Genomic DNA, 67,589 nt, shown 5'->3' on the forward strand with positions numbered 1-67,589 from the left:
CCAGAGCTGCCCTGCCCAATGCCCAGCATGGGCGTGCTCTGGGGAACGCCTTGCCTCCCTCAGTGCCAGGGGATCCCTAGCTTGGGGGGCAGCAGGACCAGCCCCATGGGACGGCTACCACACTAGGCAAGACTTGACCAAGCACTGGGCCCTGGAGAGGGCCTGGGGGGCAGAACAGGAACTGCTCCCCCTGCTGAGGCAGGCCCTGCCCTCTGCAGCGAGGGAGACACAGGCCCGGGCAGTTTCCCTCATTGCTGTGCAGGTGTGGGGCTGACGGGAGCTGCTGGGACACAGCAACCCTCCCCCAGTGGCATCTCTATGCTCATCCCTTTGCCAGCAGGAAAGGCAGCCCAGCTTCAGTGTGGGGCTGGTGGGGGAAGCCCACTGGATTTCCAGGGAGCCCACAATCACCACCTGTGGCCCAGGGGCAGGGGGCTACTTCACAGGGGGAGCAAATGCTGCCATGGGACACCAGCTCACTGCAGGCCACACATCCACAGCAGCAAACAGCTTCCTTGCCTGGCAGGACACAGCTCTGCCCTGTGCCCCATGGGGATCCCAGCCGGGGCACACTCACCTGCCCCTGCCCCTGCCCCTGCCCCTGGGTGGCTCCTGGTTCCTGCTGCCTGCTCAGCCGCTCCCTGGGGCAGTACGTGCTGGGTGAGGGGCTGGCCCGACAGCCCTGGCCCCACGCTGCAGGCGCAGGTCAGGTCTGCAGCTGGACGTTGTGCCAGGCTGAGCAGTCACATGGGGATGCTGAGGCATTGCCCACAGCTCCCCACCCCCAAGCGCTGGGCCTACGAGCCCTCGGAGCCAGGCACACGCAGTGCCCCAGCCCGCAGGGAGACGCGCTGCCAGCCTCCTTCCCCCACCGCGCCCCCCACATGGCAGCCAGCACCGGGTGTGGGTGTTTCTGCTTGGGGGCTCCCAAGGGCTGAGAGCCACAGCTGAGTGGTCGGCCCCTGAGGGGTCAGGTCCAGGGGCCCACACCCCAGAGCCCCCGGCAGCCCATTCCCAGGCACTACACAAAGCAGACAGAGGCCCGGCCTCTCGGGCAGTTCCTAGGCAGATTTATTCACGCTTGCAGGCGCTGGGCCAAGGGGCTGTCCGAACCCAGCAGTGTCCCGTCCCGTCCCGTTAACATGCACTGGGCTCAGGGAGTGAGGGGCCTGGGGGTCAGCAAGAGGCGACGCTGCACCAACCACCCCTGCACCTCGGGGCCCCAGCTCCTCCCCTGCACCCTGGGGGGAAACACAGGCCGGGCCGGGCCAGGCCAGGCCAATTCAATTACACTAGTGCAGCTTGCTGCACACTATGGCCCCAGAGAAGGTGCCCAAATGCACCCAGCCCATTGCTCCTGGTGTTCAGCTCATGGCCTGAGGAGTCATGGGTGCTGCCCCAGGAGCTGGGCTCTGGGGAGAGCTGGGGCAGCCAGGAGCCCTCTGTTCCCCAGCCGGGGCCTTAGCTCCTGGTTCTGCATCCAGCCTGCACCACAGCAGGGACCAAGGCAGCCCCTGGAAAACCTCTTCCCCGCAGGGCCGGGGCGGTTGCCACTCAGGGATGGCAGCAGCCCTGGGGTCGCCCCTGCTGCTGACGGCACCACAAGGAGCTGCCCTGGGCTCAGTGCAGCACTTGGGCTCTTGGGGGAGCCCCCAGTGACCACTGCCTCCCTTGGCCCCATAGTCCACACACCAGGATTAGGGGAGGGGAGGCCAGGCCAGGCTGTTGGGATGCAGCAGCCCTGCGGGGGGCCTCACACACACAGGGCAGCATGCAGCCAGCTCCTGGGCTCAAAGCCAGCTGGACAAGCAGATTCCTACGCCCCGGCACCATCAGCTGGGCACTGCTCTATCAGCCACAGGGAAGCAGCTCTGTGGCCACACCTCACAGCACAGCCCCTCTGGGCTGCTGCTGCATATGGCCAGCTCTGCCCCCTCCTCCCCGTGGCGCTCCCCAATCTGCAGCCAGGAGCTTGGCCCTTGCTTGCCCTAGACACCCCATGGGAGGAGGGGGCGGGGGCCAGGCGCAGCCACTGCCCCACGAACATCCCCAGCATTGCCAGCTCCCTTTACAGGATCCTCGGCCCCACACTGGCACCTTCCCTGGCACCTCCTTCTCCAGCACCCTCTTCCCTCCCAGTCTGTCCCGCCTACCTGCCACCTCTGAGCTGCTGTCATGATGCCGCCTTCGGCCTCTGCTCTGCCCAGGCTGCCGGCCTCCCGCACCCAAGGGATCCACTTTCCAACAAGCTCCCTGGGGCTTTCCCCTGGCTGCCCCTCCTGCCGGAGAGCCCTCTTTGGGGCGATGCCTGCAGGGTGTCTGCTGCTGAGCTGGTCCTGCTGCCCCGCCTCCACCCTGGTCACCACACCCTCTAGCAATTATCGGAGCATGCCTTAGGAAGGAGGGGGCTATCAGCTCCATTTTACAGATGGGGAAACTGAGGTACCAGAGGGGCCATGATCTACTCATGGTCCCCCCATCTCAGCCTCCTTTCCCTTCCGTGTTTGTGCAGCCCTGGTACTGGGGGTCCTGCCCAAGACTAGCTACCGTAATACACCTAATAAATAGTACCATTGACTGCTGGGCTGGATCAGACCAGCTGGTGAGGGGCACCAGCATTATTCCCACCCCCCAGCCCTGCAATATGAAGTAGGCCACTCCCTGGTGATGGGGGGGCTGGGTCAGCAGAGGCTGCTGCCAGGGCCAAGAACAGGTGCCCCGATTTGCCTGGGCACAAGCGAGCGCCACTGCTGCAGACAGGCGGGACCCAGCGGGCACGCAGGGCCGAGAGCGGAGGTAATGCCATACCCGGCTGCATACACATGATGCCCTCCCTCCCCGGCCAGGAGCAGAGAACACGTGGCTCCGTCCCCGGGCCGGGGACACAGAGGAGGGGCCGGGAAGCAGATGCAGTTACAGTGAGGGGGTGTGAGACTGTCAGTAACACTGATCCAGAAGGGTGCCCCTGACGGTCTGGTGCAGAGGGCTGGAGAGCACCCGCCCCCCGGCCACTCACGATCTCAGCTTCCCAAGAGTGCTGCATCCCAGGAGAGAAGTTGCAGCATCGGGCTCGGCAGAGCCGCACCCTGGCCCGACGCTGCCAGCGGGAGCAGCTGGGCAGGTCTAACCCGCCCTGGGGTGGTAAATTCTGTAAAGACACCTGCAGCACGAGCCTCTCCCCACGGGGCAGAGCGGCGAGGGGGGCCCAGCCGCGGAGATCACACGTCGTAGTTGGGCAGGTAGCTGTAGGCAGGGGCCCCACCTGATGGGGGGCTGCAGTTACAGGGGAAAAACCAGCAGATCACGAAGCCTGGAGGAGAGGGAGATGGGGGGGTCAGCACGGCAGGGATCCCAGGGCGTCCCAGAGTGGCCCGGCTCAGACGTGCCTGGCCCTGGGTCCCACCCTTGCCCACACAGGCTACTCAGGCGGAGTTGCTCTGGGGTGCTCGCGCAGGTACCCATGGGGGTCAGCCTGGGATCTAGGCGACACCTCTCTCCAGGGAGGATGAGTCCCCAGCAGGCTCAGTCACTGCCCCTGAGGGATCCTCAGCCTGCCTCAGTTCCCTCCCAGTGCGCGGTAGCACAGCAACCTACAGCACTAGCCAGGGATTGCCCAGACCCACATGGCTGGGGGAGAGGAGCCTCACCCTGTCTCGGACCCATGGTGGGGAAAGAGGGGAAGAGGAGCCTGTCTCACACCCTGAGCCCAGGGACTGCTGCAGGGAGCGAGCAGAGGGTCCTCTCTCCCGACCGTAGCCTCTGAGCGGCCTGAACCTCAACGCCACCCCAGAGCCCACACACACCTCACCCCCCCCCACCCCAACCCTCTGTCCCTGCCCTGAGCCCCACCCCACACTCCGAACCCCTCAGCCCCAGCCCCATCACACGCATTGTGTTATCTGCTGCAATGCTGGCGGGGTGGGGATACATCATCTCCAGACTGGTGCACATCCCAAAGGTCATTCCACACGCTGGTGGGAAAAGTGAGAGGGAATGCTGCAACCTGCCCTGCCCCTGCCTGAACACCACGCGCTGCAACCTGCCCTGCCCCTGCCTGAACACCACGCGCTGCAACCTGCCCTGCCCCTGCCTGAACACCACGCGCTGCAGCCTGCCCTCCCTTTGCCCAAACACCTCCTGCTGCAGCCTGCCCTCCCCCTGCCCATAAAGTTCCCCACCTGAACAGCTCCCACTGAAGCCTGCCCTCCCACTGTACCGTGCCCAAACACCTCCCACTGCAGCCTGCCCTTTCCCTGCCTGTAACATACCCCGCCCAAACACCTCCCGCAGCAGCGCGATTTTCGGCTTCCGGCTATGTGCCACTACCCGGCGCTCCTCCTTCAGCAGCCGGTTCCGCAGCTGCTCAATCGGAGTCTCGTCCGTGATAATAGAGACCACCTGAGAAACAAGAGGGTCGTCTGACACACTCCCAGGCAGAGAGGCACATGGATTTACAGCTGCCTTCCTCTCCCAGCAGCAGGTGCTGGGGGGAGCGGAGCAGGGGAGCTCCCATCTACTTGGGGGTCTAGCATCTCCCAGCAGGGGGCACTATGGGGAATGAGGGGCAAAGATGCCTGGTGTGGTGGCCCTTGTAAACTAACCTGGTCATAGAAGATGACGGTGACAAAGAGCCCGAAGAGGATGGACTCCACCAGCAGGATGATGCAGTGAGCCCTGTGGGGAAGGAAGAAGCCAGATGCAGTCGGGGTCCAGCTTGTTCAGGGTTCCCAAGGGCAGGCTCAGGCCTCGCTACCCACAATTCTGGCCCAGAACCTCCCACCTGCATGTCCTCGGACCTACACTGATGACAACCAGTGGAGAGCGGATCTCGGGTTGGAGCAGAGGTTCTGGGGGCAGGGGGTGGAGAGACCCTGCAGCTGCAGAGTGCTAGAGGGCCCTGGCATGCAGCAGTGACAGCCTGAACCTCCAGCCATGGGCTTGGGTACTTCACCCTACCCCTCTAGCACCTCACAGGGGGACTCAGGGCCACTCTCTCCCCACACCTCTATGGGGCAGGAGCTCAGTGTCACCCACAGGCAGCAGGCCTGAAATGGAACCCAACCGTCGTGCCCGTAGGAGCTCTCCTCCCCTGGCTGGGATCTGCCTCCCCGCAGGCAGCCGGGACCGGGGGACCAGCTGCGGCCCCTGCACACTCACATCTGGATGTGGTTGTGAGAGATGCCTCCAGCCGCACTTTCCATCTTCCCGGGGAAGCTCTTGTCCACCGGCCACAGCCATGTGGTTAGCACCAGCCCCATGGCATAGAGACTCGCCAACCCTGAGACGGAGCCACAGGTCAGCATGAGCCAGACATGAGCACCTGGCCCCAGGCCAGCTCAGCAGCGTCCCACCCACAGTTAAGGCTAGAGAGCCTGACCACATGGCTCCCCTCCCCACCCAGGGATGGGCAGGTGCCAGCTGCTGCAGAGCCAGGTTCTGTTTGACCTCGTGCGACCTGCCAGGGCTACCCAGGGACTCACCGTCTACTGTTAACCGCTTCACTGCTGATCACCCCACCCCCACATTCACCCCATGGGTGGGAGAGACTTCCCAGGCCCAGCCCCCCAGCCCCTTTTCACCATCTGAACACAGAGAAGGAGCAGGGCAGAGTGGGGACAAAGGCTGGCTATGGGGCTGGGATGGGGTGTGGGGGGGTCATACGTGGATCAGAACAGAGGAAGTCAGAGGCTTGGTATGGGGCTGGGGTAAGGGACTGCATGTAGAGCAGAGGGGGCAGAAGCTGGCTATGGGGCTGGGGCCACACCTGTATCCCAGGAGAGAAGAGGTGGTGGCTGGCTATGGGGCTGAGGTCACACCTGGATCCCAGGAGAGAAGAGGTGGTGGCTGGCTATGGGGCTGGGGTCACACCTGGATCCCAGGAGAGAAGAGGTGGTGGCTGGCTATGGGGCTGAGGTCACACCTGGATCCCAGGAGAGAAGAGGTGGTGGCTGGCTATGGGGCTGGGGTCACACCTGGATTCCAGGAGAGAAGAGGCGGTGGCTGGCTATGGGGCTGGGGTCACGCCTGAATCAGCACAGAGGGGGGCAGAAGCTGGCTATGGGGTAGAGCTCAGGCAGGGAGCAGAGCAGATGGGGGCAGGAGCAGCCAGGGAGAGGCTGGCTCAGGCTGACGGGCTTCCTGCGTGCAGGACTGTGGGACCAGAACTCCCTCTAGTGAGGCACAGCGGAATGGCAGGGGCCGGCTGGACGGCAGCGGGCCAGGACCCCGTGCAGGGGCAGCACAGCTGGGTCCTGGCTCTACGCAGGCGCTGTGAGCTGAGAGCTGCAGTGCACCCTAACCCTAACCCTAACCCTAACCCTAAGGCCGACTGGGGGCTGGGCAGCCCCGTACCTGTGTAGAAGAGGAACTGGATGAAGTACTTCTGGTTTAACTCGCCCACACAGTTGTTGATCCTGTGGAGAGACAAAGAGCACAGGGCTGGTCAGGTGCACGGCACGACACCGCCAGCACCAGACCCCGGCTGTCCCCCAACCCCTCGCCTGCCCTGGCAGCTGCACCCCAAGGGACAGTGCAGCAAAGCAGCACAGTGGCCCTTTGGGAGCCAGCCCTGGACCAGGCTTGGTGCCACCAGCCGGGGACGCACGGCCCTTGCTGGGAGAGGGCAGCTCACAGCAGCAGGCCAGGCACCGGCAACTCCCACGCCCCTCCCTGGGGACACCCACCGAGCAGAAGCAGGCCTGGGACATTGAGGTTAGCATCCTACTCCCACAGGGCCCCCAAGAAGAAGCACGAGTGCCCCCCAGGGCTGCTGTGAAGCGCTGCCTCCCCAGCAGGGCCAGTGCCACTGTCTGCAGCTCAGGGCAGCACCCAGCCCTCCCAGCTCAGCCCATGCAGCCAGGGAGGACTCTGGCAGGTGCGCCAGCTCTGGGGACAGACCGAGGGTTTGCAGCCCCCTCCCTGGAGAGATCCTAGCGCTCTGCCGGCTCACGTCCCCACCTCAGGGCACTGCCCCACCACAGGGGATGTCTCAGCTGGGTGCAGGGAAGCCAAAGGGGCAGCTGCAGGTGTGTGGGGGGGAGGGAAATTCTGCAGCAGCAGCAATGCAGGGTCCTGTGTGTGCCTGGGGCACAAGGGACACTCGCACGGGGGTGTCAGCAGGTTTGCTCTGCTGGGACAAGCCCAACAGCCCCGGCAGGTTCTCTGCACGTGGCCCATTCCTCCCTGCAGCTCTCACGTGCCAGAGCTGCTACCGGGCGCCTCACCAGGGGCAGTGGTGATCCATGCGGCGCACGCAGCGGTGGCAGATACGGCAGTGGTGTGCCCGGGGCGGGCGGTACGTCTCACAGCGGTTACACACCGTCCAGTCCTCGTTGCTCTGGGGAGGAGAGAAGAGGACTCAGCTGTAGCCTTCCCTCAGGGGCTGGGGGGAGAGGCAGGTCGGCAGGTCGGGGAGGCCAGAATGGGGCCAGCGGGAGCTATGGGGCAGGCAGCAACGGGTGGAACTAGGCAGGGCAGGGAGCCAGACAGCTCCAGCACTGCCATAAAGCGCTTGGATTTTGCATTGAAAAGCGCAGAGCCTGAGTTCTGCCTCGCCCCGGGCTGTGGAGGCGGAAATGCCCCAGGATCTTTGCTGTGAGGGGGCACCTCTGGGCAAGGTAACAGAGGATACCAGGCACCTGGGCCGTGGAGGCTGGAGAGGAACATGGGAGACGCTCAGAGCTGGACAAACCAAAGCCCTGGGCAGGGACTCAGGGCCCAACCCCAGCTGAGCAGGGAGCTACCAAGCCTGTCACCAGCACTCCAGAGCCCACCCCAGGAAATCCTCTCTGTCGGGAGATTTGGGCCGGGGGGATGCTGTGGCCAGTCACTGGGAGCTCCCCCGCCACCTCCCCCACCGAGACACAGCACTCCTGCTGCCATGCAGAGTACGGCACGAGCCAGATGGCTTGTGATTGGCACAGCCGCGCATGGCTCCATCCGGAGCCCATTGGCCAAGCTGAAGCCCCGTGAGCCCCCAGGCTGGCACCACACGGCTGCTGACCAGGCCAGCACAGCCCGGCTCAGCCTGCGCTGCCGCCCTCCCAGTTCTTCTGTCTGTGCTTCTCCAATCCCGCCTTTGGCCCCCCCACCCCAATCCTGGGACAGTCACAGCAGAGCTGCTCTGACTCTGCCAGGCTCTCAGGAGCTCACTGAAAACAGGCCCCTTCATTCCTGTTCAGAACAGCCTGAGCAGCCAGATCCAGCACCCCTGCTAAGGGGCAGCTACATCTGCTAACCCATAGCATGGGGGGTAGAGGGTTGGCTGCCAGCCCAGTGCAGGGGGAGGGGAGCTGTGCAGTCAGGCTGGGATTTTGCTGTTCCTGGCTCCTTGCTGGGGAGATGGGGGTTCAGAGGCTTTGTTAAAGAAGCCCCCCAGCCCCCACCGGAGCCACTAACGCAGGAGATTGCTGAGGTGCTCAGGAGCAGCAGATCACAGGGCAAGCCCCCTGCTACCCCTGCCTCAGACTGCCCCCGGCCACAGCCATCTGGGAGCAGAACTGCGAGCGCAGCGCCTGGAGAAACCTCCGCCCCTAACTCCCCGAGCCCACCCAGCCATGCAGACCGTCCCTGGGGGTCTCTTCCCCCAGCAGCAGGTTGTGCTCAGACACCACGTCACTTTTCGTCCATCTGCAGGAGCTGCTGCCGCTGAGCCACGCGCCCAATCCCGAGGCTCTGGATCCACTGACCCTGGGCAGTGACTAGACCTGTTCCCAAGAGCCCCTCAGAGCTGCCCTCCTGGGCTCACGCGCCGACCCCCTGCACCACTCACCCGCTTGTTCTTGTGGGGTGCGCTGCTGCGCAGGTCAGAGAAGTCGATGGCGGTATCGGGCAGCGGGACCATGCCTGGGAGGGAACCAGGATGTGAGATGAAGAGCAGTGAGCAGGGCACAGATGGGCCACGGCACCCAACACACACGTGGTTCTAGAGGCCCCGGCTCGCCCAGGAGCTGGTTCAGTGTTGGCCAGTGCAGGAGGGGAAGCTGGAGCGATGGGAACAAGGGGGGAGGGGCTCTGAGAGGGGGAGGGCCCAGCAGCTGTGGCTCACGGCTGGCTGATGTCGGGCGTAGCTGGTAGGGTCCCTACAACAGTCCTATCTCCAGAGCCTTGGGAGGTACCAGGACACCATGGAGCAGGGGGTGAATTCCAGTTCCCCCTCCCAGGGATGTCTATGTCCAGAGCAAGCCCTACGGCCGACCCCCGGCAGACAAACAGCTCCAGCGTTACCTGTCACAGAGGGGCCTGAATCCAGGAGTCTAGCTCCAGACTCATGTACCAAGGACTCCCCACCGTCCATTTAAAAGGCTGAGCCAGCATACAGGCTGGCTCAGCTTCTGTCCCCACTGTGGGGCTGGGGATCCTCCCACCTCCCCAACAGATGGTCCCCAGCGCCCTCCCTCTCCTGCACCATTTAACCAATAAATGGGATTTGATATCCCTAATGGAGACCGGGCTCCTACTCACAAGCACAGACCCACAGGGCCAGAAAGCAACCGAGATGCAGAGACAGAAACCCTGAGGCTCCAGGAAAGGGCGGGCTGAGACGGACTGGTTTCCCCACTCCAGCCGGCACACTTCAGTCTGGCACCCCATGGATGGACACGTGTGGCTTGCTGTAAGCCTGCCCTGTGGCACTGAAGGTGCCCGCTGGCTGCTTCACCTTGGAAGGGCTAAAGGCCCTAACAGGAGTCTGACCTTGCACTGTAAGAAATGGGGGCTAGAGCCCAGAGGCGCAGGCTTGGAGTCAAGGGCCACATGACTCCTCCTTGAAGAAAGCTAAACCCAGGGCCCAGCAAACAACTGGCACACACCCAAAATAGGCTACATGAAGGCTAGGGTAGGGGTGGCCAACACGCAGCCTTTGGACCAGCATCCGGCCTGTGGAGCTGGCAGTGGTGCCAATTTGAAAGCTGGCTGGGTGGCTCCAAGCCACATATGGCTCTTTCAGCAGCCATTTGTGGCTCCCACTGCTGCTGCCGCTCACTCCTCCTCCGCCTCCCTGCCCTGCTGTGCTGAAAGACTAAAACTTAATTGAATGGCTTTAACAGCCAGAGGGAGGGATCCAGACGTTAAACCAATCAAATCGAGTCCCCTTATTTCAGTGCAGCAGAGCAGGGAGCTGCCCCTACTGCGCTGTATGTGGGGAAAGGGAACAAGAGAGCTGCGGGGAGCCGTGCAGCCCCAGTGAGGAGCCAGCAACCTAGCAAAGGATGACCGGGGGCGGCAGCAATCGGAGCTCCTGCCTAAGGTACGTTACCCCTGATTTTGGAGTTGAGAGGGGTTCACCTTAGGGACTGGGAGGGGGGTCATTTGGGGCTGCAGGACTGGGTCTACACTGGCCCCCAACTTCGAAGGGGGCATGTTAATCAGGGCGACGGGAGATTACTAATGAAGTGCTGCGGTGAATATACAGCACTTCATCAGGCGAATTCTCCCCCGCGGAAACTTCAAAGCTTCAAACTTCAAAGTGCTGGTATGCGTGTAGCCGCAGGTACTTCAAAGTCCCTTTACTCCTGAGAGGGGTTTAAGACTAGGGGCAGGGGGACAGTTTGGGGCTATTTTGTCTTCAGCCCCTGGAACACGTAAAATATTGCCATGTGGCCTCTGATGAAAAAAAGTTGGAGACCCCTGTGCCGGGGCATCGAATCTACTATATATCTAGAACCTCAGATTCCCCTCCTGTACCCAGGAACAGTCCTGGCCTCTGATTCCCTGCTGTGCTAGACATCAGAATGGCCACACTGGATCAGACCAAAGGCCCAATCTCATCTCCAACAGCAGCCCTTGCCTGGTGCCCCAGAGGGAATGAACAGAACAGGGAATCATGAAGTGATCCATCCCGTCGCCCATTCCAAGTTTCTAGCAAACAGAGGCTAGGAACACCCTCCCTGCCCATCCTCCTGAACTTGTCTCATTCTCTTTTGTATCGTTATAGTCTTGGCCTTCACAACAGAGCATCCTTGGGCAAGGAGTTCCACAGGTTGACTGTGCATTGTGTAGACAAGTACTCCCTTTTCTCTTTTCTTTTAACCCTGCTGCCTGTTAATTGTGTTTGGTGACTCTTAGTTCTTGTGTTAGTTGTTACTCGTGTTATTTACTTTCTCCACACCTTTCACAATTTCATAGACCTCTACATATTCCCCCTTAGTCATCTCTTTGCCCAGCTAAAAAGTCCAAGTCTTGTTAATTTCTCCCCCATTTCACACCCCTAATCATTTCTGTGGCTCTTTTTTGAACACTTTCCAATTCCAATATATCTTTTTGGATGTGGAGTGTTTCCTTTAAGCCAAATGCTTGGGTGGCTGTCCAGGGGAAATTTAAATCCTGATGAGTTGATTAGCAGAGCCCCCACGGCCTACCAAAGCCGGCAGCATGTTCTTCTACTGGTGGTGCACAGTGTTCTCTCTAGTTTTTCCCAACCATGAGCAGAATAAATGTTTTATGTGTATCACCACATAGGTGGACGCATGCCACCAATAAAAACACAAGCTGCTAGCTGAGGGTAGTGCCGGGTGCTCTGCTACTCTGCTGGGCACTCCCTGAATTTCTCCTAGATGGCTGCCCAAGCACTCAGCTTGTGGGGAACTGTGGTGGTGCACATCACACATGTCTCAGTGCATGTGATAAAATTTATTCCACACACAAATGGAAACAATTAGAAGGCATATTGGTGACAGCTGCATGCAGTATTCAAGATATGGATATACCATGGCTTTATACAGACTAGAGGCAATATGATACTTTCTCTCATTATCTATCCCTCTCTGAAGGATTCCCAACATTTTCATTTTTTTGACTGCCACTGCCACTGCGTGGACGTTTTCAGACCTTGGTTCTGTCCCCCCGATGTCTGTCATGCAGATCCCACATGGGTCACAAAGAGGGAGACAATCGAGAATCCCAGTAACATCCCCAGAATGAATTTTGGGGTGCACACACTGCACCCTCCCTTATCCACTACTGACACAAGCAAGCAGGTGGCAGGGCGGTCTCTTGTCATTCACTGTGCAACTCTTCTATGGCTAAGCCAGCCCAGACAGACTTAAAGGGCACATGCAGGCCTAGTGAGAGAAGACAGAGACGGACCTACAGGAAGCTTTCAGGACTTCACATCAAGAATGCACTGCTCTTCTCTAACATATTTCAGCCAGAGATCCCCACAGCCTTTTCCCATGTTCCTTCCCACCCTCCGGAGAGAGGTGCAGCCGGGAATAGGGGCTATGCCACAAGTCAGCATTGGAATCAGGGTGGGAACTCAGTTCTCACTTTCCTAGTTCGCTGTCTGAACCACTAGGCTACTGATGCCTCCCCATAGAGGACAGAGGAAGAGTCAAGAGCTGGCGCTTACCTGGATCAGCGAAGACAGCTCGTGTGTGACAGGCCAGCAACAAAGCGACAATGAGGTTAAACATCACAGCATGGAAGGGACACCAGAGGCTGGTATAAAAGGAACAAGGAGACCCAGACCCGTCAGACCCATAGCCCAGGTATGGGGCTATTTTAGAATCCATACAAACAGCAGCTTCTGTGGTCACAGCATCTGAGTCGTTTATTCTGGCAGTACATTAAAATGGACAAGTATACATGGAACCAGAGAGCATCCAGAAAGCCACCCCAAACCTGCACATGCCCACAGAGCAGACGAGCTATGTGCAGAGAGGAGGCTGGGGGATGGCAGCGAAGGAGGTGGAAAGTGTAACGCATGTAAACCCCATGCGGGGAGAGAACTGGCAAAGATGGAGGAAATGAAAGGACACATTTATCGACTTGTGCAATCACCACGTAGTGGGTCCGGCTCAGGCAAAGCTTCCTCCTGCTGGAGACAGCCAGCGGAAATGGGTCAGTCCAGTCCCTAGCTAGGGAACTCTTCCAGCAAGTTCTCACTGGCTGCCCTGACAGCAGCCCAGGGATCATCTTACATGAGTCCACTCCTAGAGCTGTAATTGGCACCACACAACCCAAGCTAAGTTACCAGGCAGAGGAAACCGACACTAGAAGGAACCATGGTCTGAGAAGCTAGAGATTCCTCCTCTGGTGTGTGATGAATCCCTCGCTGCCCACCTAGCCCACATGGCTGCGGTGGGAGACACACACACTACACTCCCCCCACCCGCCCCATACACTAGAGCTCAGAGCCCGGCTTCCGAGAAGTCAAAGGCAGCCGAAAGCTCTTCCTTGAGAGGCCAAAACCCCGCTGGTCCCTCTGAGGCCAGCAGCACCTGAGACCTAGCACAGTCAGGGCCACTGCACCAGGCACCATGAAGTGGCTCAGAAGCGACAGCCCAGTCTGTGGGTAGCCAGGGTCAGCCCCAGGGCACTCAACTGTGACTGGTGAAAAGGAGCTGACATTTCCAGGCAGGGGCCTCTGGCCACTACAGGAGCCCTGGAGGGAGGTCATGGGTGGCAGGCCAGTGCGATGCACAAGACAAATTGAACACAGAAGGATGCTGAGCCAGGGAAGGGGCCAGCGCTCAGGGGAGCTGGTTCATTCCCTGGCTCTGCCAGCTGCACCATGGGATCCATCCTGAGGGTGTCACCGGCATCTCTCTGGGCCTTGGTCCCCATCTGTAACCCAGGGACAAGCCCCGTCCATGCGACGCTCAAGCTCCCAGGGACTGGGATTGGCAGCACCCCTGCTCCTCACGCTGCTGGGGAGCTGCAGGGGACCCGCCGAGCCCACATACCTGGGCAGGGACCTAGTGAACAGCCCCAGAGACATAAGAAGGGGATGTGCCCTAGAGGGGCACCATGAGCCCCTCCCCCCACTCTGGCCCCGCCCCCAAGCACATGGCCCCGCCCCCGCGCCAGACTCCGCCCCCGCTACCTGCCCCGGAAGCCTGGTTGCAGCAGGATGTGGGTGAGGATGACGTAGTCGGCGTAGCCCACACTCAGGTAGGTGAGCAGCAGGCAGAGCGCCCCGCACGGGTCCCGCCCGCAGCGGCCCGGCCCCGCCGCCCCCATGGCCCGCAAGCAGCTGCCGGGCAGCAGCAGCAGCCGCGGCTCGGCCGGCAGGGGCGGGGCACGGGCAGGCACCGCCCCTTCCACTCGCCCAATCACGATCAGCGCCGTCAGTACGTCACGGGGCGGAGCACCGACGCGGAAGAGGAGGTACTGCCTGTGTGCCGTTTCCATGGAGACGGGGAAACTGGTGAGCCGCGAGAGGGGTGTCGAGCTCCTCCGCTGAGGGGAGGGGGGCCGAGAGCAGAGGGGGAGGGAGTCTGGAAGCTGGGGGCTGAGAGAGGGAGGGGGTCTGGGAGGTCGGAGCCAGGGGGCTGCGGGGGGGAGGGGTGAGATCTGGGGCTTGGAGGGCTCAAAGTGGGAGGGGGTCCGAGAGCTGGGGGTCGGGGCGGGACTCACAGCGGGAGGGGGTCTGAGAGTTTGGGGCTGGGGCGGGGCTGGGAGTGGGAGAGACTCTGGGAGGTAGGGGTCCGGGGGCAGCTGAGAGTGTGAGGGGATCTGAGGGCAGGGGCGGGGTTCCGGAGTGGGAGGGGGTCTGGGAGCAGGGAGTTGAGGGGACTGGGGAGGGGAGTCCACAATGCACTGCTAGAGGATGGCAGGCAATTGTGGTGGTAGATGACGTGATAGTTACCCCAAGTGGGGGGAGCCACCTACAGTGGGTGCAAAAGTAGGGATGAAGGGTTCCCCTGCCCCCCAGAGCTGTGCAGTGCAGGCCCCAGGCATTACAGTGCCCAGACCTGGCAGTTCCTCCCGCTCTGTCTCGATGCCCTGTGTTGAGCTCTTAAAGGAGAGTGGATGTAGCGAAACACTTTACACAGCTCCCAACTTTATCGTGGTCTGTGCTTTGAATCCCTTCTCAGTGTCTGAGTCTGACCCAAGCCATTCACCACTTGGCTTAAGGTCATCCTGGTGCCAGGCCTGGCCCACAATAATTATCTGCAGATGGAGTTTGACTTATTTAAATCATTTACTGTAGAGACTGTTGTTTTTAGGGCTCTTAGCACTACATCATTTACCTTTGTTAACTGTGTCCAACTGAATGTCACTGTGCTATTCATTATCTTTAACAGCAAATAATAATTGAAAATATTAATACATTCAAACTTCCTTATTCCAAGAGTTTGTGATCTGGGAACACCAGCTGTGTGTGGTCCCACCAGCAGCTGGGAACATCAGCAGTGTGGACCCCGGTGTGGCTGGAGCACCAGAATGGTGATGGTAAAATAAATATAAAACCAGTGCCACAAAAAGTGTGTGTGTACATAGTACTGGCTGGAACAAATTGAACTTGTAGACAAAAGAAATGGCAGAGCAGGTACTGTACAATTAGTATTTTTGTGCTTAATTACCCACATGTAATAAAGGAAACAAAGTAACAGTTTAAATGCAGCGATTGAAGATTTATCTTATGACAAGTTGTACAGTACTCTATAATGGTTTGTGTGTAGAAAAGCTTAAGTAATAGACTTTGTCTATCCTTCTTTCAAGTGTATTAGCTGTAGCAGACACATAGCATTTCTTCTCTAGCACTTATTGATTGTACTGGAATACTAGTTTTTAATTTGAACTGTTTGTTTTCTTTTTCTTCTTTTTTTTTAATGTACAGATTTGTTCTTTGGGATCATATCATATCAATACAGAGTGATTTCCTGGTTTGGTGTCAAAACTGTTTCAGTTTCCTTTGATCCGACAATGGGGTAGCCTTTGTCAGCTGTTGTTTTGTCTCTCTATCCAACATTCTACTGCTTTTTCCTGTGTCACTGCTTGTATGTAGAACTTGGCTTCCAAATTATCACCATGGACCAGCTTTTTAAAGATTGAAAGCATCTACATGCTTTTCAAAATCCTACTGGGTACCTAAATACCTTTTTAAAATCTCTTGTATGGATCATTCCCAAAGACAAATTTCTACTGTAGTTTTTCCTAAGTACAGGCATACAACCCCAAGATAGGTTGACACCCACAACAATGCACAAATCATGAATTATACACCCAAAATCATGACATTAAAATAAATAAATGAAAGAATCCCAAATATTTAATTTTCCTTTTTGTTTCTGAACTTCATATTTGTGCTGCTATGTCACTCAGAGAAGCCACATACTTAAAACAATTGTACATGCCTATAACATTTCTTTATGCTTCTATTACTTCCTTTTGCTTACATAAATGTTGATTTTTTCCACTTCATTTATATTTCTAATTGCATATTTAACTTTCATAGCCTTTATGTATGCTGCATGTTTTGTTATGATACTTTTCTGTGATATTCTTCATTCTTACAAGTTTACTGTTCTGTGCTGCCAAAATAGAGGATTTTTTAAAACAAATTATCTGGTTACTCCTTTCCCTTGATTGGGTGGGGATATGGCACACTCTCAGGAGTGGCTCATGTTGGTGAGTGCCTGTCTCACAGTAGACTGTCAAAAGCAGAGCAGACATCCCAGATAGGTGAGGTGTGTTCACTATAATTAGATTGTGAATGTGAATCCCTGGATCATTGTAATAGGCTTCGGGGGTCACCATCCCCAACCCGCCATGGGCTGGATGATGGGAAGGGGAGCCCCCAGCCTCATGGGTCACATCCAGGAAAGCCACAGTCCAGATCTGGAGCACAGGCCAAGGGTTGCCCACCCATCTTTTAAATGAAGGGAATCAACAGAGACTTTTCCCTGCTCAGTTTCCCTTATTCAGGGCTGGTCTTGATGGTGTGGAACTAAAAATTCAAAGTTCGTGCACCTAAATTACAATGTCTGAAACCAGGGGTGGGAACCTGCAGCTTGAGAGTGAAATCCTGCCCGCTGCTTTATTTCATGTGGCAGCTGAAGCCTGCACCTGCTCCTGCACCCCAACCCCTTGGTCCAGCCCTGAGCCTGTTCCTATTACCCAGATCCCTTGACCTCAGTCCAGAGCCCCCTTTTGCATCCTGAACATCAAAGCCCTCACCCTGTCCGGAAGCCAACCCCCTGCCCCAGACCAGAGCCTCCTCCCACACCCTGAACCCTTAATTTCTAGCCCCATCCCAGAACATAGGGGAAGCCCTGAGCCTCCATGTACCCCATCCTATGGGGCTGTGTGTGGCCCCCTGTCTAAATGTTTTCTATGGGTCAATGATCCCTGGTAGAAAATAAGGTTTCCCACCCTGCCTTAAACTCTTGTGTGGCTGCTCTATTGTAAGTAAAATGGCCTTAGGTTTGACAGTCAGGGTAGCCACAGAAGAATGCAGGTGGCCTTCCCCCCAGAACACAATTAAATCTTCAGGCCTTTGACTTGGGTCAAACCCTTTTGAAGCCTTTTATAGTCTAGGTGTGACTCCCATTTGATGTTTTGTGTCCAAAGAGAAGTTGCAGAGCACTGGGGTGCTCTCTGAACTTTCCACACCATTGCTCTGGCTAGAAAAGCTTTGGCAGTGTTGCACCAAAACCAGTTCGTTGGTGGGGGGCACACAAAGTCTCCAGGATGGGGTGTACAGAGACTCCTCCTCTGCAGGTTTCTGGGGAGAGCTGCCTTCCTTCTTCTGCTGAGGTAGGACATTTTCCCAGGTCACCCAGCTATTACTTCAGGCACAGCTGTAGCACTCAATCTAGCAGCCGATAGATGTGGTCTGCTGCTGGATGCAGACAGGAGCTTATTCTCTTTCAGCCTCTGTCACCCTCGGGAGTGGGATACCAACTAAAATCACCACCGCCTATGGAAACTGCTGCCAGGATTCAGTTCAGTTGTCCTACGTGCATCTATTCATATCTATGAGCTACCCCACCATATTGTCTATACTTGCCCCTTCCACCCTGGGCCGCGCTCACCACGACTGGGACAGCTGCTGTGCTCCCTGGATCTAAAGGAGAAATGGGAATGTCGTGCTTGTGACGTGTGGATCGAGGGCATTGAGGACACCAAGCTTCCATTTAGCTTGTGAATACACTCCCAAGAGCATCTCTAACCCCCCCGCACACCTGTCCTCGGAGCAGGGGAGTGTAAAGAATAAAACAAGCTTATTGTTTACAAAAGTAACAGAGTGGTGGTGTGTTAGTCTGTATTCTAACAAAACAAACAAGCAGTCGTGCGAAAGACAAACAAAATAATTTATTAAGCTCATCACCTAATAAATTATTCTGTTAGTCTTGAAGGTGCTGCATGAATGCTTATTGATTACAAAAGGTAGATTTTAATGATTAGGCAAAAATGAGAGTGCTGACCATAATAAAGTAAAGTATAAGCAGGTGATCTAAACTCTCAACCCTATTAGATTGGGCAAAATTTAATTGAAGCGATTTTTCTTACTCCACTGCATGTTGCAGTTCATGATGAGCAGGTTTTGCCCTTGAAATCTGAGCCAGTCTCTTCTGAGAGTTCGTGTTGGTTGCAGCATACATGGGGGATGAGAAAAGGCCAAGCATGGGGCCACTGTGTGCTGGGTGAACAGCAGGCTGGTGACCCCTCCCTGACTGTAGTCTCTGGGGAGCTATAATATATCACAGAATCATAGAACACTAGGACTGGAAGGGACCTCGAGAGGCCATCGAGTCCAGCCCCCTGCCCCAATGGCAGGACCAAGTACTATCTAAACCATCCCTGATAGACATCTATCTAACCTGTTCTTAAATATCGCCAGCGATGGAAACTCCACAACCTCCCTTGGCAATTTATTCCACTGTTTGACCACCCTGACAGTTAGGAACTTTTTCCTAATGTCCAACCTAAACTTCCCTTGCTGCAGTTTAAAGAGATACACATCTCACAGAGCTGGAGGGGACCTCAGGAGGTCATTGAGCCCAGCCCCCTAGGCAGGGCCAAGCACTGTCCTTTTTTCAAATCTATTTGCCCCAGATCCCTGGATAGCCCCCTCAAGGATTAAACTCACCACTCTGAGTTTAGCAGGCCCACACGTATATCCTCTGGGATAGTATCTGGGCTCCCCAAACCCACAGCCTATCTCAATCACTGCCACTTAACAGAAGTCTGATCACTTCTGGTGAATGGGCAATATACATGTGTAGCTGGGACAACAGGTTTCAACCTTCCCCAAATCTCCCATGGCACAATTTACAGGCACTGTGCAACTGTATGCAGATGATGACTATGGGAGTCATAGGGTGCTCCCCAGCACATGTGGGGGTCAAAGGGCACTCCCGGGGCGGGCGTGAATCACTGGGTGCTCCCTGGGGTGTGTGCAGGGTGACAGGGTGTTCCCAGGGGTATGTGGGGGGGTCATAGACCACTTCCCGGGGGGCGTGTGAGTCACTGGGTGCTCCTCAGTGTGTGTGGGGGGGCAGGGTGTTCCCCAGGGTTGGGGGGGTCATAGACCACTTCCCAGGGTGCGTGAGTCACTGGGTGCTCCTCAGTGTGTGTGTGGGGGGCAGGGTGTTCCCCAGGGTTGGGGGGGTCATAGACCACTTCCCGGGGGGCGTGTGGGTCACTGGGTGCTCCTCAGTGTGTGTGGGGGGGGGCAGGGTGTTCCCCAGGGTTGGGGGGGTCATAGACCACTTCCCGGGGGGCGTGTGAGTCTCAGGGCGCTCCCCAGAGTGGGTGTCGGGAGTGGGGGGCCAGGGCGCTCCCCGGGGGCTGGGGGGAACCTTGGCTCCGTCCCGCCCCGTCGGGGACCTGGGGAAGGGCCCTTTAGGGGGGTGGGACTTCGAGGGGCCCCGCCCGCCGTAGCGTCACCATTGCCCCCCCCCCCCCGGCCTGGTTTTTCCAAGATGGCGGCGGCGGCGGCGTTGCGGGCTGGCGGACGAAGCTGAGCGACCCACCGCCCCCCCCCCCCCCCCAGGGCGCAGCGCGGGCAGCGGGGCGCAGGTGGGCTCGGGGGCGTGTGGCAGGAGGGTGGGGTAGATGGCAGGGCTGATGGGGGTGTCCGGGGGGGCGTGGGGGCGGGGCTGAGGGGGTGTTGGGGGGGTAGAGGTGGGGGCGGGGTAGATGGCAGAGCTGAAGGGGGTGGGGGGTAGACGGGGTGAAGGGTTGTCGGTCGGTGGTGGGTGGTAGGGCCGTGCAGGTGGGGTGGAGATGGCAAGGCTGGAGGGGGTGCCCGTGGGGGGCATGTGGTAGGGCTGTGCGGGTGGGGTAGAGGTGGGGGGCGGGGTAGATGGCTGGGCGGTGGGGGAGGGGGACTGCGCAGGTGGAGGTGTACGTGTACGTGGCAGGGTGCGAGGGAATGTGGCTGACCACGGGCTCAGCTCCCAGCCCTGACGTGCCCTGCTGGGGCTCTTGGTCCTAACCCAGTGTTGCCTGTTGTGTCAGTTGTGTGGTCCGCGTGAGGCTGGCTGGGGCGCATGAGCGGCCTTCCTGCAAAAGCCAGTGGGGATCTGAGAGGTTGAGTGGTGCGGGGTCTGGCAGGAGTTGCCCAGCTCTGGCAGCATGTTTGGCCAGGATACTTGCAGCTGATGTTAATTTTCTCGTGCGTGGGTACCCTGTGGAACTCCTTGTTCTGGATCTGAGGTGGGTGCACAAACCACTGGGGCCAGAGGAAGTCAGGATCTCCATGAAGTGCTCTTCTGTCTTTAGTGATGTGTGCAGAGATGGGAATGACTGGCCTGGTCAGGTCAGGTCATCTGCTCTTTGCCATGTGACGGTGGGAGGAATCTTTTCCCCACCTCATCCCAGCGTGGAGGCCCGCAGGTTTGGTCCCTGCATTACAAGGCCTGCCTTCGTTTGCTGGGGCTGGTGTTAACTTCCCCTGGAGGTAAGATGTGAGATGTGGATTCAAAATTTGATCTTGTATGGCAGCTCATGCAGTTAGCTGAGAGACCAGGTCCAATCAAAGTAATTTCTCCATCCACGGGGTGCATTTTTGCCTCCTGGTTAATGAACTCTCCTGAGCACATGGAATGCTGCCAGAGCAGCTGTGGCACCTGAACACACTTCAGAGGAGAAACTCCAGTCTGCTCTCTTAATAACATTCATGTTGTACACCCCAGTAACGGGTAGAGGGATGGCCCAGGAAGGCCCTGATTGCATCATGGGGCTGCCGGAGGTAATGCGCAGTAGGGAGAGCTGGGAGTACTGACACTTTGATCCCTGGAACACACTCAAAGGAGGAGGGAGGGTGGCTTGCATAGACTTGTGTTGTGTTACTCGTGACATGACTTTTATTTCTGAAGTAGGGAGGGATAGCTCAGTGGTTTGAGCATTGGCCTGCTCAACCCGGGGTTGTGAGCTTAATCCTTGAGGGGGCCATTTAAGGATCTGGGGCAAATAGATGGAAAAAAAATGTCAGGGATGGTGACAGGTTCTGCTGTGAGGGCAGGGGGCTGGACTCGATGACCTCTCAAGGTCCCTTCCAGTTCCATGAGATAGTTATATCGCTGTATAGAATACACAAATGCCCCTGGCAAACACTAACTTTCTCTGGGACTGGGCTTCAAACTTCCTTTCTGTTTTTGACATCCTCAGCTTGAACGGTTTCCCCAGAGTTAAAGTGTCTACTAGTGTACACATATCACATCTCAGTGGCTTTAGGGTGTGTTGTGGGTGGAGCTGTCTGCTGGTTCCACTCCCATTGTTTGCCATGTGGGGAGCTGGTGGGGCTGTGGTGGATGCTGTGGGCAAGGATACCTGGCCAAGTGCAAGGATGTTAGCTGCCTTGGTGAGGCAGGGCTGGGAGTGTAGGAGAGGGTGCATGAAGTATTCTTGGAATGGATTTTGATGTCTTTGTTTTCCAGAACCTGTTACCTTTGCTATGGACTGTTGTAAAGCCAGTTGGGCAGGTTTGCATCATGTCTGCCTTGTTACCCTGGCCCAGCAATGAAACACTGCTCTCTGCTTATCTGTGGTGAGAGAATTGATTGTAGCAGATCTCCTTGATTTGTGTTAGTACAGAATGGCCCCCAGGCTGTGCACGAGGCCCCAGAGGTCAGGAGCGTTGTGATTTCTAGCTGTGCCTAGACAGTGTAGCCATGTCTCCATATACGCCTGTGCAGTTCTTGATCCTGACTGGGCCCTTGGGCTGCTATTGGCCATTCTTATCCTTTAGGAGAGGGAATCATGCTCTCCTGCTGACTTGCTGGGGGACTCCAGTCAAGTTTCTCTCCCACTCGATGCTTTAGATTTCCTGTCTGTGAAATGGGGATAAAGCTTAGCTATTGCACAGCATACTTAATGGTTTGAAGGTGAAATTATATCCCATCCGGCTCCTTAATAGCTGGGGTTGCCTCCGTTCTCCCACGTTCCCATGGGGTAAGCTGCTGAGCTGTGATGTTCCAGCAGCAGGTTCCTTGGCTGACCCCTCAGCTGTTTGAATCTCAGGCTCCTACTGACCAGAGCACAGTGGAATCATGGAATCTCTGTGGCCTGGTATAGCTGCACGGGTGATGTTGGTTTTAATGTTTTGCCTCTTCACCTGAGAGAATGTTCATTGTTGGGTCATGCTGATTAGTAGTGAAATCACATTTGCTGCTGGGCCACGTTTTATTACGAGTTCTCAAATTCTATAAATGGCCTTGCATGCACACAGCACCTTTTTGTTTTGTTTTGTTTTAAATACTAAGTGTAAATGTTTTTACCTGAGTCTCTTAAAAAAGTATCAGCTCCCTCGATTATGCGGCTCCCCCCCCAGGTGTCCTGCAGGGTGTTTGTTTTCTGGGTATTGTCATTTAAACCTCAGAGGATTCTGTCTGCTGAGGTCCGTAGCCTTTGTGTTCCAGCTCTGTGTGGAGAGGAGATGTGCTGGAGGAAGTACTCTTGCTTTAGAGAAAGGGCTTGTTTTAGGTTAAGGACAAAGTGTGTGTCTGCTCTTTGACTGGAGGGCAAACTGCCATGGCTACGGTAGGACAGATGCACCTGACCGCGTGGTAGAAGAATGCTGCCTGGATCTTTGAGATGGAGATGGGTGAAAAACTAAAAGGGTTGACCCTCCATTGATCTGATGAGGCCTCAAAATTCACACTTCTGAGTGGGGACAGAAGCAGCTCTTGTGGGGACTCTCTCTGGGAGGTGGCAGCCTCATGGGCTTCTCTTCCTAGCTAAAAGTGCTAAAAACACAAGCAGGTTTGAACTGAAAGTAGCAGGTGGTGACAGCTTCCACTGTGGGGCCTGTGCTCTGGAAGGAGAGAGGTAGAGATCGTAGAGAGAAGACAATGTTCCCACAAAGAACTTAAGCCCTCTTCTGACTTCCCACCTAACTGTCCTTCCCCCAAGCATGCCAGTGGGCCTGACCAGCTGTGTGCTGTCTCCTGCAGCTCCCCAACTCAGGACCAGACATGATGCTGGCACGTTTCTAGCACGACGCAGAGGCAGGATTTCCTCACTGGGAGCAGACCAGTGACGTGATGGACTGAGGGCAAAGGGGAGGCCATTGGAACATCTAAATGGAAACTCCTGTTCCTTCGTTTTGCGCCCAGGCACCTCAGAGGTGTTCCTTACAGGCTGTGGGATGCCGCCCTGAGACACACTGATGCAAGGAAAGCTTTGTGGTGGCTAATCAACTGAACGTGAGTTCTCTGTGCAGTACAGCAGCCTTGTAAAAGTGTATATGGTTGTATAGACAGGAATATAAGGTGTCAACATTGAGGTTATTTTAACTCTGTATTTGGCACAGGTGTGATCCCTAGTAAAATACTGTGCCCAGTTTTGTGTCCACCGTCAAGAGGGATGTTGATAAATTATAGAGCTCAGAAAAGAGCCAAGAGAATAACTAAAGGATGCCTTGTAGCAAGAGACAGCAGGAGTTTAGGCCATTTAGCTTAACAGACAGAAGGCTAAGGGGTGCGTTGGTCACGGTCTGTAAGTGTCTAATTGGGGAATAAACATTTGGATCTGGTCTAGCAGAGAGAGAGAGAATGTGTGCCCAGTACCTGGAAGTTAAAATTAAACAGTTTGAGACTGGAAATAAGGCCTGAATTTTTAAGCGAGGGTAATTTAGCTATTCATTGTGGGGGATTCTCCATCACTGGCCAAGAAAGGATGTATTTCTAGGTCTGCTCTAGTTCCAAGTCAGTACTCAGGGAAGTTCTCTGGTCAGATTAGACAGGAGTCAAAGGAGAGGAACAGAAGGAATGATAGAAGGGTTAGAAAACCTGATCCATGAGAGAAGTTTAAAGAAATTGTTTCGTCTTGAGGCAAGATGATTGCGGGGTTGGAGGGGGACTGAGAAGTCTTCAGATAGTTGAGCAGATGTTACAAAGATGGCTGTGATCGTTCTCCATGACCACTGAAGGCACAGGACATGATGTCTTGGGTTTGGTCTGCAGCAAGGGAGATTGCAGTTGGATATTGGGAAAAACTTTTGAACTCTCAGGGGAGTTCAGCTCTGGAATTGGCTTGTGAGGGAGGCTGCATCCAGGAGGGTCTTGAGAACAGGTTGGACGAACCCATCAGGGATGGACTCTAGGGCTAGCCCAGGAGGTGGACATGCTTGTTGTTTTCTGATGCCTTGGAATCTGCATCTACTTCAGGAGCTCTGCAGAGGCCACTTCTGGCTGCAGTGGGGAAGACCAGACATGGCTGCGGGTGCGAATGCTCCACCTAGGGTGGAAGTGGGTTAGACAGGAGTCATCACAAAAAAGGCTCTTGTGTTCAGAGCCACTAACGGGGCAGATGAGCTGGTGCTAGATGAGCAGAGCTGGGCAGAGGGGTTGGCTGTTCCCAGCCCCTTGGGGTACTGACAAGGGGTTCTCAGTAAAGTGAGAAGCTGGTAGCAGTGTGAGTTTGGGAAGGTGGGACTTTTCCTTCTAAATACTACCAAAGCAGGCAGGGGCCAGACTGGGATGTGGGCCCAGCACAGAGTTCCAGAGTCAGAGCAGAGGAAGCCCTGGAGAATGTGAGCTGAGGTGGAGCCAAGGCAGTGTCGACAGGGTGGTGCTGCAGGACAGTTAGAGGTCTGTGGAGACTTAGGGGAGGAAGGAGTAGGAAGTTGCCATGGTACAGATGGGGAGGTGAGTGGGGAGCTGCAGCCCTCTGAGGAGAGGGAGATGGTGGATCAGCCAATCTGTCTTCTGCCAAGACAGAGCCGTTCCTTGCAAGCTGTGAAACTGCTCCTCTGTGGAGGGTCCGGCTGATTCTGTGCCCCAGCCTAGTGCAGCTGGGGACACCCAAGAGCCTTTGCTAAGGTGGTGGCACATCTCAGAAAATAGCCTGTCCCTGGCCAGGCCCGGAGGCAGGCATTTCTGGTGCACTTTCCTCTGCTCTCCCTGCAGCTCTGAGTCACTACAGCCGTGGTGCCCAAGACAAATTCACCCGATCGCCACAGTGCCCCCCCCATGCAGCGAGATTACTCACGATGGCTGGAGCCGCAGCTGAGTTAGCCACACTGTGGCTGGAGCAGCTGCCGCCACGTGAGCTGCCCTGGGGCTGGAGCCCAGAGTAGCCTCCTCCGCCTTGCACTTATCCCACCACCATGTGGCAGGGTGCGTGCGCTGAGCAGCCAGAAGGGTGCCCACATGAGCAGCTCTCCTAAGCCACATTCACCATATACCGCCACCCCATTCGGCCACATGTGGCCAACGGGGAGCGTATTGGACGCCACAAGACTACGGGTCCTCTCTAAACAGCTGCTGCATCTCCCCAAGGGGTGGCGGTGAGGAGCACATTTTGGGTGTCCCTCAGGCTGTCCCAGTGCCCACGAGAGTTAGCAGAGCACTTTGGCAGGAGAGTGAATCTCCACCAGGGCACGTAATGCTTTGCTGGCTAGCCTGCCCCTGGGCTGGGAAGGGTGTGGGCCATAGGGCGTGGTTTGGCCATGATCACGTCACAATCTGGTTACTCCAGCTAAACCAGAGGCCTGCTGGTTCATTGCCAGCCTGTTCCCTGGGCCCAGCCAGCTATGCCCCAGCACGGAGGGAATGTCTCCGGTAGTGATCTAACGGTGGCGGGGTGAGGCCAGCTGTGTGCTTCCCAGGAGCGCGTGGGGAGCTGCATGCTGTGTCGCAGGGCAGTCTGAAAGGGACTGCTCTCTCTCTGTCTCACCAGCCCAAACTAGGGACGCCACCCGGCACTGCGTGCGGGGGAGGGGAGCTATCTCCTGGCATCATGATCCGGAGACTCTTGGACCGGCCCTGCACCTTGGCCCTGCTCATCTGCTTCCAGTTTGCCTTCATGATGTACTTCTCCTTCGGAGGCTTCCGGAACCTGACCTCCATCTTCGGGCGTGACACGAACCCCGTCTTCGACTACTCCCGCACCCATGACGTGTACACCAACCTGAGCCGCCTCCTGCCCCGGCCGCCTCCAGCAGGCAGCCACACAGGGTCCTTGCCCTACTGCCCCGAGCGCTCACCCTACCTCAGTAAGTTGTGTGCAGGGATGGTGGAGGAGATGCAGGCCAGGAGCCCTGTGTAGGAGGGGCAATTGCTGGGGTGCAGGCTGCAGGCCAGGAGCCCCAGGAGGGGTGGGGTTGGTGGTGCAGGCTGGCAGCCCTGTGGGGGAGGGGGGATTGCTGGGGTGCAGGGGGTTGGTGGGGTGCTGGCTGGGAGCCCTGTGGGGGAGGGGGGATTGCTGGGGTGCAGGGGGTCGGTGGGGTGCTGGCTGGGAGCCTGGCATGGGAGGGAGCCTCGCTGTCAGGTGAAGGATGAACCTGAAGGTTACTCAGCTGGGCTCACAGCAGCCCTCACTCTCCAAAGCCTTGTACTCCCCCCCCACACCACCCATGCGATGTCAGGCGCCCTTGAGCATTGCCCAAGCCCCCTGCGCCTGCTTGGCTGGGTCGCTTTCCAGGCCCGTGCCTGCTGAGCGCCTTAGCAATGGCCACGGGGGGAGGGGGAACATTTGGGGCAGTAGCTGAGGGGTCTGAGTGCCCAGTGCTGACTGGGGGTGAGCCAAAGGCACCAGCACGGGGGGCTGTGTAGTGTGTTTGGATGGTGGTGTGGATGCCTCTGGATGTGTGGGCAGGTACCAGGATTGGGCTGTGGAGTGAGCTGGCCAGCCTGGGGGCCTCGGCTGGGCACGCTCTGGGGCTGTGGGCCCATAGGCAGCGTGGTGGGCTGTGAGTCCCTCTTCTCATGATGCCAGCTGTGCTCTTGCCCTGCAGTTGGGCCCCTGACTGTGAGCTTCAGCCAGGTGCCGACACTGAAGCAGATCCTGGAGAAGAACCCCGGCGTGAGGGAAGGGGGCAGGTACCGTCCCTTGACCTGTGAGCCCCGCTCCCGTACAGCCGTCCTCATCCCTCACCGCAATCGGGAGACACACCTGCGGCACCTGCTCTACTACCTGCACCCCTTCCTGCAGCGCCAGCAGCTGCAGTACGGCATCTATGTCATCCACCAGGTGGGTCTTCGCTCGCCCTGCACCTGGCTGGGGCACCGTACGGGCCATCCCTGTGGCTTGGTGCTCCTTCACTGGCCTGTCTGAGCACCTTGCACTGCCCTGCTTCAGGCTGGGAACTCCACCTTCAACCGGGCCAAGCTGCTGAACGTGGGGGTGAAGGAGGCTCTGAAGGACGAGGAGTGGGACTGCCTCTTCCTCCACGACGTTGACCTCATCCCCGAGAACGACCACAACCTGTACACGTGCGACCCCTGGAGCCCCAAGCACGTCTCCGTCGCCATGAACAAGTTTGGCTACAGGTGAGCTGTCGCGTGCCATTGGCCCTCCGGGCGTCCCGCCACACAGGCTGCCGTGCTCGTCACTGGGTGCTGGGGCAGAGAATCGGACTGAAACCAGCAGCTGCCACTCGCCATAGGCAGGTGTTCTTCAGTCCTGCCCCTGTGATGCCCGCTGCTCCCTTCCTGGGCTGCCCTGCCTTGCCCGGCCCCCACAGCCCCCTGTTGTTCATGTCTGTGCTACCCTGCCAGGGCCCTTGAGTCCCACTCTGATGGCCTGGGCCTGTGCCTGAGCTGCTCTGCCAGGGCCCATGTCCCCTGCTCTTCCATGGCTGGCTGCGCGCTCGGTTAATACCAGCTGTGCCTGTCACCATCGTGGCTTTTCACTGCAGATTGACGCCGTCCATCTGGCGCCTGATACGCCAGCCAGCCTGCCCAGGGCAGGTACTGGGCTCTGGGCTGGTTCCTCCAGGGACTGGCATACTGGCTCTGCCGGCTGGTCTCAGTCCCCCTCCCCATCTCTCCTCCAGCCTCCCATATGCCCAGTACTTCGGCGGCGTGTCGGCGCTCACCCCCAATCAGTACCTGAAAATGAACGGCTTCCCCAACGAGTACTGGGGCTGGGGCGGGGAGGACGACGACATTGCTGCCAGGTGAGTCGCTTCCAGCACCTGGCCTGGCTCTCGCCCCTCCTGCTGCACTGGGGGTGTAGCTAGCACCTTTGTCCCCACCCCACTGCTGGCCTGGGGTCTGTGCGCTTCCTCCCCTGCCGAGGGCAGGCCCAGTGCCCCCGGCTGGCCACACGGGGTCCTGCTGACTAGAGACACGGTTGAGGGAGCACTGGGGAGCCTGGGAATTCCAGCTGCTCTGCCCCAAGCCCTGGGGCCTTGGCCCACTCCCCTGCTCAGGCAGCTTCTGTCGCGGGGGGCACCACCGAGCTGCAGGGTGAGGAGCTGGCCCAGCGGGTGGGCAGCCCTGTGCAGGAGGGGTGTGACTGTACCACCGTCTCCCCACATTGGCTTAAAGCAGCTGCCTCACCCCCGTGCACAGCAGGGTGGAGACTGCTTGGCCCATCCTGCCTTCTGCTCCCCTGGCCTTGGGCTGCAGGCACCAGGCACTGGCTCCCTGAGGATCTGTCACCTCTTCCGCTCTCCAGGCTGGGAGGCATCTCTGCTGCCATCGCTGCCTTGGCGCTGGGAGTGTGCTGGGCCCCAATGGGACGGGTGCAGCCGCAGTGCTCTTGGGCAGGGCCTGCTTACTGCCAGGGCTGGCCGAGCTGGCAGCAGGAAGGCATGGGGCTCTGGTCTTGTCACCCACAGCCTGAGCCGAGGGGTCGGCAGCAGCGTCTCTGGCGGTCTGAGCCCAGTGACAGCACGTCCCTCTGGGACATCCCACTTCCCTAACTGGGACCTGCAGAGGCTGAGATTCTCGTGCTCCAGTGGCCCTGCACTTGCATCCCGCCATGTGGGGCTGGGTCTCATTGCCAGCACCACTGCAAACCACAGCTGGCCCTCATTGGTCCTCGTCCCCACATCACGTAGTCTGTGGCTGGGCCTCATTTCCCCCCACCTCGCGGCTGTCTCATTGGCTCTGGCTCTCCCCTCCTCCCCATGTGGCTGTCGCTCCTTGGCCCTGGCGCACCCCTTCTCTGTAGCCCTGGCTGTCTCTCACCTTCTCTCTCTTCTCTCCACTCCTGGCTCTCGGGACTCTTTGCATGCTCATTTCTCACTCAGGGCCATTGCCAGCCATGCTGAGGTAGGTCCAGCACCACGGGAGGGTGGCGGGTCTGTAGCAGAGCTAGCAGGGAGACCCATTGCCCTAGCGGAGTGGAGGCAGGGTCCTTGGGACGCTGTGCTACTAGGGCTGCCCTGGCCCTGCTGGCCTGGTGCATGGATCCCTGGCCAGCCACCCGGTTCCAAGTGGGGAGAACTGGCTCCTGGAGCGGGCTGGGGCGGTGCTGCACCTTCTCGAGCACAGGTCTCTTTGCTGTCTGGCTCTTGGAGTTCAGGCCCAGTGCAGGGCCCTGCAGCTGGCTGCTTGGTGCACAGCAGCGAGCGGGGCAGAGCTTGCAGCTCCGGCGCTGGGCACCACACTGAGGCTCATGTGTCCTGTGTCTCCAGGGTGCGCTTGGCTGGCATGAAGATCGCCCGCCCCCCCATCTCGGTCGGCCACTACAAGATGGTGAAGCACAAAGGCGACCAGGGCAACGAAGAGAATCCGCACCGGTGAGTGCGTGTGCTGGGGCCCCACCCTGCTGTGCTCCTGGTTGGACTGAGCGGGGGTCCCAGAGGGTGGGGGCAGGGCCGGACGGAGCCCCTGCACTGACTCGCTGCCCCACCCCACCCCCCAGGTTTGACCTGCTGATCCGGACGCAGAGGATGTGGACGCAGGACGGCATGAACTCGCTCACCTACACGCTGCTGGCCAAGGAGCTGCAGCCCCTCTACACCAACATCACTGCTGACATCGGGACCAACCCCCGGGCGCTGAAGAGCCAGAGGGGGCCTGCGCCTGGCTTTGGGGAGCAGAAGTACAAGAGAGGGACCAACCACGAGTTCAGGCAGGAGATGCTGCACAAAACACACCCTGCCAAGCTGTCCTGGGCCATGGCAAACTGGGGGGAGCAGCCCCCACATCTGCCCAAGACACCTGGACAGGAGGCTGGCTGGGGGGTGCCCCCACCCCCGAAGACACACAGCGAGGGGCCTCGAGCCACGGCAGGCCAGCTGGGGGCCAGGGAAGGCTCCCCGAGGGGACCGGTGGATAGCTCTGGTCTGCAGGGTGGAGCTGCTCAGGGCACCCAGCCAAGTGCCAGCATCCCTCCACAGAGCCCTGAGACACTGCAGCACAGCCAGGAGCCCTCGGGCAAGGGAAAGCCTGAGTCTGGGGAAATGGATGTGGGTGGGGCTGCCTCACAGGCCGTGGCGCGAGGGCAGCTCCCCCAGACACAGTGGGACAATCAGACCATGCTGCAGAGTACCCGCTAAACAGAGGGGGTGCTGGACACCAGGCACGCAGTGGGGCAGCCCCAGCCATGTTGTGTGAACTGGGCCCTTCCTAGCTCCTGGAACAAATTTCATTTCCATTGGGCATGTTGAACTCAAAGCTCCCCAGTGCCGGGCGGGGGCCTGGCGCTCAGGACAGGAGCCGACGTGTCTGCAGCATGGCCCCTCTGTGAGTGGAGTCTGGTACCTCTGAGGCCTCTTTCTGGGGTTCATCAGCCAGCTGGCCCCAACCATTGTCTGCAAACTCAGCCCTGGTTTGGAGTCCCTCAGGCTGGGCGGGGAGGCAGGGACCGAAGGTTGTTCAGCCAGGGCCCGTCCTGCTGGGCAGAACATCTGGGCAGAGCCTGCTGATGTGGGAGGTAGGGGGTAGCTCCAGCAAGGCGGGAGCTGGGTTGTGCTGCATCTTCAGGACAGGCCCCAACCATGGGTGTGGTTACAGGGGGTCCCACGGAGCTGCCTGGCTGGCAGGCTCCTGCAGGGGGAAACAGCTGGCTCAGGCTGGGGTGGGGCAGTGCTGAGTTGTGCCCCCCTTGCTCCAGGATTCTGTGGCACTGGGGTGTTCAGGTCGGTCTGAGCTGTAGCTCTGCCCCTTCCCAGTCTGCTGCTGACCAGCTGAGCCTAAGTCCCTGCCTTGGACTGGAGCCATCTTGTGCCTCTCCAGCCTGAGCTGTGTGGGTGGGAGGGGGGAAGCCCAGCTCCTGCTGTGCCCTGGGGCAGGGGACCAAGGGCTTCTTGTGCTGGACCAGAGACCCCCACCCCAGCATCAGTGGGCATGGCCCCAGGGTGAACTGCTGCTCCTGAGCTTGCAGCAGGCCCCAGGCTGGGCAGAGTGAGACATGGGGGAAGAGGGAAGGCTGGTCTCTCACCCTTTTCCCTGGAGCTATTTAGCTTCAGTGCTGGACTTACACCACACTGGCCTCCAGCTCCTGCCATGTGATCCCTCTGCAGGTGGGAGGGTGGCAGCACAGGTGGGGAGCTGCTCTCCTGGGCTGGAGAGGAGACACTTTGGCTCCCTCCTTTCCCAGGGGCTGGTCCCCACCTTGTCCAGAGCTGTTCCAGCTGGGGGGCTACTAGCCTGGGCCCAGGTCCCCTTCCCTCCTGCACTGCTTATGTGGCTGGTTGTCCAGAAGCACCAGGGCATTTGGCACCAGCCCATTCCACTGGATCAGGTTGGGGCTACAGCAGCCAGGCCAGGGTTCATACGAAAAGCTACCCTGGGGCAGCTGGGGCCTTAGCCTTGCCCTGCTGCCCCTTACAGCTAGTGAGGCAAATGCTGGGAGCTCACCTCTCCAAGGCAGGATCCAAGGGCCAGGCTGGGATTTCAGTGTGCCTCTCCCAGCACTGACGGGCCGTGTCTTGCTGCAGGCCTGGCTTGTACCTGACTTTACAGCCTCTGGGGGCACCTTCCACAACCCTGAATTCACTTGAAGGAAAGGAGGGGGCTGAGTAGACTGTGCTCAGAGTGAGCTGGGCTGGTCCCCTCTCCCCCCACCCAGGAGGCTTGGCCAGCCCCAGGGCTGCTTCCCCTCCAGTGATGACAATTTGCTGTGGTTATTTATTGCAGAACATGTGCACTGCTGCATAAAATGTTTTGTCCTACACTGGCCCCTGGCTCCTCCCTTTGCAACATGCCCTCTCAGCAGCAAGGTGGGATGTCACAGCACCTGGTGGCTCACCCAGCTGCACACTCACAAGCACTTCTCAGGGTGCTGCTGCATCGCTTGAGTTCTTCTGTACATGACAGCATCAGCCCCTGGCACTAGGCCTAGCCCCATCTTGGCACCTCGCCAGGGAGAATTGTTCAGCAGAGCTGCACTTACAGGGGAGGGGGGCGACGGCAGGTTAAATGGGTCAATGATAAGTGCTGAGGTTGTGCAGGGACTCCCAGGTTGCCAAGGGAACTGCCCTCCTGCTGCCACCCTGCGCTGCTGAGCCCTTAAGTGACCACAGAGGAGAGATTCGAGTGCCACCTACTGGGGACAGCCTGTGTTCCTAGGGGTGGTGCACATTCACACAGGCCTTTGTGCACCATAACATTTATTCTGCCCCTGGATGGAAAAAATTAGAGGGAACACTGCTGCTGAGCTCCACCCCAGCAGAAGGACCCCCCCGACTCTTCGGTTAAAGGCAGCCTGGCCTGAAGCCCTGCTGGAGAGGACAGGCAAGGGAGATGGCCCCCACCATCAGGCTGGCACCTCAGCACTGTTGAAAACAGATAATGCTGCAGCCATAAGCTGCTGGGAGGCAGCACTCCAGCCTCCTCTCCTTGCTCCCTGCTGCCAGGGGGAGGCTTTTACTGCCCGTGGCCTCCCGCAGGACATGACAGGCCCACCGGCCTAGGGCAGGAAGCCAGGCCCCAGTGCTCTCAGAAGGCGGCAGCTTTTCCTCATGCTGTGAGCACCCAGTGCCTGGCTGGGGTGTCACTGTGCTCCAGTTAGTTCAAGCATCAGGTGCTGGAGGCTAGTCAGACCTGGCCAAGTAGCTGCGTGACAGCGGTCTTGGCGTTGTAGATACAGTCATTCATGGAGACACCCTGGTAGGAAGCCCCAATCAGGCTCAGCGGCAGTCCCTGCTCCTCCAGGTACTGGTTGATGGTCTCTGCCAAGGAGGAATAGAGGTAAGGACAGAGGAGCTGTAGGGGCTCCCTGTCTGTGCCAATAAATCCCATCTTTGACCATGTGGCTGAGATGTCACAGTGAGAGGCCCCACCACCCAGCCCAGGACCCCATCCCCTGGGACATCCTTCCAACCAGCCAGGGGCAGCCCAGGGCGGTGCACCTTACCTATCCTCTGCCAGTGGCCGAGCACATACTGGGGGATGGCAGCCTGCGGACAGAGCAAAGACAGGTGAGAGGTGCTTTGTCTCCCGTTGTTCCCAGTGCTGCCCACATCCACCCCACCTACCTTGAGCACCTTGACGATTGTGCGGGAAGGCTCGGTCCCCAGCCCCAGGTGTGCCCTCACTGCCTCCTTGGCACGGCTCAGCAGCAGGGCTGGAGGCACCACGCCTGGGTCCCCAAAGTCCTGTTCGAACCATGCACCGCCCAGCATCACCTGTAAGCAGTGAGACGTCCGCTCGGAGGGGCCGGATCTTGGCTAGGGGCCAACAAGGCTCTGCTGCCGTGCATGGGGTGCCATTGTCTGCTCCAGAAAGCCAGGAGCTCCCTGCCCTCAACAGGGCCTAGTCTGGCCCCAAACCAAGCAGCCAGGAGGGCAGAGCTAAGGCCCAGCCAGGCTGTCCCTGAGCCTGGGAAAAGCCCACAGCATGCTGGGGGCTGGAGCGCCCACCAGCAGGCCCTACCCATCAGCTCCTCACCCAGCCTCCCTGCAGGCAGGAGGCACTGAGGTGGGAAGGGCCAAGGAAGAAGTGAGTTGGTGTCAAGCACCTGCGTGCCTTGTGACCGGAGCCAGGCTGCCAGGGCCCACAGCCAGACCCGTGTCCAGTCCCCTCTGCCACCGGCAAGCCACCTGGAGGGAGCAGGGGGGTGTGCTCACCGTGAGCCGCACAGAAGGGCCACCGCTGCCATTCTGCTCCGGGAAGGAAACCGAGTCATAGACAATGCCCAGCAGGGAGCTGTCTTCAGACGAGGGCACCAGGTGCCCAAAGCCCTAGGCAGAGACAAGAGCCTCCTGTCACCCCCAGGGCCTGCCCCTACTTCCCCAGGGGAGACAGCAGCTGGATGGACAGACACCCTGCCCCCACCCCCAGCTCTGCACTCAGCTTGCTGGCAGCTCCCCGCAGCCACTGGCTCCTCCCTGGATGAGGTAGGGTCCTGGGACACCAGGCCAAGGCTGTAGGGGGTTCCCGCTTCCTGCTCAGCCCCAGGTAACGCTGGTTGCCCAGGCGAGGGGGCTACAGTGGTTTGGGGTGGCAGACAGGATCCTACCCAGTCTCACCATGATGGGCAGCGTGGCGCCGTCATACTGCAGGTTCACCACAGCCACGGACACAGCCCCAATACTGCGCAGCTCCTGGGCCAGCAGCTCAGCCCAGCTGGGGAGAAGAACCGCCAGAGCTGGAAACAGAGACTTGCCTCAGCGGGGGCACAGGGGGCTGGGACCCCTCCCCACTGCTCAGAGCTTGCATGCTGGTTCCAGGCCATGGCCAGGAAGAGGACACAGGTGTGCAGACCCAGCCCACACCCCTGCCCCAAGGGGAAGGTTCCCTGAGCCGGAGGCAGCACCCAGGCCCCCTGCTGAACAAAGCTCCCAGCTCCCACATCCTAGTGTGCGCAGATGGCCCCATGGGAGCACAGCGACTACAGCGCCTCAGCAGAGCAGAGGGGCTGTCCTCAGCACAGGCTCCCCCCTACCTCGGGCCGGGAGGGCACTGATCACGTGGTCTGCGCTCAGGCTGCCGTCCTCCAGGGTGATCTGGATGGGAAAGGCGCAGTCAGAGCAAGGACCCCAGCAAGGCTGGGTCAACACCCCTGCCCCCCAGAGCACAGGGGGCTTCCCAAGGAGGAAGGAAAGTGGCCACGCTGGGAAGAGAACTCAGGAGTCCTGGCTCCCACCCTCCTGGCCAGCCTGTTGTGTTCTCAGCTGACTGGGGCAATGGAAGTGTTCCACAAGGAAGCACAGCGACCAGTTGAGGCTCAGTCGTGGTTTAACCCTCTGATGCCCAGCTCCCCTCCCCCATTCGGTGCCCCAGCAGAGCCCTGCGGTTCAGAGGGGGTCTGGGAAGATGCGTGCACCCTGCTGCTGCCCCTACCTGCCAGCCCTCAGGTGCCGCCCACTCCAGGCGCCGCAGGTGGGCGTGGCAGTGAATCTCCACCCCTCGCCGGCTCAGGAAGTCCTGCAGGGCCTCAGGCAGCATCTCCAAGCCCCCCCGCAGTGACCACTGGCTCCAGCGCTCCTCCTGGGCCCTGCGGCTCAGGGCCGAGTCCAGAGCAGGGCCCTTCCCTGGGAGCAGAGAGAAGGCTATGAGACCCATCCACAGTGCAGGGCCCCCAGGAAGCCCCAGTCTCCCAGCTGCCCAAATGGGCAGCAAAGAAAAGGGCCCCAGAGATCTGAGCTGGCCCTGGGCACCTGGCAGCACAAGACAGGCCACAGCACAGCCAGGCAGTGGGAGAGCAGGGCTCCGGCTCGGGCACACGCTCCTGTCCCTGGGGGAAGCCTTTCTGTAGCACAGCCGAGTGCACAGATGCACCCCTCTGGCCCTGGGGCTCCGTTGCCCCCTTTGTCGGAGGCTGCGTGGCCAGCGCTCACCTCCAGCCAGGGCCATCCCCAGGATGACAGAGCGCCACCTCTGCTCAGCCTCGAACAGCACCGGGAAGCAGGAGCGCACGCTCAGGGCCCGACAATCTCCAGCAAACACCCCCCGGCACAGGCTGTCGATGGCAATGTCAGCCAGCTGGGGAGCCAAAGGGAGAGGAGTGGTCAGGCCTGTCCTGTCCTGCCTTGCCGGGCGCAAGGGCCAGCCTCACCCACAGCTGCTGGGCATAGGCAAGAGATGGGATCTTCCCAGAAGGGCGAGTCTGTGTGAGCTGAGGAGACAGCTCTCACTCCCCCGCAGGACAGCCGCGTGAGGGGCCAGAGAGCACCCTGGAGCCGAGTGCTGCTTTCCATCCCCACAGCTGGCTGCACAGACCCAGGAGTGAGCAGAGACAGCCCTGGGTTCACCTGCCCTGCCCACCACCAGTCGAGGCGGCCAGCTGGCCCCAGAGCTCCAGCCCCAGACCAGGCTCAATTCCCCCAGCACAGAGCACAGCCTGGAGAAGGTAGCCAGCGCCAAGCCAACAGTCAGACCAGACCACCACCCTCTTCCCCCCAGCACTCCCCTCACACTCCCCATGCTAATGGGCACAGGCAAGCGCCAGGCCTGTAGTCAGACACACCCCACCCAGCCCCGGCAGGTTTCCCTTGCACTTGAGCGGAGGAAGCAGGGGCCAAGTACAGGAGCCTCCACTCTGCAGCAGCCCCCCTCATGGGGCTCTCAGCACAAGGTTCCCCTCAGATCCTGGGTTCCCTCTCCCCACCACTCAATGGTGCTGACCTAAAGGCCTGCCCAGGCTACCCGGCAGCCCCTTCAGCCCCCACCTCCTCTAGCACTTCCCCCTCGGGCCCCAGAGCACGGTGGCAGTTAGGGTCTCCACCACTGATGTTCCCTCTAATATTTCCCAGCCATGTGCAGAATACTTTATTTACATGCGCCAAGGCACATGAACGTGCACCGTCAACCAACCCCACAAAACCCAGTCGTGCGCATTCTGGGCTCTAGAGCGGCCACACAAGCACACAGCTGACAGGGCACACTGCCCACCACCAGGACTCAGGCATGACCAGCTGGGGCAGAGTGAGGAATAGAACCCAGGACCTTGACTCCCGCATGCAGCTGACGGCAGCCAGGCATGAGGAGAGCTCAGCAGCCTGGCCTCAGGGCAGCTGGGTTCACAGCCTGGCTCTTACCAAAAGTGCCTTGGGTCTCCAGGAGCCTGGAGCAACAGGGGCTGAGGCAAGACCCCATGACAGCGCAGCACAGATCCCATGCTGCCGGAGGCAGGGCCCTGCCTGGCTCCCTTCCCCCACCCTCTGCAGGGTGCAGATAGGCAGAGCTGCTCCTGCCACACCCTGTGTCCCAGCCCCAGCCCTCTGCCTGAGCCCTGCTCCTCCCTAACCCCAGGCTCCCGGCCCAGCACAGAGTCCCACACACACCTCCTGGCTCCCAAGCCTGTGCAGGCTGGGCTCATACCTCCTTCCCGAAGCGGCGGCTCACAAAGCTGTGGATGGTCTCATCTGGCTGGGTGCCCCGGGGGGCTGCCAGCTCACGCAGCCCACTCCAGAGCAGGGGCCTGGTGAAGGGCGGCACCGTCCGCAGAACACCACTGCCAACAAACACAGAGGGGTCACCAGGCTCGGGCATGGTAGGCAGAGTGAACAGAGGCAGTGCAGTGGCTGGGCAGGGCCACGGGCAAGACCACCCACAGCAGCAGCTGCCGCCATGGGACACGTACCCAACACCAGACGGCAGCTTGTGCAGTGCCCCGCTCACATAGAGGTAACGGTTCTTGGAAGCCGGGTGGTCACCAGGCACTGGCAGGATGTCTGCATCCAAGCCAAGTTCAGAGACCTGGCAAGAGAAGAGCAGGGCAGATGGTGACTGTCCGGTGTCACTGGGTAAGGACAGCACCAAGGGGCCACGACCAACATCAAGGCTCCTGCTGCCCCAAAACTCCCTACCCCATAGCTGAGGCTGGGGGGGTCCTTATCACGCCAGGGTCCCTGTCCCTAACCGAGATGGGACAGGGCAGAGCAAGCAGCCGGCTTTGCCCAACTGCACACAGCTACTCCGCCTACCCCACCTGAACTGCCCCACAACCCAGTGGGGCTCCCAGCCCCTGTCTTAGGGGCTCCCACCTGGCTACAGAACCAACGCTCCATGTCCCTCTCCCACACCCCCTGCCGCAGGCTCTACCCACAGACCATGAGCAGCGTGTTCTTCCCCACAGTCCCAGCCGGTCGGATCCCTCTGGGGCCATGCTCGAATACGGCCCCATCTTCAGTGCGAGTGGAATGGAGCCAGCCACCCAGGCGGCCACTACCTTCCAGCAGGATTATCTGTGGGAAGCAGGGAGCCCATCAGGACAGGGCAGGGATGCAATTACCCCAGCTCTTGCAGGAGAGAACTCCTCTGGCTCAGTCAGCTCCCTATAACACCACAGCTCCTGGCACACATGGCTGTAGTAACCCTGGAGCGCAGCCCAGGCTCCCTAACTCCCAGACTGTGGCCTATTGAGGCCATTTTCCAGCACTGAGCTCCATGGTTGGCACTGGATTGTACTAGCTGCTTACTGGTGACCCTAGCGCCACAGAGCCTGGAAGCACGAGGTGGGAGAAGAGCCCAAGAGCCTGCCCCCAGCAGCTGGCACAGATGAGCCTGTCAGAAGAGGCAAAGAGCTGGCTGATGCCCAAACGGAGTGAGGTAGCTGTGATCAAAGGGCCCCTCAATGCCATAAAAGCCAGCACCATAACAGGTAGCATTTACCCCCATTGGCACTTCCAGCAGAGGCCATGGATGGAAGGTTGCGGGGAAGGGGCTCCTTTGCCCCTGGAAGGCAGGGCAGGGCAGCCCTTCTACTCTGTGGCCTCCACAGAAGAGCCTTAGCTGATCTCAGCACAGTGGGACGGCCCCACGATCAGCAACCCATTGCAACAGTGCACCCCACAGGTCTCACCTTGGGAGCGTTGGGGCTCTTGGCCAGGTGGTAGCAGGCAGTGAGGCCACTGATCCCACCACCCAGTACAGCCACCGTCCTCTGCATCCAGCAGCCTGGAGGAGAGAGGAGGGGGTGAGCACGGCCATGCGCCCACACTGGGATCAGCTGCTCCCCAACCCCCATCCTGGGGTCTCTGGGTCCAGACCCCACCTGGGAGCAGCAACACGAGACAGAGCCACACCTAGGACAGGGCCCATGGCATGTGCTGGGCTCAAGGTACTTGTTGCACTACCACACCCCAGCCCCCCACTGCCCCCCCTCCACCCAGCCCCGCACCTCCGCCCCGCACCCCCGCCCTCGGCCCCCCACCTCCGCCCGCAGACCCAAGACTCTGGCCCCTCTCACCCTGGGAACAAGCCGAAGGTTCGGTCGCCGCCGCGTTCGGGATTGGCGAAGATGGGGGCGGGCACAATTTGCTACGGACCAATTAGAGAGCAGTCCGTCCTTACGCCACAAGGTCGGCTCCACCCTTGTGGAGGGGAATGAGGTACGGCGGCCGGGCGGGGCCAGACTGATACGGCGGGGCAGGGCAGGGCAGGGCAGGGCGGGGAGGGGCGGAGCGAGCTGTGGGCGGGGCAGACTGCCCGTTCGCTGACCCCGCCCAGCCCCGCCCCCCAGTTTCCAGTACCTCCTGTTCTGCCCCCCAGCCCCCTCCCCACCCCTGTATCATCCCACTTCCTCAACCCCCCGATTCCCCACCCCACCGCCCCCACCCCTGTATCACCCCACTTCCTCAACCCCTCTCAGCCCCCACTGCCCCCCAGGCCTCCCCCACCCCTGTATCACCCCACTTCCTCAACCCCCCCATTCCCCACCCCACCGCCCCCACCCCTGTATCACCCCACTTCCTCAACCCCTCCCAGCCCCCACTGCCCCCCAGGCCCCTCCCCACACCTGTATCACCTTAACACCCCACTGGACCTGGCTGGCCTTTGTTCCCAGCTGTTGTGGGGTTGCATTCATGTCCGTCTTCCTGAGCTGTGTGCCATTAATGGCCAGGCTTTGGGGTGCCTCCTGTCATCCACCTTCTCCATTCCCATGCTTGGAGGAGAGTAAGCTCCTGGTGAGGCCTTCGTCCCAAAGCCAAGAGGCTATGTCCCAACCTCTAGGACCCTCAGGGGTACTCAGTGTCTGGGGAAACCACCACACTCCTGGACACATAAAATGACTCCAATTCCCCACCCTCGAGTCAGGGCGCTGGGGATCAGACGGGGCTTCATGGAGGAAAAATGCTGATTCCGATCTGGTGAGGTCAGTCCAACAGCTTGAGGACACACTTCTGGGAGAGGGTGTCCCCGGCCTCAACCCTTTTTGGACCTTTTCCAAATCCATCTTATTTTAGCTGGGGCAACCAGCTCTGCATGCAGTAACCAATGACTTCATAGAGAGTCAATAGGATATTTTCTGTCTTAGTCTCTATTCCTTTCCTAATGATTCCCAATGCTCTGAGAGCTTTTTAGCTTGCCACAGGACCCTGAGTAGAGGGAACTAGCCACAAAGATTCCAACATCTCTTCCCTGAGCAGTAACAGCTATTTCAGACCCCATTATCTTTGTATGTTTAGATGGGATTGTATTTTGCCACGTGCATTACTTTTGCATTTATCAACACCGAATTCCATCTGCCCTGGCATTGTCCAGTTACCGAGCTTGGTGAGATCCCTTTGTAACTCATTGCAGGCAGCTTCAAACCCCTTCTTGAGTAATTTTGCGTTGCTGCAAATTTTGCCACCTCAATGTTAACCTCCTCAGTTTTTATTGCAAGATTTTTTTTTTTTGGTCCTCTGTACTTATGTCAGTCTGTATTGGAAATTAAATGGATCTGGTGAAGTGGGCCTGTCCCATGAAAGCTCATCATCGAATAAATCATTTTGTTAGTCTTTAAAGTGCTACATTTCTGCTGCTTTGTTTTGTTGGAGTAGAGACTAACATGACTACCTCTCTGCTCCTCTTCCGGGATCATTAATGAGTAAGTTGACAGCAGTAGTCCAAATGCAGAACTGGCTGGATTTGACCTGGGGAGTTGAGTCCGTCCCCAGAGTCCTGGCAAATGTTTCCACTGAACCACCTCCCCCACTCCTGATCCGGAGCACACCACTATTCATTCCTACTCTTTTCTTACTATCGTTTAAGTGGAATACTCAAGGGAGGAGCAGGACACCACTGTAACAATGAAGAGAACCCAGGAGTCCTGGCTGCTGGCAGCACCAAGGGACATATGGCAGTACACCCCTTCTGCCCCTCCAGGCCTGGCAGGCTGCATCAGAAAATCACTCTGAGCAATGGGGTTGATGCTGACAAGGCTTCTCAGTGTTAAAGCTAAGATTCTGGGGTGCCATTAATTTAGGGGCCTGGACCCCAGGCAATTGAGCTGGAGAGGGGCCCACCAGAGGCCTGGTCTAGGGCTTGGGCCAGCTGACATTGTCCTGTATGAGGGAGCTGCAGCAGCCCCTAGAAACAGCTCTCCTGGCCTAAGGCTCCTGGCCATTCCTGCCTGGCCTGGCAGCTTGCTGGACTGACACACATTGGTGCTGCATTCACCTGGCTTCGCTCCCTTCACACCTGGCAGCGAAGTGCTGCAGGCAGGAACAGTACCCAGGCCCTCCTGAGGCCTCTCTGCTGTCCTTTTAACTTGTGTGAGCCTAAAATAAGCAGCCCCGAGGGCTGTGTGAAGCTGGGCTTTCAATAACCATGCTGCAGCACTGCAGCAACAAGGGCACCCAGGGGACACTGGTCCCGGAGCTCCCAGCCTCCCCTTCCTCACCAGCTGGAGCTAATTAACTCCTGACACCAGTGCTGCATGTTTGTCCGCCCGGTGCAGCCCTCAGGGGCCCTACCCAGGCAACAGGTGCAGAGCAGCAGGGAGACAGGAGCCCAGCTCTAGGGGGGTAGCCAGGAACCTACCAGCCCTGCAGGCTAGGCCAGGAGCAGCAGCTGCCCCAGGGCAGGGAGAATAGCCTGACCCCATTCCCTGGTTACAGGAAGGAACCAGGGTGTCCTTGCAGTGTCCTGCTGCTGCTGGCGGGGGTGGGGGGTTAATCCCCATTAAAGTTCCATTGCTCCTTGGCTCAGGGCTTTGGGAAGCTGGAGTTCTGACTGAGTGGGGTGGGGGTCACTTAGCAAACTGGCTCTTGAGTCCTTGTGTGCTGGGACCTCCAGGGATGGAGGACGAACGCAGACCTGCTGCTAGGGGAAGGTGAAGACAGGCACTGGGGAGTAGAGTCCTGGGCCTATCCTGTGCTAGGGATGCCAGATTTTTGTAAAATTTATGCAGGAAAAGCAGCCCCAGATGCAGGACTTGTCAAGGAAATTCAGGTTGCCTGCTCCATGAATTCCTGCCCTGCAGGCCCCCGCAAGGCTGGCTGCTTCCCTGGTCAAGGGTCTGACAAGGAGCCCTACCTGCTGGTGTGTCACCCTAGGCCAGGGGGAGGGGTTCTCAACTGCAAAGGGAAATGACAGCACTGAACATTCACCACCACCCCAGGAACCGCTTGTCCCATATTAAGCCTCTTGGAGACACTTGGCCCCCACCTGGTCACAGGATTTGCCTGCTGGTGGCTGGGGGATACCACCCCGTCCTGTGCAGCGAGAATTCACCCATGTTCTCACACCAGCTAGGTCAGAGCCACACTGTTTGGAGAGGTACCAGAGTGCCATGTGCTGGGAATGGAGGAGGAGGGTCAAATTTCATCCCCAAACAATTTCAAAGACTATTTCTACGCTCACAACTCCCAGCCCCACCCTTGGTTTGTCCTTAGCTCCCTTATTACAGACAGGCCCTCATATTTGTCCTTTTCTGGTTTTCGGTAATTCCTCCCATCGTCTGTGACTATCCAAGATGATAGCTAATGGCTCAGATAGCTCCTCAGTCAGTATTCTAGGAGGCATTTCACCAGGCCCTGGGGACTCGAAGACATCTACATTTGCTAAGTGATTTTTACTTGTTCTTTTCCTGTTTTAACTTCTGAACCTACCTCCTTTTCTCCAGCATTCACTACTGTAGGGATCCAGTCACCATCAACCTTCCTGTTGAAAACCAAAACCTAAAGGCATCCTTAAGCTGCCCTGCCAGTTCCACATTTTCTGCGATTGTTTTCCCTTTTCATTGAGGAATGGGCCTGCCTTGTCCTTGGGCTTCCTCATGCTTTTAACATATTTGTTGAATGTTTTCTTGTTGCGCTTTAGGGACTCATTTTGTGCCTTGGCTGTTCTAATTTTGCCCCTACCCCTTGTGCTTTGTTTCTATTTGTCCTTCATTTTTGGACCTAGCTTCCACTTTCCCCAGGGCTCATTTTTGGTTTGTAGATCACTCAGGATCTTCTGGGTAAGCCAGGGTAGGCTCTCACCCCTACTCCCTATCTTTCCTAGGCAGTTGATTAGTGTGCTCCTTCATCAGTAATAACATCCCTCCGAAAAACTGCCAGCTGTCTTCAATTGACTTCCCTTCCTGTTCTTTGTTTTAAGCTTGCTGCCTCTGGACTTCACAGGGTGAGACCTGGTTCCTGTGTTTCTGGAAGGAGTAAATAATTTCCTCATTCTCCTCCTTCACACCAGTTGTGATTTCAGAGCTCGGCTGTATCTTCCCCCTTAGTAATCTCTTTTCCAAGCTGACTGGTCTTTTAATTTCACCTCAGAGGGGAGCTGTTCCATCCTCCCTTTTGTTGCCCTTCTCTACTTTTTCCAGTTCTGTGGAGTGACCGGCTCTTCACCCACTATTCACGCTATGGGCACAGCATGGACTGACAGTGCCCTGATGATATTTTCTGTCTTTTCTATCCCTTTCCTCCCATGCTGTTGCGGGTTTGACTGCTGTTGCCCCTTGAGCAGCTCTTTTCAGAGAACTGTCCTCACCTATGGTGGCTTTACACAGAAGCCCCTGAGTTACACAGCTAGGGAACACAGTTCTACGATAGGCACACTCTCCCTCTGAGCTCCGCCCAGTTGGTGTGCCAGGCTGGGCAGTGTGGCTGGCCATCTTGCTCCGCTTACAGATGGTGATAGTCAACCGGCTAGCCTGGAACTCGTTCCCTACTCTTCCTCCCTCCCCACAGCCCTGAGCCAGGTGCTCCAGGCCAGGGTAGGCTGGTAAGTTCCCCGGAGACGGGGCCAGGGGTTCAGAGTCATTTCCAGGTGCTGGCAGTCACAGCAGGCTCTCGGTGATGGTCCTTCCACAAGTCACGAAAGGCCTTACGCAAGCAGGACAGGTGCTTGGGAGGCTAGATGATAACCTGGCCCTGGGCAAACCCAAACTGGGTCCGTCAGTCCCCAGAAGCTTCAGCCAGCTCAGCTCAGTACCAGAAAGGAACAGAAAACAGCCACTGCTTCTCCCAGGAAGCTCTGTGCTGATGGGTGGCCGGCAGTAGATGTCCTGGGCTCATGGTGTTGCTCTTGCCAAGCGTGTTGTGTTTTGGGCTCCCTGGACTGAGCACACTCAGGGTGATACCTGGCCTCCTTCCAAGCTTAACGTATGCTCCAGCTCTGCTGTCTCTTCTACACCGAGCCTCCAGCCCCACGACAGCAGCTGTGAGTTCTTCCACCTCCGCCTTCTGCAGCAGGTCCTGCTGCCAGGCAGACCTAGGCGAGGCCAGCCGCTGGGGGAAGAAGAGCGGAGCCAGAGCGCCCAGCAGGGCCCTTCTCCCCCCACAGACAGACTGGGCACTTTTCTTAGTAAATTTATTCACAAAACGTTCCCACGGGGGACATGGCTCCGGCGTTTATTTACAGCCTGCGTTCACAGAGCCCCCTGCAGCAGAACAGCTGGGGTGGGGGCCCCGCCAGGCCTTGCCTCCAGACACCCAGCAATGTGCAGGCCAGGTCCCTTGCCTCTCTCCAGAGAGTGAGAACATCCTATTTGCCCACTGTGAGCAGATGGACACCCGCCGCCCCACAACAGAGTCTGTGATGGGCCCTGCCCCCACCTTCCTCTGCCTCCAGCCGGCAGGAGAGCAGGCGGTCCAGGGTTCACTGAAGTGCTGGGGGCGGGACCCCAAGAGCCGGACTCAGTCTTTGAGGTAAGAGGGTTGCGGCGCTGGCGCCAGGATCCAACACTTCACTGTTTCTTCCCATGGCGGTCGTCCAGTTCGTAGAAGAGCACGTAGCCCTCGCTGGATGGCACCTGGTTCTCACTGAGCGGGGACACGCTGCAGGGAGGAGATGGCATTAACTCTGCACCTGGCCCAGCCAGCCAGCGCCCACAGCTGGCACAGGGCACACCAGGCCCCATGAGGTCATCGCTGACCCGGCAGTGCTCCCAGCATTACTGTGTGCCAGCACCGCTCTGCTCTTGCTCAATGGAGCCAGCCAGCAGGCGACAGCGGCCACAGGCAGGACTGTGAAGGGCACAGTCCCAGACCACCTGCAGCTCCTGGGCTCAGCGCACCAGCGCCTTCCAGGAACTGTCCTCCATGCAAGGCCCGGGCGTGCTCGCCAGCCTAGGGGAGCCCACTGGGCACAGGAGACTCTGTTGCCCTGCAGAGCCAGACCCCCTGTGCTAGGGCTACACCCGCCCCACAAAGGACCCTGGGGAATCCTGGAGGGGGACACCCAGACACAAACTTGCACCTTCGCCTCCTCTCGGGTGTTCACAATCCCGCTCTACACCCAGCCCAGCACCAGGGCTGCAGCAGTGCCCTGCTCCCCCCGTACCGGGAATCGTTGTAGACCCGCCAGCCGGAGTGGTCCCTGCAGAAGGCGGTGTAGTGGCCGTAGTGCACGCTGCCCGAATGATTGCACAAGGCGTAGAGGTTATACACGGGACTCCCTGGAACACACAATGGCTCAGCCCTCGCCACGCAGCCCCCAGAGCCCTCACTAGGCACCAATCCCCCCACCCAGCCACCCCCAGCACTCTCCTCCACCCCCAAAGAACCTGTTCCAGGCAACAAAGCCCCTTACCACACAGCCCAGCACCCTCCCAATCCCCAGAGCCCTCTCTGTGCAGCAAGCGACCAGCACCCTCCCCCCAGCTCCCTGAGCATGAACCCCCATTTCTCCAGAGCCCGCACTGCACAGGAGCAAGGCCACCCCAGCCCACTCACTATGGGCAGAGCAACTCCTCACTGCCTTCCAGCCTCACTTCTCGCGCAAGGTCGGGCAATCTCTTCCCTAGCCCAGGCTCTGCTTTGGCCCCTGCAACGTGGAGCTAGCAGGGATCAAAATGCCATGCCTGTGAGCAGCTAACCATACCCTCCTCTGACAGAGCTTGCTTAACATGCTGAGCCTCTGCCTCACACCTGGCCACACCTACTTGCAGTCCCAGGCTGCGTCTACACGTGCACGCTACTTCGAAGTAGCGGCAGTAACTTCGAAATAGCGCCCGTCACGTCTACACGTGTTGGGCGCTATTTCGAAGTTGAAATCGACGTTAGGCGGCGAGACGTCAAAGTCGCTAACCCCATGAGCGGATGGGAATAGCGCCCTACTTCGACGTTCAACATCGAAGTAGGGACGTGTAGACGATCCGCGTCCCGCAACATCGAAATAGCGGGGTCCTCCATGGCGGCCATCAGCCGGGGGGTTGAGAGATACTCTCTCTCCAGCCCTTGCGGGGCTCTGTGGTCACCGTGGGCAGCAGCCCTTAGCCCAGGGCTTCTGGCTGCTGCTGCTGCAGCTGGGGGTCCGTGCTGCATATACAGGGTCTGCAACTAGTTGTTGGCTCTGTGTATCTTGCACTGTTTAATGAAAGTGTGTCTGGGAGGGGCCCTTTAAGGGAGCGACTTGCTGTTGAGTCCGCCCCGTGACCCTGTCTGCAGCTGTGCCTGGCTCCCTTATTTCGATGTGTGCTACTCTGGCATGTAGACGTTCCCTCGCTGTGCCTATTTCGATGTTGGGCTGAGCAACGTCGAAGTTGAACATCGACGTTGCCAGCCCTGGAGGACGTGTAGACGTTATTCATTGAAATAGCCTATTTCGATGTCGCAACATCGAAATAAGCTATTTCGAAGTTGGGTGCACGTGTAGACGTAGCCCCAGAGTCTCAACCCAGGATGCTGATCCTGGGAAGAACATGGGCCATAACATCTGGCTTCCTGCATCACTCCAGTAGAATTCTTCTGCAGCTTTGGGTAAGCGCTACTCCCCTGCCTCAGTTTCCCTTTTCTCGGAAAGGGGAAACGTGGGTGCTCCAGCCTCTAGAGGGTGCTGTGGGGCGCACTGCCTGTCTGCTGAGCACCGCTCCAGCCTGTGGAGTTCTGCCCTGGGTGTTCATAGCCTCAGTGCCCAGGGAGCTGGCTCCCCAGAGCCTACTTAGCTCCCAGGAGACCTGGCACAACTGGCTGGATTTGACATGCAGAGCTGAGTCCATCCCCAGAGTCCTGGCAGATGTTTCCACGGAACCACCTCCCCCACTCTTGAACCTTTAGCCCCTCATCCACAGGGCCTAGCCTGCTGCATGGGCCCACAGCACCAGCTCTGAGCATGGGCCGGGGAGGGCAAGTCGCCCAGGCGGTTAGCTCTGTTAGCCCCACTCTGTCTCATGGGAGTCTACCCAGAGGCTGCTGGCCAGGGTGGGCTGGGGAGACCAATGGAGTGTCATGAATGAATGCCTGGAAAGGGTTAAATCCAGAGAGTGGGTTCTCTGTGGGGGGCAGCCAAGTAAGCCAATGGGAGAAGAGAGGTTTAGTTTGAACTGAAGCCATTTCCTTCTGAGTCTGTGTGTGTGGCTGAAGCAGAGAAAGACCAAGATGACTGGATCTTAAGCAGGCCGAATACAGTGCATATCCTGACCACATCATAATCAGCACACAGATATGTAAGTAGAAAGGAAATGTTTAGTTAGATGTGATCACGTTACCTTTCTTTTGGATTTGGTGTGGGACTTTCCAGGCTGGTTGATGTATATCCCCTGTACTCTGTAACTTCTAAGCTTAATCCCCGGGGTTCTGTGCTCTAGCCTTGCTTATTTTAGTTGCTTTGATTACACTCGGCTTATTTATTTCCTTGGTATTTTTCATCTTTTATTTTGTTAATAAATTACTTTTTTAAGGCAATGATTTAATTCCCATGTTCCAGAGGAGTATCCATGTACATGCATTCCTAGGCCAAAAGGGTCAGCTATCTGATTACAACTTAATTTTTTCTCTTTGTTTCCAAATCTCCCCTAAGGGATGGGTGAAGCTTCAGGTTACCCCACAGGAAGGCATCCACTCTTCCTGGGTTTTAAGGGGGGAGGGGGGTGACCCTCAGTTGGTAGCGGCAGCAATTACCCACCCAGGGTCATGGAATTTGTAACCTTGGGGAGCTTTTTTAAACAGAACCTATAGGGGGGCAAGGGACTTTTAAGGTTTTTGCTGGCCACCACTTTCTGCACTCAGAGCGTCGGGGACAGGGGCAGAAAATTAGTCCTGTCAGCAAGTAACAAGAGCAGGAGCCAGTGTGCTTCCCCACCCCAGCCAAGGCCCGGAAAACACAGGGTTGAAAGAGGATCCATGGCTCTCAGGGGGAGGCAGGGCAGCTCCAAAGGCAGGGTGGGCTGGTGCCAGGGCACTCACCAGCCTTCTCACTGGCAAACTCCTTGAGGTTGAGTCGCTGCAGAGGGAAGTCCACGAAGACAGAGCATTTCTTGATTGAATAGCGGGTGGTGGAGAACCTGTTCAGGTCTGGCCAGCGCAGGTTAAGGGAGGTGACAGGCAAGGGAACCACGGGATGGGAGTGGGGCTTGATGGCTCGTAGCCTACAGGAGCTAGCACTAGCCCAGCCTCTGGGATGCAGCACATCCCTCTCCACTCTGCATCCCACCAGGGACACATTCACAGCCACCGGGGCCATGGATCCCAGCCCAACATCTGCCCAACAACCCCAGTGGCTGCACAGTGGAGGGAGCCCATGGCCCTCCAGCACTGATACGTGGTCAGGAAGCCCAACGCAGGGCAAGGCCAGAAGTCAGCAGCGGTCAGGGGCAGGACCCAGCCCCCTCCCACACCACAGCAGACAGGATACGCAGCACCAGGATGCGGGGGAAGCGCTGGATGGTCAGTTTCTTGGTGCTTCTCGTCCGCTGCCGGCACTTGTCACAGACCTGCTCCAGGGCACAGGACAGCCCAGCTCAGAGTGCGCAGGGGAGAGACCCAAGCTCTGCCGACTGCTTCACGCTGCTCCGGCTGGCACCCCACAGCCAGCTGCCCATCCATCTCCCTGGTCTTTATTGCCAAGGGCCAAAGTAGGTGCCCACCCTCCCTCACTGCTCCTCATCATGCCCCCCTATATCTGGGGCCTGGATTTCAGACTCCAAATCACCCCAGCAGGCCCTGTGCCAGTTCCTGCCCTCCAGGGGCAGTGCTGGAGGTCTCTGCAGCCCAGCGCCCCTGTCCCATCTGGGACATGCCTCGCAGACTCATGGAACACAGAAGTCAAGGCCCCACCCCTAAGCACAGCTGGGTAAGGGCCAATCCCCATGTGCCCAAAGCGATGGGGCCTCCGCCCTTCCCTTACCGGAGCATTCTCAGCATCCAGCTCCTCCTCCTTGGTGAAAAGGCTAAAGCAGTCAAGGAGAGAGACCTTCCCACTGGCAAAACCTTTCTGCAAGGGGAAGCAGGGGAGGGGAACAGAGTCAGGGCAGGGACAGGCTCAGGGCTGGCAGGGTGGGAGGGGACACAGACTGGGGCAGGGGCTCAGCCCCGAGCTCAGGAGGCCTGGGGCTGTCTGTGCATGTTGCTCTGAATGGGCCACAAGGGGGCAGACCTGTACTGCTCCAGGAGCCAGGAGGGGCAGCAGGTGTGCCAGGGAGCTCCAGGAAGCCAGGGCAGGGGAGCAGGCTCACATCTACAACTCTCACTGGGCTGGCCAGGAAGCAGGAGGTCGCTCAGCACCAGGGCCAGGGCGGTGCCACTGCATCCAGCTGCTGAAGCGGGGGGGTGAGCCAGGAAAGAGAGGGTGGCAGGTCTCACCCCAGGCGCCCCAGCTGGAATGGGCTGGCCCAGCCCCTGCAAGCCGTACCTTTGGGATGGGGAGGGAGAGGTCACAGAAGACTTCGAAGGTGGTGGAGCGGTAGCCACAGGCCTGACACTTGAGGCAGCTTTTCAACTGGCCGACGAAGAGATCTGGGAGGGGGAAGGGACAGGGTGAGCACAGGCCCCCTGCCCGCTTGGCCTGGGTTCAAGAGGCTGCTCCTCCCGTCACTCCAAGGCAGCTGTAAGCCTGGGTGCCAGAGGGCTGCCCAGTCCCACCGTCCCAGTATGCACATGAGGGGATGGAGCTTTGGGCTCCACAAGGTGCTGGGGGGAGAGACAGCCCGGCACGGTCTGCCTGTCCCAGTCCGGGCTCTCCTCTGGCTCAGCCCACAGCTGGGAGCCCAGCAGGACGGGGAGGCAGAGGCCATGGAGCCTTCATACAAGTGGGGGGCTTTGCCCAGCCAAGCTGGCAGCCAGAGTCAGGCCAGGAAGCCCAGGCCTCAGCACTTACCTGGGGTGGGGGCCAGGAGCAGTTCCTGGCTTGTATCCCCACTCCCCAGGGCAGGTGGACGGTGCACAACTCCACACAGCCGTTCCCCCTGACCTGGCCCCAGCTCCTGGCCTGGCCCGGGAGCAGGGATGAGAGGGCTGAAGAGCTGCCCAGGAGCGATGGACCCTCCATCTGTCCTGAGCTCGTGCTCCCTGGGTACACGGGCAGAGGGCTGCTCTGGGGCTCCCTGCTCCAGAAGGTGGAGGGTCTTTGGTTCCCCATCGACACATGGGCTGCCCAGGCTGGGCGCCAGCTTTCAAGCCCTCAGAGGGGTCGGGGGTGGGGGGGAGTTGAGGTCTAAGCCCATCTGCATTCAAAAGTGGAAGGGTCCCTTGGCCCTTCTGTCCAGCAGCCCCTGTGGGGAGGCCAGCCCTCCATCAGCGCCCCCAGGGGCGGGGCCAGCGGGTCGGGGTGGCGGGAGGGGAGGCCAGCCCTCCATCAGCGCCCCCAGGGGCGGGGCCAGCGGGTCGGGGTGGCGGGAGGGGAGGCCAGCCCTCCATCAGCACCCGCAGGTTCGGGGCCAGAGGGATTGTGCTCACCCACTATCTTGCTGTCGTCTCTCTCCAGGTAGCGCTTCCACATATGATTGGCTCGTTCATCATCACTAGGAAAATCCCAAGTGGGGTTGCTGAGGGAGTTAGCCCAGGACAGCTCCCTCCACACCCAGCCTGGCTTTCTACAGCCCCTTTGCTGAGGCAAGGGGAGGTGGGCTGTGCATGTGGTTCCAACCCCGTTACTGGCCTGAAACTCCCCACAGGCCCCTGGCAGGCAACCCCAGGGCTCTCAGTCATTCTGCCCACTTGCTGGCCTGCCCCTTGCAGCAGGCTCCCTGCCCCTGGGTGCCGCGCAGCTGCTGGGACTCTCTACACCCAAACCTTGCCAGCCTTGGGGCTCTCACTGCAGAACAACTGCCTGTTCTGTGCTGCTCCTGTCCCAGACCCAGGCAGGGCACAGGCCCCTGCTCCCTTCAGCACCCCAGCCCCAGCTGTGCAGTGACAGAGGCTGCGCCAGGGCAATCCTGCTGCTTTCAGGCCCCCGGTGCAAGGACCAGCTCACAACAGGAGCCCCATTTCCTTTGTCCCTGGGAGTCCCAGCCCCTAGCCAGCTCAGCCTGCTCACCTCAGGGGGTCCGAGTCCTCCAGCACTGAGGGCCACTTGGTATCAGAGAGGATGCTGGGAGTTTTGCGCCCTTTCCTGTTGATCTCAACGTGCAGTCGGTCCATGAAAAACTTCAGGAACTCCTGGGCATCCTGCTGGCTAGGGACAGGAACAGCCAGTCAGGGCTTTGCCTCACCCCACCCTTCGAGAGTTTCCACCACCGGGCTCCCCTGCCTAGCACTGCCCCCCAGCATCCACCACATGCTGGCTCCTCTCCCTACACCCACCCAGCACCCCCACATGCTGCGTCCCCTTCCCCAGCTTCTGTGCTATCCCCCATGACTCTCCACACCCCATGTCCCCAGCCTGCCTCCCCCACCCCCTGACTTACCACATGTAGGATCCCTCCCTGGAACCCTCAGCCCTCCACACTCAGGGTTCACCAGCTGTGGGGCTTTCCCTGCAGTTCTGGCAGCCAGGCTGCTGTCCAGCCTCCCCTGCAACCCCCTGGACTCAACACATCATCCTGCCAGGGTAGAGGTGCAGAGCTCTGGCAGGCTGCTGTGGGAAGGGGCTGTCAGGTGGGACTGAGAGGTGGTCCTGGCTGCTCTGCCCAGACCTGAGATTGCAGGGATCCCAAGCCCTGGCTGGACTGGTTCCTCCCAGGTGCACATTATCCTGGCTGCGACCTTCTGGCCCAGAGATAGCTGCTTTCCCATGGTGCTCTGGGACTGCCCCTCCCCATGGCTGTGGGAGAAGGGGTCGAGGGCAGAGCTCTCACCTGTAGCCAGTGAAGGACGGGACGTATTTCTGAAAGATGGCTTTGAAGCGCCCGGGGTTCACAGCTTCAGTGGAGTCTGGGTGCCACAGAGAACTGATGACATCTGCAAACGCTGAGGGGAGACCAGCACCAGCCCATTACCTTGTCTACACTGCCACACTGGCTTACTCACCCCAGCTGGCACAGCAGCCCTGGGGCGAGGGAACAGCCACTCTCTACCTGGACCATACAACAGCAGCAGCAGCAGCGGGGGAGCAGGGAAATGCTCCCAGACCCACCAGGCATTGCTCAGCATGTGGCACAGGCCACAGGACCAGGAGGGGTGGAAGAACAGCTGGATGGGGCCCAAGGGAGCTTGGGACAGTGAGTGGAGCTCAGGAGGAGTCAGGATCCTGTTCTTGACTCCGCCACCACAATCTCCACCCCAGGCTTGCAGCCGGCTTGCCAGCCTGTCCTGTCGTGCTTGTGAGACCTGAACACACTCAGCTCTGCAGAGCTAGAGATGAACTCAGCCTCCATACACCTGGGCCTGCCCCGCTCCCCTGCTGGGCACAGTGCCATCACTGCCAGGGCAGGGAATTCAGCCCTCCTGCTTATGTAACAGCATCCGGCTGGCCTCACCTTGGCAGGGGGCTTACATAACCGTGGCCACCGGGGCAGGGATTAGCTCCCGCTGCAGCTGGGCAGCGAGCCAGCTTTGCGAGAGTGGTGGTGGGTGCCCAGCCAGCTCACCTACCTTCTGTGAGCTCCTGCTGGGCCCGCGAGGCGCCGGGCTGCTCCTGGAGGAACTCCTTGCGCAGGAAGTAGTCACGCAGGGGCTTGGTGCTGCTCAGGCACTGGAGCACGGCATTCATGAAGCACTGCAGGGGAAGGGGGGCAGGCAATCACTCACTCCCCCAGCCATCTGCAGGCAGTGCCTGTGCAGCTGCGAAGGGCCAGCCCAGGAGGGGCCATAGCTCCTACTGGATGGGCAGCCGCCAGAGTGCAGGCACAGGGGCACTGGGACCTGTTACCCACCGCAGTCAGCTGACCCTGCCAAGCTTTGCCCCAAGCACCTCTGGCCAGCCTGGCAGTCAGAAAAAGGCGCTCTCAAGCCACACACCCCCTGCTGCTGCGCAGAGACCGGGCTGGCAGCAGAGGCAGGAGAGACCCAGAAGGGTTCAAGAGGAAGGGTCACTCACAGCAAGGTGGACTGATGCCGGTTACGGGGAGGAGGCTCTCCAGCGACCAACCTTCCTCCCACCAGGGAGGCAGTCGCTGGCCATGAGCAGCTGCTCAACCACCTCCCCAGCTAGACTAAAGCTGCTGCCACTCATTGCTGCACCAGGGCACCTTGGATCCTCTCGGACAACATAGGCAGCACTTGGCTCAGCTAAACCCCTGTCACCTGGGGTATAAGAGAATCTCCCTCAGCAGCACAGGGCCTCCAGCACTCAGCAGAGTGCTAGACACAGCAGGGCTTGGCGGCAGATGGTCAGAAAGACCCCAGAGCAGCCCCGGATGGGTAGGGCCCTCCAGTGCAGAGGTAACAAGCCCAGCAGGGCACAAGGGGAAGCACAGCTAGGGGGAGAGGTGAGCCATTTCCACTGCTAGCACAGGGCTGGTTCTCCATCCAACACAGACACAGCCCTTGGATTGGCCTCAGCAGGATCTGGCCTAGCACACCACCAGCAGTGATAGGCACAGCCTCTGAACCCCACACTCATCCGCGTGTCCCAGCCCAGCCGCACAAGGATTAAAGTGGGCCTAGCTCCGAGATGGCAGCTGTGGGAGAACAGCGCCTGGCCAGCAGTATTCCAAGGGAGCTCACGGCTCCAGGTAAGGGACAGACGGTGGAAGAGATGACTGGGGAGGTTACACAGCCCATGATGACATTAGACCCATCTGAGAAACCACCACACAGGGATCTCCCAAGTTCTTTGGCAGAGCTCGGTCTCCCCCACCTGGCACATCAGGCAATCAGTCTCCATTCCCTGTTCTGTGTCACTGACACACGCGCAGGCAGAGATGAAACACCCCAGCGCCACGCTGACCTTGCCCTCGTTCAAACAATGCCAGGAGAGCTGCCCAGGCAAAATCAGGTCTGGGTGCAGTGAGGGAAGGATGCAGCACAGGGAGCAGCCCTGACCGGCCTATGGGGAGAACAGACTACATAGAGTCTTCCCAGCTCCAGCACCTCTGCACATAAAAAACACTTTCCCAGGCACCAACTGCTATCTGCGATACCATCAAACACAGGTTTGGGGCTTTCCAGAAAGCCTTCCACAGGGACACCCGATTCCCCAGCATGTGTGTGCAGGGGGGCTCCCCACTGCCCACAGCTCCCCAGCACTGGACGCCAGGCACTTACCGTGTTACCAAGATTGCGTAGTCCAATGTGCCCAGAGCCCAGGAGGAGGGTGTGGTGTGTCTGAGAAGATGAGAGGGAGAGACAAGATGAACGCCCAGGAAAGGCATTGGGAAGTAGCCAATATGAGCAGGAGCAGTGAGTGTCCTTGCCGTGATCCTGTAACTAGGCTGATCCTTGCTTCATATCTTCCCATGGGGATATCCACACACATGGCCATCTCATCCCTGCACACGGCCAGCCCATTCTCACTCCCTACAAGCCCTGCAGCACGGCCAGCTCACGGTGTCCTGCTGCCTGCAGCTGGAAGAGCACAGCTCATTACCTCACCGGTCATCAGCAGCAGCCCCATCACAGCCGTGTGCACGACTGACTCCGAGATATCCGCCCCCTTGCCCTGCACCTCTCGTTTGGTGGCCAACGTGCGGTGCAGCTTTTGGGGCAGCTCCACCAGGGTAGCTCCCTGCAGGCCCGGCATGGCTCCTGCCGCACAGCCAGAGCGCTAAGCTTGCTCTGCGCCACCAACTGAAGGGACCTCGGGGCCCTCCCTCGGCCTCTATAAACCAGCAGCTCATTAGATGATCCGATTTCCCCTGGCTATTCCAGACCCTGCTCAAGGCTCATCTCGGGGGGATTAATTAGCACGGAGAGCGGCCCTGGGGACACTGGATGTTTGAAGAACCCAGGAACAGAGAAAAGAAAATACAACCAAACTTTCACTGACTGCCGCGGACACTCCTGGGGGTGGGATGATCTGCCTCTTGGTGGCCATAGTTCACTGGATTGCGAGGTGGGCAGATGCCAAGCTTTGCTAGCCAGCTAGCCCTGCGTGGGGTGGCAGACCAGTCTAGTGGTCAGCCCCAGGCCTGTGCTCAGCCCCAGATTACATCAGAGATTTCCTAGAGGGAACTGATTAGCGGTTACAATCTCAGCTGGTGCCAGGTGCACACACGGGAGGTTTTTTCGCCAGCAAAGATGAGAAGCTAAGGGGAAGGTCTGATCAGCACAGGGGGGATCCCAAAGCCTGTAGGTTGAGATTTGGGCACCTGGACAGTTCTACCTGGGGCAAAGCCTTACTACCAGCCTGTGGTAGAGGACACTCCCCCAATAGCCAGAGAGCCTGACGGGCCTTCACCACACTCACCTCTCTGATTTTGCCCCTCAGCCTCCCCACACACATCCATGTCCCATGGGGGAGCAATCCAGGAATTCGCAGGGCAATTGGTTAATGTCACATGCAATCACACCAGAGAAGGGTCTTCACTGAAAGAAACCATACGCTGACTCTCTGCCCCGCACGCTCAGAGGACGCCCCACCAAGTGGGTCAGTGGTCCTCCCTGCTAAGAGCCCTAGATGCAGCTCATGTAGCAGCCCAGGGTGCGTCAGGACCCCTGGGGATATCACCCTTCCTGGGACTGCTTGCTTGCTGGCACGCCGTGTGCCTGCTCAGCAGACCTGGAGCCCCTCCCCTCCCACCCCCCGACATCCGACAGGCCCAGTGACTACATCTGGACGCAGCCCAGTCCCCGCAGGTGCGCACGCGTTGGCAGGCAAGGGGCCGCGGAAGGCGTGATGCACGTGCAGAATGCTCCTGGGGGAAGAAGAGTGACTGTGGCCCGACGAGAGACTCGAGGAACCACTCCAAGTCCCAGCTGCCCACCTTGCTGAGGCACACCACCCTCCCGTCACGCCAGCGCGCCCGGCTGTCCTATCTCACAACAGTGGCGTGCCCCCTGCAGAAACCGGTGCTCGCTGAGTGGGAGGCGGAGTGCCCGGCTGCGTGGGCAGACTGGGTGGAGCCCGTGGTGGGGCTGGCTTTTGACTTGGCTGCTCAGCAGCTTGAAGCCAGAATCACAGTGACCACAGGCTCATTTTGCTGGGATTTCATCCATAGATGCTGGATTCTCATGGGAACGAGGGTGCTGGGGAGAGCCTGGGGCAAACCACAGAGCAGCAAGGCTGAAGAGAAAACCATCAGCCTAGACTCCCCCAGCAAGGAAGGGCTGGGGCAGAGCCTCCACCTTGAGGAAGCCCCAGATAGCAGCCCGCAGAAATCAGGCCAGGCGCTGCCCCCTTCAGAGCCACATCAGCAGAACGAGGCCCATCCACCCCAGCACAGGGAGGATGGCAGCACAGAGCTACCCATCATGCTCAAGAGATGTCAAAGGCTCTTACAGTGGGCACCTTCTCCTCTGGCCTGCTTGACGCTGGTGGCAGTACCTTGCCCTGGGGTGGGCTGCTAGCCACTGGGACTTCCTGGGGGCGCATGTACTCGGAGACCTGAGGGCTGGAGTGGTGAGTCCTGTCGGTGCGGACAGAGAGCAGTGCAGTGGCGGGCCGCCCATCCAGCCCAGGAGACACGTTGACCCTCCTGAGTGAAGAGCTCCGCTTGAGAGCCAGGCCCAGCTTCTGGCTGCAGGGTGGACTGCGGTCCTGGAGCGCCAGGCGGCTGAGCGCCCTGCTCAGCTCCTCACCTCGGCCCACTGCCTGGCTCAGGTCCCCAGCGCTGATTGACTTGGAGCGGGCCAGGTTGCTCCTCCTGCAGTCAGAGTCTCGTCCCACCAGTAAGAGGGAGAAGGAAGCACTGCCTGATATGGTGCCAGTCTGTGGGGAGCTCGGCACCTTGACGGCATGGTCTGCCTTCACTGGTCCTCGCCTGGGCACCGAGCCCCGCACCATGTCACTGCGCTTTGAAGCACGGCCCCTCTCCAACTCCTGCTTCTTCCCCCGGTCATCCAGCGGGCTTGGCCGGGGAGGCAGCGGGCGAATCTTGGGTGCCAGGGAAAGCCCATTGGCCCGGGCAGAGGAGGCTGCGGCATGGCGCTCCTGGCTCACAGCCCGGTGTCCGTTCAGGAGCTTGGTGGAGGCCTTGGGCTGCGACGTGATGACCTGCTCCCTAGCTCGGCTGAGCCGGTGTTCAGAGGCCTGGGGCATTGTAGAGACAATGGAGAGGAGAACCCTGGAGAGAAGGAGAAAGGTGGGTCAGCACAGTAGGCCAAAGCCAGCATCATGCAAACAAAGCCCCAGCTACCAGGAGGCAGGACTCCAGGCTGCCAGTCCCAGCTCCAGCAGGACAGTGTGGTCCAGTGGGTTCAGCAAGGGAATGGGAGACCCGGCTCCTGGCTTCCAACACCAGCTCCTTGTGTAACTTGGGAGGATCCTCTCTAACAGGAAGCTGCTAGCAGCATCATGGGAAGCAGCAACCATCTTCTGCAGCAGAGGGCGCTGGCCACGAATGCTGGGCTGCCAGGACTGGAGCTCACAGGCAGCAGGACGGATGGACGGACGTACCTCTCACAAGCCACGAGCGTCTCTTCCCCGCCAGCACCAAGCTCACACCCCTCCGCGGTGGCTGTCCAGGTGGAGACTCCCATTGGCTGGGGCCCTAGAACACAAGACAGGTGATCCAGGCACAGGCTCCCATGGTAGTTCCACTGAGGACTCTTGGCCAACAGAATCGCTGGGGAATCTTGAGAGGTCGCTGAGGAAGAGAGCCCTGGCCAGAGTGATTCAGGCTAGTCCGTGTCCTCAGAGGAAAGGTCTCCAGTGAGACCGGCCCCGCTGGGCTCCACCCGCTACCATACGATACTGACCCTCTGAGTGGGAATGGCAGGGTATGCTCTGGAGGCAGCAGGCAAGTGACAAGAGAAAGCCAGGCACAGGCTCTCCCTATGCTACAAGGCACCAGCAGCTGCACACAAAAGGGCCAGAAACAAGTGTGCCTAGGTAGGGGCAACATGGTGCCACCTACCCCCCTTTTCTGCTCCGCTTCAAGGACAGTTGCCTGAGACAGCCTCTTACCACCCTGTCAGCAGAGGTTCAAGGCAGAGAGTTAATAGGCTCTGGTGCCTTCCAGCCAAGGTCACCAAGCTCCAGGCAGGTGTAACTAAGGGTCTGGCGACACTGCGGTCAGCTGCCTCAGGCTAGGGGCTGTTAAAGTGCAAGGTAGGTGTTAGACTCAGGCTGGACCCCTGGCACTAGGACCCTGCCAGAGAGCTGAGGCTGCAGCCCAAGCCCAAATGTCTGGATACGGTTAACAAGCTCCTTGGCCCAGGCCCTGTGAGCTTGAGTCAGCTGGTAGGGAGCAGCCATGCAAGTCTAACTGCAGCGTTGACATAGCCTCTGAGGTAGCAATGGGCATCCAGGAACAGTGGGCGGACTGCATGGGCTTCATCTCAGTAGGCCACAGCAGCCCAGAGCACACTGGGGCTCCACCTATGGCCCACAGACCTCTGTCTGTCTGCCTCCCCCACACTGGGGCCCCGCACTTACTACTCCTCACTCCCTGCCCAGCGCTTTCGGAGTGCCATGAACCCACTGATTTGCACTCTGTTCTTACTCCTCCCTCTCCCTCCCAGAGCTTGAACAGTTGATTCAAGACATTCCAGCTCTGGGAGGGAGGCGAAGGAGTGGGGACAGAGCCAATCAGCAGATTCATGCTGCTGTGAAAGTGCTGGGAGGGGCGGAGAGTAGAAGGTGCAGGGCTCCAGTGCATGAAAGGCATGGGAGAGAGGGGGGTAGCCGGGGGTTTGTGAGCTGCAGCTCACGAGTCAGTCTGCCCACCACCACTCTGAGGTCTTGCCCTCTAACAGCAGCTTGGTCATCTCTGCAGAAGGATCTGGTGACCTTAATGCAGTTCCTGAGCAGAGCCTGCATTGCCAGGGGGCTCAGTGGGTACCTTGTGTCATTCGGACCAGACGACCCTTCCCACAGAGGTCTCCCCACGGCATGGCTAAGGCACAGCAGCAGTCCCAGTCTGGCCTCCTGCTGCGAGGTTCTCCAGTCAGACTTTTCCCCACACACTGCCACTGTCAAACCCCCACAGGCTGGTGCAAACTGCACCAGTTCACCTCTCACTCAGCTGAAGGGAAGGTTTTGGGTGAGGTTCTCATTGTTTCTGCTCTACAGAGATAATTACAGTGAGTCACTGAGCTGCTAGTAAGGAGGTGGGTTACCAGTTACTCCCACCAGCTGCCTCTGGCAGGGGCTGGGCTTTGCCAGTGCAGCGCTCACAACCACAAGTACTGCTTGTATCTGGCAAAGAAGCTTTACTGATTCCCTCCTCCAAGCTTCTAGAAGAGAAGCTCTGGCCCACTCCTGCCTCCTAGCATGTGGCACAGGACACTGGAGAGGGCACTGACCTCACACAATGAAGCCAGCTGACACTTGGCATAGGGGATCAAAGAGCTGTAGAAGCCTTCATTAGGGTCCAGTGGCACAGGCCTGCACACTGTCATTAAACTGGCTAATGTGTACGTATAATGCTGCCACTTTCTGGATGGAATCAGACCTACTCAGCTGCGTGTCATAAGCCCAATCCTGCTCAAACCCAATGGAGATCCCCTTTTAACTCAACTAACAGAGGGTACGCTTCTGGAGCAGAAGGATCAGTGTTTTGTCTATGCCTGAGGTCATCATGAAGCTCCAGCATAATGGCAAAAAGCAACAAATGTGTCACAATAGCAAATCTGCACAGAACACGCTTTAAGAGAAACACTATCCATTTGCTACTTGCTTGAGGAAACCACCACAGGCCCCTGCCACTACTCAAAGGCCTCAAGACAAAGGAACGAGTATTACAGAAAAGGAAAGCATAGGGGAGTGCCATGAACTGACACACCAGATCAGGGCTAGAGAGCAACTGGCAGGTCAGTTCCAAGTCACACGGCATTTCCATTGCAAGTGGGATGGTGCAAAGCACATGTTCTGCCCATCTGAACACAGCACTGGACAAGCTGCCTGCAAGGAGCCCAAGGACTGGCCAAAATTTGTATATTTGTAAATCTGTATAAGGCTGCATTTGCCTTCCATCTTATGTATTGGGGGGCAGCCCACAGAGACTACAGATCCCAGCATGCACTGCTCCTACTCAATCCAAGCCACCATACTGCATGGCTCACTGGCACCAGTAGTCTCTTCAGGTTGCATCTCCATGGGCAGCACCAGAGGGCAAAGACTTTTCACTTCGTGGACCTAGTTCAAGACTAGCTCTGTATGCAGCACTCAGATAAGAATACTATATTTTCAAATCTTGCCATGATATTTATTCCCCCACCAGCCAAGTTCACTTTCTTCACTCCCCAACCTACCCAGGCCCATACACCCCTTGCTGACAGCCATCCATCCTGTCTCTTGCCTGTAGGGAGAAGAACCCAGGGGCAGGGCAGTGTCCACATGTAGAGCCCAGCGTTCCCTCCTTCCAAACCTCTGTGTGAGCAGCAGCTCCCTAGACCACCCGTTCTCACCCTAGCCCCTATACACAGTTCCATAACCCTAAATACAGGCATCTATCCTTCATCCCACAGCCCCCTGCAGGGACAGAAAACATCTCTACATATAGTCCCCATGTATACATCACAACTCCTATATGGAGTCCTCCTACCTACAAAAATCCCCTATATATAGCTGCTCATAAACATTTTCATATACTGGCCCCTACAAAATAACCCTCATATACAGTCTTTTATATACCCATTCCTCTCCTATATGCAGCCCCAACCCCCAATAGACTAACTCTGGCTAGTTCAGTTGGCAGAGCATGTGACTCTTACTCTCAGTGTCATGAGTTCAAGCCCCATGCTAGACAATTCTTAAGCAGAGGAAGGCATCTCTCAGTGATTACAGTACTCAGGGGGAGAAAACAGCTCAGTGGTTAGAGCACTGGCCCTGTAAACACAGGTTGTGGGATCAGTCCTTGAAGGGGGCCTTTTAAGGGTCTGGGGGCAGGTCAGCTCCTTAAAAAGGTCTGTCTCAGAGATGGTGCCTGGTCCTGCCATTAGGGCAGGGGACTGAACTTGATGACCCCTTGAGCTCCCTTCCAGCTCTGAGATATGTATGTATCTCCATGTTTAAACCACCCTATGCCAAATCCCACCCTATATGCAGAGCCCAGCCCCCTATACTCATTATAACCCTATACAGTACCCAAATCCCTAGGAAGGAAGGAACCCCCCACATACCCATGACACCCCTATATACAGCCCCAACCCACTATAGCGTGGCCTCCACATATCCATGACACCCCTACACAGAGACTCCAGCCCCCTACAGAGTGACCCCCACATATCCATGACATCCCTATATAGATACTCCAGCCCCCCCACCCCCATATCCATTAAACCCCTATATGGATACTCCAGCCCCATACAGAGTAATCCCTATATATAGCCCCCTATACACATCACCTCCCGCCCGAAGAGCCCCCAACCCCACATACCATGGAGGGCGCCCACCCCCTCCGAGCCCTGGGGGGTGGGTCAGGCCCTACCTCCTCCAGGACGCCATAGCAACAAATCCCGCACCAGCAGCCGCCATATTTGTTTCTGTCCCTGCTGCCCGGCTGCGAGCAACCTCACCCGGCTCCTTACGCATGCGCCGCCATCCCCCTATTTCGGGGGCTCGGTCGAGTCTGCGCGTGCGTCGCCGTCCTGCTCTAGCGACACTTCCGCGTCACTATGGAGACGGAGAAGCGTCATCCCCGCCTCTTAAAGAGGCAGTACCTCCATCAGCGACAATATGGCAGAGTCGCCAGAGCTCCGGCTGCTGCTATCCAAGGGGGCTTTATTACTCCATTATCGTCACAAGCCCCCCCAACCCCGCTGAGACATGCGAGGGAGGTCCCGTGCTGCGAGTGGGGAACGGGATGTACCACATTCCCATGGAGCCCCCTGTGCGGTGGGGGGGGCGGGGAGTATGGCACATACAACTTCCCCTGGACCCCTCTGCGCTGGGGGTGGGGTATGGCACATACCACATCCGCTGAGCTCCTCTGTGCTGGGGTGGCATGGGACATACCACATCCCCTGGGCCCCTCTGAGCTGGGGGTGATGTGGGACATACCACTTCTTCTTGGCCCCTCTGTTCTGGGGGGGTACAGCACATACCACGCCCCCTGTGCTGGGGCAGTATCGGACATACCATGTCCTGTGGGGCCCCCTGTGTTTGGGGGGTATGGGACATACCACTTCTTCTTGGCCCCTCTGTGCTGGGGGGCAGGTACAGGACATACCACATCCCCTGGTGCCCCCCGCCGCTGGGGCAGTATTGGACATACCATGTCCTGTGGGGCCCCCTGTGTTGGGGGGTATGGGACGTACCACATCTATGCTACCAGGGTGCAGAGGTGCTGCACTAGAAGTGTAAGTAAAAGGGGCAAGGCCCAACGGTGGCCCAGCGGCTCACTGAGGACCTGCCTTTTGGTGCACCTGTGGGTTATCCTGTACTCCTGCCCTCATGCAGGGGTCCCCAGCCATATGGCGGGGAAATACTACACAAAACCTGTGCTTGGCTGAAGAAGACCTGGCTGAAGCAGGATTCAAACAGGACAGAGCTGGTGCTGGTGGGTGGAGTATGTCGTGGAGTTACACCTTTGAACTGGCCAACTTCAGCCTGTCCTGGAGGATTGCTCTTGGATTCTTTGCTGACGCTGAATGCTCACTTAGCAACTGCCCCAGCAACACTTTCCACTGTCTCTGGTTGGTAGGAGACTCCATCCTGCCCTGCCCTAAATTATTCATGCCTTCAGCACCTCTCAGCCGGGTGATAGACATGAGCCTGAAGGCTTTGGCAATAAGGGTCCTCCAACGGGTACAGAACACTGCAGCCATATTTCTTCAGTAACACAGGCTGCCATGAGCACATCAATACCATTTTCCGCTCCCCAAGCCAGCTTCCGAAGAGCACTTGATCAAGCTTGAGGTTGTGGTCTTTATGGTGCTTACTGCACGACTTGCAGATGCTCTGCTAGTACAAGGATGAACACAGTATAAAACCCTATAGAGAGGAGAACTTCAGATGCTGATTGATGGATATCTCTAGTTTCAATAAACACCTGTTAGATAGTTGTGTGTTATAATTCTGAGGAGCCTGCGTTCAAAGCATGCCATGGCCTGGGCCCAGAATACTTAAAAGACCCTTTTGAGCTCCAGGATGAAGACCCTGGTCAACAGCTTCTCTCATCTGGCCCAGTGGAACTCTCAACTAAAAAGAGTACAGTTTGTGCATGAGACTGAACCTCCTCGGAGTGGCCTGAAAACTGAATGAATTTCCCCGAGAACGAAAAACCATCACAAACCAGGTCACTTTCCACTCCACGGAGGATGTGTGTTTCTTTGACCAGCCTTCTCTAACCAAAACACCTGGCAGCAGGTAGAGTTATAAACGGTAATATCAGTAACTGTCAAATAAAACGTGAAAGAAACCCTCCCAACTCAGGATTGCTCTGCATATGCTTCTCCTGCTGGGCACAGGAGTTAAAACCAAGCAAGAGGTCACACACCAGTTATGGTGCTTACTACACAACAGGCAGATGCTCTGCTAGTGCAGTGTAAAACCTGATAGAGAAGAGAACTTCTGATGCTGATCAATAGATATTTATAGTTTCCTGTTAGATATTTGTGTTATAATTCTGAGGTGCCTGTGCTACCCCCACATCCATATCTTTTTGTACTACATTGAAACAACAGTGGGGCTGGGAAATGGGCACAATTTTTCCCCGTTCCCACAAACACTCCCCATGATTGTGAGATTTTAACATTATCAGCTTTTTCTGTAATGAGGAGGAGGGGGCAAACTGTGGGAAGTGAGGTATATTGGAGTTGGCAGAGAACTGAGAGGTAGAAAGTGACCTACAGCACACCCTTGCTAGCAACAGAGAGAAAGCCGTGCTAGTCTATATACTATCAAAACAAAAAAGCAGTAAAGTAACACTTTAAAGACTAACAAAATAATTTATTGGGTTGATTTATTTTATAAAAGTGCTTTAGTTTAAAACACATTCTGTTGGGGAAGTCCTAAGGTCTGTGCCTTCCAGAGAGCAGACTGGATGATCACAGTGGCCCCTTCTGGCTTTGTCATCTATGAATCCGTAAAAACGAGTATGTATGTTACCATGGAAAGCTACTGCTCCATGATCCATGACAAAGCTGAAGATGCCAGAGAGAAACCAACTGCTTCTTCAAGGAACTTTTCTTGGGCTCTATTAAATAGACTGATAATCTGCATTTCTGAGTCTTTCCCATTTGATTGCAGTATCAACTGAGAACCTGCTTGTGTGTTTTCAGTGTGCTTGGGTCAGTGATGCAGCTATACAATAAAACACTGGCTGGTTTCAATGTATAAGTTTGTTAGTCTGTAAGGACTAAGACAGGACTGCTTATTTGTGAAGCTACTGGCTAACACAGCTCCCCCGCGAGACGTTTTTACTGTGCAAGGCACTGGTTTTAACTGTATGAAGTGGAAATCCATCACCTCCATGCCAGTCCATTTCCATCTGATGAAGTGACGTTTATCCACAAAAGCCCATGACCTAATAAATGTATTAGTCTTCAAGCTGCCACAGGACTGCTTGTTATTTGTGAAGCTACAGATCTGAGACTCTGTGCTTCAAGTGGCTTATCTGTGTAAGAGGATCCACATTCAGGGAAGTTCTCTGGCCTGCATTCTTCAGGTCAGAGATTAGCTCAATGACCCCTTTTGGCCTAAGCTAAAAATTCTGTTCCTTTAAATATCTGTCAAAACAAAAAGCAGTCAAGTAGCACTTTAAAGACTAGCAAAATAATTTATTAGGTGACCTTTGCTCACCTAATACATTATTTTGCTAGTCTTTAAAGTGCTACTTGACTGCTTTTTGTATTGATAGTATATAGACGAGCATGGCTCCCTCTCTGCTACTATTTAAATATCTGGTTAGCTGTTTTGGGAAGGGAGTGGGAAAGGGTACAGCAGTCACTCAACCTTTCCAGACTGCTGTCTGATTTGTCTTGCCTGCCCTCAAGTTCATTTGCTTATAAAATCAGATGTAATACAAAAGAGTAGTGAGAAAGTGGGTTTTACCCACAAAAGCATATGCCCAAATAGATCTGTGAGTTTTTAAGATGTCAGGGGACTCCTCATTGTTTTTGCAGATACAGAAGAACACGGTTACCCCTGAGACAAATCACAATGACTATCTACTAGAATATGTAACAACAAGTTTCCATGCTGCCATATTCCATACTTATATTGATTTCCTCTCCTTTAATGCTTCCGCCTACCATTTGCTTTCTAAGAAAAAATGTGTAATACAAATGTATCACCTCTCCTATGAATTATTAAAACTCTCCAGGTCTTTTACAACATCCCTGACCTACTTTCTCTTCAAATATGCATGTGGCAAACATACTGGGGTGGCTTTGGTAGCACTTACCTCTACCACCTCCTCTTTCCCTTTGTCAGGTTCTTCGCAAGCATTTTAAGGCTACAAACTCTCTCTTCTGAAATTGGAGCTTTCCTCAGGCTATGTCTACAGCGATTTGTCAAGAGAAGTTTTTGTTGGAAAACTTCTGTCAACAGATCACAGCCAAATTGCCAAGTGGATCACACGAATGATCTGTTCTGTCAATAGAACACGACTGGACTGCCCGGCTGCTCGCTCGACAAAATGGCCAACTGGAAGCACAGCAGACAGGAAGCCCTGTTGACAGGGCCCCTGGAACATCCAGACCAGCTTTCCGTCATCAGAGGCATTATGCCTCATGGGGAGTGGGTGAAGACTGTTGACAAAACTGCTGCGTTCTGTCAATTTACTGTCGACAGAGCAACTTCGGAACCTGGATGCTCCCTGGCTTTTCTCGACAAAATGTGGTCGACAAAACCGTCTAGTGGAGACACAGCCTCATTGTTCTCTTTGCAGTTCCTAGGGAACGAACTATGGATCACTCACTGGGGCAAGGTGCTGGGCCATGTATTAAGTGCCTCTCTGGGGAGGGAGGGAAGACCCTAGGGGACCTCAGAGCAGGGGGGTTGGATGAGGACCCCCTTGTCATTGATGAGGGAAAACAAACTGGGGGTGTCTCTCACCGTATTTGGCCCCACAATGGCTTTTTGCACATCATTCAAAACACATCTCCCCACCTCCCCCACCACGTCCCTGTACTACTTACCCCAGCCACTGGTCCTGCAGTTGTCGGCCTCCCACTAACTGGATTCACCTCCCTCTCTAGGCAAGATGAGCCTTCCACCAGGGTGCACTGGCTCAGGTCAGGCCCCAGAGGGGAAAGGGTGAGGTTGTAACATGTGACATAATCACTCCAAAGACATTATCAGCCCCCTTGCCTCTTTCGCTCAGTCCCTTGTCTCATCATTCAGCCTCCTCGGATAGGCTAGAGGCACCAAACTCACTGAGAGCCTGCCCTGCACAGGGTGTGTTGCTACCAGTACAGCTATCCCAGCTCAACCCTAGTGTGGACACAGACCAGGAGAAAGCTGCTGTATCCTGCTACAGCTTATCCTCGTCATGCAGATGTCTCTCTGTAAACGATGTGGGCGTTGCTCCACGTAAGGAGGTTGCTTGCTGACGAGACTGAAAGCGACACCATGCCTGAGAAGCCTGCTGCAGAGTAGCGCAGGCCAGGCCAGGGCAAACGGGCCATTGAGCAGAAGAGAAGCTGGCACAGTCCCTGATCTGGGGCCTAGCGCTGCCCTGGCTCGCAGCGAGTGGATCTCACACCAGCAGCCAGCCCTGGGAAAATCAGATGGCTGCTTCTCCAGGAACGGAATAAGAAGAGGGCCCTACCAGAGGGAGGGCTCTGAATTTTCTGTCTGAAACCAGGATTATTTATTAGAGATGTTAGAGCAGGTCCTAGGACCAACCTGTGCCAGACAATATTTATTAGGCAGACAATAGGCACCAGGTGCAGCTGTATCGCCCAAGAAGGAACTCGACCACGAAAGCACAGAACTCATTTGAAAGTAACCTACCATTTACTGCAGCCTCTGAACCAGAGGACTGGAGGAGAGCTAATATAACCCTGATTTTTAAAAAGGCTCCAGAGGCAAATCTGGAAATCACAGGCCTGACTTCAGTACCAGGCAAACTGATTGAAACTAGAGCAAAGTACAGAATTCCCAGACACACAGATAAACATGATATGCTGGGGAACTGCCAACATGGTTTTGGTAAAGGGAAATCACGCCTCACCAATCTGATAGAATTCTTTGAGGGTGTCACATAGCAGGGAGACAAGGGTGATCCAATGGACACAGGGGACTTGGACTTTCAGGGTACGTGTACACTACAGTTATTCCAGAATAGCTTATTGCAGAGCTATTATCCAAAATAAACTATTCCAGACTAACACGTCCACACTACAGGGAAGCCCCAAAATAAATAAAACATATTCCAAAATAGGGTGTCCAAGCACAATACAGCCTATTTTGGATTAGAGCCCCTGGAAGAACTCTAATTTGAAATAGGTTGTGTCTACACAGTAGCGTTGTTTTGAAATAAACTATTCCAGCATAGTT

The 67,589-nt window shown here is 57.7% G+C and overlaps 4 protein-coding genes across 9 annotated transcripts; 1 reads left to right on the forward strand and 3 right to left on the reverse strand.

Moving 5' to 3' along the window:
- Window positions 1-1,053: 1,053 nt before the first annotated feature.
- On the reverse strand, window positions 1,054-14,094 carry LOC142003873 (palmitoyltransferase ZDHHC3-like). Its single transcript, XM_074981212.1, has 9 exons — window positions 13,823-14,094; window positions 12,347-12,435; window positions 8,771-8,844; window positions 7,224-7,336; window positions 6,352-6,413; window positions 5,158-5,278; window positions 4,602-4,674; window positions 4,269-4,398; window positions 1,054-3,310 (listed from the first exon to the last, which is right to left on the reverse strand). The coding sequence occupies exons 1-9, from the start codon at window positions 13,957-13,959 to the stop codon at window positions 3,219-3,221; spliced, it is 891 nt and encodes a 296-aa protein (XP_074837313.1). The 5' UTR covers window positions 13,960-14,094; the 3' UTR covers window positions 1,054-3,218.
- Window positions 14,095-20,209: 6,115 nt separating this feature from the next.
- B4GALT3 (beta-1,4-galactosyltransferase 3) lies at window positions 20,210-32,032 on the forward strand. 4 transcript variants are annotated; one of them, XM_074980822.1, is made up of 9 exons: window positions 20,211-20,632; window positions 21,612-21,721; window positions 23,127-23,378; window positions 25,855-26,170; window positions 26,912-27,147; window positions 27,256-27,446; window positions 27,953-28,075; window positions 29,543-29,647; window positions 29,773-32,032. In XM_074980822.1, exons 4-9 carry the CDS (start codon window positions 25,915-25,917, stop codon window positions 30,407-30,409), a joined length of 1,548 nt encoding a protein of 515 aa, XP_074836923.1. In that variant the 5' UTR covers window positions 20,211-20,632; window positions 21,612-21,721; window positions 23,127-23,378; window positions 25,855-25,914; the 3' UTR covers window positions 30,410-32,032. The 4 variants fall into 4 exon arrangements, with proteins under 4 accessions (XP_074836925.1, XP_074836923.1, XP_074836924.1 ...); XM_074980824.1 differs by lacking the exon at window positions 23,127-23,378 and having other exon boundaries at window positions 20,210-20,632; XM_074980823.1 differs by lacking the exon at window positions 21,612-21,721.
- A 120-nt stretch (window positions 32,033-32,152) lies between these two features.
- On the reverse strand, window positions 32,153-39,030 carry PPOX (protoporphyrinogen oxidase). Of its 3 annotated transcripts, none has more exons than XM_074980825.1 (13): window positions 38,989-39,030; window positions 38,602-38,696; window positions 37,850-37,984; window positions 37,381-37,496; window positions 37,119-37,251; window positions 35,636-35,780; window positions 35,139-35,329; window positions 34,741-34,801; window positions 34,325-34,443; window positions 33,923-34,036; window positions 33,332-33,481; window positions 33,211-33,253; window positions 32,153-33,025 (listed from the first exon to the last, which is right to left on the reverse strand). In XM_074980825.1, the coding sequence occupies exons 2-13, from the start codon at window positions 38,686-38,688 to the stop codon at window positions 32,892-32,894; spliced, it is 1,428 nt and encodes a 475-aa protein (XP_074836926.1). In that variant the 5' UTR covers window positions 38,689-38,696; window positions 38,989-39,030; the 3' UTR covers window positions 32,153-32,891. The 3 variants fall into 3 exon arrangements, with proteins under 3 accessions (XP_074836926.1, XP_074836927.1, XP_074836928.1); XM_074980826.1 differs by lacking the exon at window positions 38,989-39,030 and adding an exon at window positions 38,953-38,970; XM_074980827.1 differs by lacking the exon at window positions 37,850-37,984 and having other exon boundaries at window positions 38,989-39,025.
- A 5,321-nt stretch (window positions 39,031-44,351) lies between these two features.
- USP21 (ubiquitin specific peptidase 21) lies at window positions 44,352-57,729 on the reverse strand. Its single transcript, XM_074980643.1, is given in 14 exon segments — window positions 44,352-44,782; window positions 45,288-45,402; window positions 48,131-48,238; window positions 48,579-48,657; window positions 49,071-49,157; window positions 49,575-49,678; window positions 50,618-50,682; window positions 51,198-51,335; window positions 51,958-52,069; window positions 52,694-52,817; window positions 54,308-54,367; window positions 56,481-57,264; window positions 57,597-57,708; window positions 57,711-57,729. Coding segments are annotated over 14 exon segments (1,998 nt in total). The 3' UTR covers window positions 44,352-44,691.
- Between the last annotated feature and the right edge of the window lie 9,860 nt (window positions 57,730-67,589).

The sequence above is a fragment of the Carettochelys insculpta genome, chromosome 30 (assembly GCF_033958435.1).
Source record: "Carettochelys insculpta isolate YL-2023 chromosome 30, ASM3395843v1, whole genome shotgun sequence".
In the NCBI taxonomy this organism is placed as follows: domain Eukaryota; kingdom Metazoa; phylum Chordata; order Testudines; family Carettochelyidae; genus Carettochelys; species Carettochelys insculpta.

What these genes read in the sequence shown, in the direction of transcription:
- LOC142003873 (XM_074981212.1), bottom strand. Translation starts at nt 13,959, where the DNA reads ATGGGGGCGGCGGGGCCGGGCCGCTGCGGGCGGGACCCGTGCGGGGCG. An exon ending in TCTCACAACCACATCCAGAT is followed by an intron (nt 4,675 to 5,157) that starts GTGAGTGTGCAG and finishes CCTTCCCCACAG; the next exon opens with GGCTCACTGCATCATCCTGC. An exon ending in CCGTCATCTTCTATGACCAG is followed by an intron (nt 4,399 to 4,601) that starts GTTAGTTTACAA and finishes CTTGTTTCTCAG; the next exon opens with GTGGTCTCTATTATCACGGA.
- PPOX (XM_074980825.1), bottom strand. Translation starts at nt 38,688, where the DNA reads ATGCAGAGGACGGTGGCTGTACTGGGTGGTGGGATCAGTGGCCTCACT. An exon ending in AGAGCCCCAACGCTCCCAAG is followed by an intron (nt 37,985 to 38,601) that starts GTGAGACCTGTG and finishes TGCTTCCCACAG; the next exon opens with ATAATCCTGCTGGAAGGTAG. An exon ending in GGAAGAACACGCTGCTCATG is followed by an intron (nt 37,497 to 37,849) that starts GTCTGTGGGTAG and finishes TTCTCTTGCCAG; the next exon opens with GTCTCTGAACTTGGCTTGGA.
- B4GALT3 (XM_074980824.1), top strand. Translation starts at nt 25,915, where the DNA reads ATGATCCGGAGACTCTTGGACCGGCCCTGCACCTTGGCCCTGCTCATC. An exon ending in GCATCTATGTCATCCACCAG is followed by an intron (nt 27,148 to 27,255) that starts GTGGGTCTTCGC and finishes GCCCTGCTTCAG; the next exon opens with GCTGGGAACTCCACCTTCAA. An exon ending in ATGAACAAGTTTGGCTACAG is followed by an intron (nt 27,447 to 27,952) that starts GTGAGCTGTCGC and finishes TCTCTCCTCCAG; the next exon opens with CCTCCCATATGCCCAGTACT.